Source organism: Cannabis sativa, chromosome X (genome assembly GCF_029168945.1).
Source record: "Cannabis sativa cultivar Pink pepper isolate KNU-18-1 chromosome X, ASM2916894v1, whole genome shotgun sequence".
Lineage (NCBI taxonomy): Eukaryota > Viridiplantae > Streptophyta > Magnoliopsida > Rosales > Cannabaceae > Cannabis > Cannabis sativa.
The window spans coordinates 13,413,758-13,485,846 of record NC_083610.1 but is presented as its reverse complement, the minus strand read 5'-3'; the positions used below and the strand labels follow the sequence as shown (position 1 = coordinate 13,485,846).

Genomic DNA, 72,089 nt, shown 5'->3' with positions numbered 1-72,089 from the left:
CTGACTTGACCCCAAAGGTGCACTTTTTCGGGTTGAGCTTCATACCGTATCTCCGGACGACTTTGAAACATTCTTCTAAGTCGCTTGCATGGCTGTTGCATGCTTTGGATTTGACGAGCATGTCGTCTACATATACCTCCATGTTTCGTCCCAGGAGGCTTTTAAACATCCGGTTAACCATTCTTTGATAGGTTGCTCCGGCGTTTTTCAGTCCGAAAGGCATGACTAGGTAGCAGTATACCCCCTTATCGGTCCTGAAGCTAGTGCATTCCTGGTCTGCCGTATGCATTTTTATTTGGTTGTACCCAGCATAGGCATCCATGAAGGACAGCAGTTTAAATCCGGACGTGGCGTCTACCATCTGGTCGATCCTGGGTAGCGGGAAGCAGTCCTTTGGGCAGGCTTTGTTTAGATCTGTGAAATCTATACAAACTCGCCAAGTCTCGTTCGGCTTGGGCACCAGGACCGGATTGGCCAGCCATTCCGGATAGTACACGTCACGGATCATGCCACTGGACAAAAGTTTGTCCACCTCTTTCTCTAAGGCCTCGGCTTTCACCGAGTCGAGCGGGCGTCTCTTTTGCTGTACAGGAGGCATGTCCGGATTGACATTGAGTACATGGGTGATGACATGAGGGCTTATGCCGGTCATGTCTTCTTGGCGCCATGCAAAGATGTCGATGGCGCCCTTCAGTGTTTTTATTATTTTGTCTTTTTCCTCCGGATCCAGGCTCGTCCCTATCCGGAGTACTTTAGTAGAGTCGTCGTCGCACACTGGTATTTGTTAGGCTATTTTTAGCCTATGTTTTGGATCCAATTTATGTGCATTTCTAGCTGTGTTGGGTTTGTTTGGTATAATTGTGCTTATGGTATAGTATAGCCTAAATGACTTCTCACCTACCCATGTACCTAAGCCATGTGATGCTAACCGAAAAAGACCTATTGATTCCAAATAGAAATTTGTCAACATTAGTGGAGAGAGGTATGTCATTCAAACTTATTGATCATGTGTTAGTGGGATGTTGGAAAGTTAGAACAGTTGTGATATTGATGGAAATTGCGATGCTTTATGTTTGTATGAATTACTTACTTGTAAATTGCACATTCAACTTAGTTCTTAGAGTTGGCAAGTTGAAATTCTGGTTATTGATGGATTGAAGTTGTGCAGGTGGTGGTAACAATTAAATTGTTGGAAAGTTCAGCTATCATTGTCAGTTTTTTTTTTTTAGTTTAGTCTTAGTTTACTCGGGGACGAGTAAAGAGTCAGTTTGGGGGAGTTTGTTAGGCTATTTTTAGCCTATGTTTTGGATCCAATTTATGTGCATTTCTAGCTGTGTTGGGACGGAATTACGCTTGTTTTCTATGTTTTCAGGTTCTTTGGAATAAAAGAGGTCTCGGGTGCAGAAATTCATTAAAAGACGTGCTGAGCCGAAGAAAACTCAATTTTTGAGTTTTTGTGCATATCTGGCCGCGGCTAAACACAACTTGGCCGCGGCTAGATCTCGAGAATTCAGAAGCATCAGTCGCCGCGGCGATGAAGAGGCTCGCCGCGGCGAGTTACGAGATACAGAGAGAGCCTAAATTTGGCAATTTCTCGCCGCGGCGAGAGGAAGCTTGGCCGCGGCGAGATCCCGTACGGACCAGGGGCATTTTCGTCCATTGAACCCTAAATTTCAATTATAAATAGAAAACTGCGATTGAAAGTCAGGGAGAGCGATTTGGAACCCTAAAACACAGCTGAGAGCGGCAGGAAAAGCATAGAGATTCAAGTGAAGATCCAGAATTCATCCACCAACAGTTCTTTTCTTTATTCCTCTTTAATTTATTTATGTTGAATATTGCTATAGGAATGGTTATGGATTTGTTTCTGAACTAAATTTCCCATTTAGGGAGGATGATGATTGTTGTTTAATGTTTGCCTAGTTAATGTTTAATTGCCATTCCTCCATTCTTGTGTGTGAAATTATCTTAATTTGTTCTTAATTTCATGTTTAAGATTGATCACCTTGTGCATGCTTTATGATCTCAATTCAAAATCTGAAAAGTGAGAATTGAGAATGCTAAAATTAAGATAATCAATGTTCTATGTGAAACGAAAGTATTTACATGACTTATGTGACGAGTAGATTATTACTTAATGCTGATTTCATGTTAGTTTAATTAAGGAATTAATTAGATAACATGTGATTTAGAATCTAGAAGATCTGAAAGGAGCTAGGTTATTTCATAATCTGTCATTCACTCCAAGAATAGGATAGTAATTAATCATTAACGATTTGGGTAAACAACAACAGGATTCTCCTCCCTATTGTCTCATCTTGCTCAACTTTAAATTGTGTTATTAAGTTTTTCTGAATTTCTTTCATATTTTACTGTTTTTAAATCATAATTGCTTTTGATTTACTGAATAGAATCATAAGTATAATTTAGTGGTACTTAATCCAATTCCCTGTGGGATCGACCTCACCTGTGTGAGATTTACTACTTGATTGCGTATACTTGCGTAGTGTTTATAAATTATAGCAACAAGTTTTTGGCGCCGTTGCCGGGGAATTGTCTAAGATTAATATTACATAAAATTATACTAACTTCTACTTTGGTATATTTTCTCTTGCTGATTTTTCTAACCTTTTTCTTGCAATATTTTCTTGATTTATTTCAGGAATCCTAAGTGCATGCGCCGTCAAGGACAAACAGTCATATTACCAGTTGATCCTGAAATTGAGAAAACTTGCAGGAGGAATCGAAAGAACAAGAGGCAAGAAAGAGTTTCAGCAACTGCTGAAACATCAGAGATCATGGCTGCGAATGTGTACAATAATGCTGGAAACAATGGGGGTAATAACGGTAATAATGGAGGTGCCGTGGAAGATCAAGCTAATGGCCGTAGCTTGAGAGATTACATTCTCCCTACTCTGACGGGAGTGCAGTCATGTATCAGGCCACCGGCAGTGGATGCAAACAATTTCGAGATTAAGCCTGCCATCCTTCAAATGGTGCAGTCTTCAGTTCAGTTTGGTGGTCTCCCTTCTGAAGATCCTAATTTGCATCTCTCTAACTTCATGGAACTTTGTGAAACTTTTAAAGTTAATGGAGTTAGCGATGCTGCCATTCGACTGAGGTTGTTCCCATTCTCGCTCAGAGAACGAGCCAAGAGTTGGTTGAATTCTTTGCCACCTAATTCTATTGCTACATGGAATGATCTGGCAACAAAATTCTTGTCAAAGTTCTTTCCTCCAGCTAAGTCTGCAAAGCTGCGAGGAGAAATAAACAACTTCTGTCAGCAAGATAATGAATCTCTCCATGAGGCTTGGGAGAGGTTTAAAGATCTAATCAGAAAATGCCCTCATCATGGCATAGAGAAGTGGATGCTGGTTCACAATTTCTACAACGGGTTGGTTGGTAACACTAGAACTCTGATAGATGCAGCAGCTGGTGGAGCTTTTATGAGAAAGAGTGCTAATGAGGCTTACGATCTATTGGAGGAGATGGCTCTAAATAATCAACAGTGGCCAACTGAAAGGAGTCAAACTAAGAAAGTAGCTGGTGTGCTAGAGGTTGATGCCATCACAAAATTGACAGCTCAAGTTGAGGCCTTGACAAAGCTGATTGCAGGGCAAGCTAAACAAGCCCAAGTTATTTGTGAGATATGTGGATGCAACCATCACTTTGCAGAGTGTCAGGCAGATGTGGATAATTTGCCAATGGATCAAGCAAAAGCCATTGGGAACTACTCCCAAAATAATAATTATGGGCACAACCAACAGGGGTTCTACCAGCAGAGAAATCAGCCCCAACAAAACCAACAACAAAGTCCTAGTGGCTCCAATATCCAAGCTGATTTATTGCTCCAATTCATGATGGAAACTAGAGCCTCTATTAAAACTCTAGAAACTCAAATGGAACAATTGGCTACTCAAGTGGCAAACCAAGCTCAAGGAAATTCAGCTAGCACTAGTGAGGCAAAAGGAAAAGAGCAATGTAAAGCAATTTCCTTGAGGAGTGGAAAGAATTATGATGGGCCTGATGTGGTACAACCATTCAATGAAGAAGTTAAAGATCAATCAGCAACAACTCCAACATCAACGAAAGAAAACTACGATAGCCCCGCACCACCACAACGGTCTCCACCAATCGGTATTGATCATCATGTGAAGATACCTTATCCTCGGAGACTCCGAAAGACCAATCTAGACAAGCGGTTACAAAATTTCTAGAGGTTTTCAAAAGACTACACATCAACATTCCTTTTGCTGAAGCCTTGGAACAAATGCCCCGTTATGTGAAGTTCATGAAGGAGATATTGTCTAAGAAGAGAAAAATGGAGGACTATGAAACAGTGGCATTAACTGAGGAGTGTAGCGCCATTTTGCAAAAGAAACTACCGCCCAAGCTTAAAGATCCGGGTAGTTTCAATATTCCATGCTCTATAGGGGGTTCAGTGGAAACTAAAGCTCTATGTGATCTGGGAGCAAGCATTAATCTAATGCCGTTGTCTGTCTTCAAAAGGCTAGGATTGGGAAAAGCAAAGCCCACAACAGTGACTCTACAACTAGCGGATCGTTCTCTAACTCATCCTCGTGGCATAATTGAAGATGTACTGGTGAAGGTTGGTAAGTTTATCTTCCCTGCTGATTTCTTAATTCTTGATATGGAGGAAGATTCAACTATTCCCATTATTTTGGGAAGACCATTCTTGGCCACGGGTCGAGCATTAATAGATGTTCAAAAGGGGGAGTTAAAGTTGCGAGTCCAAGATGAAGAGGTCAATTTTAATGTTTTTGCCCCAACTGACATTCCTACCTGTTGCAAGATTGAGGTGGTGAAGGGTTCTTTTGTTAAAACTGATAAGAAGAAAGCAAAGCCTAAAGAGCGACTTCGAACGATTCAGCGTCGTTGGAAAAGATTGATGTGTGGTAGTTCTGAAGGTGAGCTTACTCTTGTGCAAAACTCTGAAATCAACACTATTGGTGGTAAATTTTCTTCATTTAGTGCGAGGGCTCTTTTGAATGCAAAGGGTGGACTTGATCCCTTCTGATGGGGCTCAGGTAAGTTTCTCTCACCCTGGTTTATTTTCACACATTGGGGACAATGTCATTTTAGTTTGAGGGGAGAAACTTAAATTTTTTTTCGCGTTTATTTGTTTTAGTTTAGTTTGTTTTAGTTTTTTTAGTCTTGCGTGATAGTTAAATTGAAAGATGGATTGAATTGTTGTTATTCACTTGTGCAATGGATTAAAACATAACTGTGTGCTTGACTTGCAACTGTTTGAATTAAATTGGATGTGTGCTAGGAAGTGATTCATGTAGATTTAAAACATTTGCTATTCTCACATATCACCTCTGTTCTATTTGGTTTGTGGAATGATTGATTGTACATGGAATAGAATTTGTATGACATACTCTCTTGAAGCGAAATCCTTGATATTTTTTGTTTGGAAAGTGATTTAGGCAAGTTTTCTTTGGAACGATTGAGCCTTTCAAGCCTGCCTATGAATTTTTTACCATAGCATACCCAAAGTTGAGCCTTAGCCTGTTTGAAAAAAATTTTCACCACTTAACTGAGCGTTATCTTGAACTCTTTTCACCCTGAACATATCTTATTATGCCATGAGCCTTGAAGCAAGTTTGGGGGGAATAAGTGCTGTAAGTGAAAAAAATATAAAGTGTAGGAATGAGAGATTGAAAAAAAGAATAATATTGTGTGTTGTGCCTATGAAAAAAAAAAAATTGTGTCTTCTTGAAAAAAAAAAGTTAAGAAAATTATGAGGTACACACATAAGAAAAATTGCAATCTCTTATTTCTGTTTTTGGGATATATGGAAAGAAAGCAAAAGAATTGTCTAGGTTTGTTTGGTATAATTGTGCTTATGGTATAGTATAGCCTAAATGACTTCTCACCTACCCATGTACCTAAGCCATGTGATGCTAACCGAAAAAGACCTATTGATTCCAAATAGAAATTTGTCAACATTAGTGGAGAGAGGTATGTCATTCAAACTTATTGATCATGTGTTAGTGGGATGTTGGAAAGTTAGAACAGTTGTGATATTGATGGAAATTGCGATGCTTTATGTTTGTATGAATTACTTACTTGTAAATTGCACATTCAACTTAGTTCTTAGAGTTGGCAAGTTGAAATTCTGGTTATTGATGGATTGAAGTTGTGCAGGTGGTGGTAACAATTAAATTGTTGGAAAGTTCAGCTATCATTGTCAGTTTTTTTTTAGTTTAGTCTTAGTTTACTCGGGGACGAGTAAAGAGTCAGTTTGGGGGAGTTTGTTAGGCTATTTTTAGCCTATGTTTTGGATCCAATTTATGTGCATTTCTAGCTGTGTTGGGACGGAATTACGCTTGTTTTCTATGTTTTCAGGTTCTTTGGAATAAAAGAGGTCTCGGGTGCAGAAATTCATTAAAAGACGTGCTGAGCCGAAGAAAACTCAATTTTTGAGTTTTTGTGCATATCCGGCCGCGCTAAACACAACTTGGCCGCGGCTAGATCTCGAGAATTCGAAGCATCGATCGCGCGGCGATGAAGAGGCTCGCCGCGGCGAGTTACGAGATACAGAGAGAGCCTAAATTTGGCAATTTCTCGCCGTGGCGAGAGGAAGCTTGGCCGCGGCGAGATCCGTACGGACCGGAGGGCATTTTCGTCCATTGAACCCTAAATTTCAATTATAAATAGAAAAGCTCGCGATTGAAAGTCAGGGAGAGCGATTTGGAACCCTAAAACACAGCTGAGAGCGGCAGGAAGAGCATAGAGATTCAAGTGAAGATCCAGAATTCATCCACCAACAGTTCTTTTCTTTATTCCTCTTTAATTTATTTATGTTGAATATTGCTATAGGAATGGTTATGGATTTGTTTCTGAACTAAATTTCCCATTTAGGGAGGATGATGATTGTTGTTTAATGTTTGCCTAGTTAATGTTTAATTGCCATTCCTCCATTCTTGTGTGTGAAATTATCTTAATTTGTTCTTAATTTCATGTTTAAGATTGATCACCTTGTGCATGCTTTATGATCTCAATTCAAAATCTGAAAAGTGAGAATTGAGAATGCTAAAATTAAGATAATCAATGTTCTATGTGAAACGAAAGTATTTACATGACTTATGTGACGAGTAGATTATTACTTAATGCTGATTTCATGTTAGTTTAATTAAGGAATTAATTAGATAACATGTGATTTAGAATCTAGAAGATCTGAAAGGAGCTAGGTTATTTCATAATCTGTCATTCACTCCAAGAATAGGATAGTAATTAATCATTAACGATTTGGGTAAACAACAACAGGATTCTCCTCCCTATTGTCTCATCTTGCTCAACTTTAAATTGTGTTATTAAGTTTTTCTGAATTTCTTTCATATTTTACTGTTTTTAAATCATAATTGCTTTTGATTTACTGAATAGAATCATAAGTATAATTTAGTGGTACTTAATCCAATTCCCTGTGGGATCGACCTCACCTGTGTGAGATTTACTACTTGATTGCGTATACTTGCGTAGTGTTTATAAATTATAGCAACAGTATTTCTTCGACGTCCTCCATTGGTTCCACGACCCTTTCGGGTCCTATGCGAGGATCCAACTCATCCTCTTCAGCCTTCTCTATTTCAGGGGACTCCCGGACCATGAGTACAGGTAGGTGGGTGTTAAATGCCAAAATATTACATATTTTATAGTGTAAAAAAACAAAATAAAATTAATTCTTTATAATATTTTCAAGAAATTAATGCAATATATTATTATATTGAAAATATTTTATTTAAGATTAATTTTATCTTTGTTTATAAATAATAATAGTATTTATGGCATAATTGAGAAAAAGAAAAATAAAAAGTTAAGAAAATGCATTGTATTTATTTAAAGAAATACAAATTAATTAAATTTTAAATAAATATTTTCATTAAAATTATTGTGATATATTTTATGTTGAAAATATTTTGTTTGGATTTAATTTTGTTTGTGTTTGATTGAGAAAATAGCATTTGTGAAAAGAAAGGAAAAGAAAAAGAAAAATGGTAAAAATGTGATCCAAAGCAATGAAAAATGGCATTTTTGAAGCCCAAAAGAGAGCACAAACGGACAAAAGCCCATTTGGCCCTCTTTCTCTCCCAGCCAACAGCCACGACACGTGGCGGTCTCCCATTCGCGCGCAGAAGCCCAGCAGGAGCCTGACCCCAGCCGCCTCTCTCTGCTCCCACGCGCGCGTGACGCGCACGGCTTCTCCTTAGCCGTGCGTGCGCGCCACTTCCCAGGCGCGCGAGTGGCCTTCGTTTGGTCCGATTCTCTTCAGCCAAAAGGTGGCTTTCTCTCCTCTTGCCACGTGTCAAGTTGCACACCAAGCCACCAATCCGAGCTTGACACGTGGCACTCCGAAATTAACTTTTTGTATTTACAATTTTACCCACATGCAATTTGTAATAAGTTTAATTGCGTATTAGTCCTTTTACCCTTCTATAAATAGAAGCTTAGGTTTTTAGAATTCAGTTACAGTTTCAGTTTCAGACAGAAAAATCCAGAGAAAACGCTCAGAGCGCTCAGTGTTAGTTTACTGCTTTCTTAGTTAATTTTCTTATGGGTTTCTAAGTTCCCTTATTATTAAGGAGGACGATGAAACCTAGTGTATTTAATTAAGTATTTATTTTTATTTTGATTCTCAATACAATATATGCTTATGATTTTCGCTTCTTAAAATAATTTCTTTCATCTTTAATATCAAGTATTTTTGATAGTTAGAAATTATTTATGCTTGGTTCCATATTTTATTAAAAATAATATTCTTTGATTTTTTGTATTTACATTAAATTGTTTCACATTTAATGCTTAGAAGTTATAATTTTAAAGCGAAGGAAAATCTATTTTTTTTATTAGAAAATAATTGGTTTGATTACTGATTAAATTATGAGAATCAATATAAATATAAATATTTTTATATACATTAAGTGGATTCTGAACCCTTAATAATATCCTAAAATATTTCTGAAAATATCTGTTACTGTCATTTTTATCATTGAAACACTTTATTTTATTTTGTTACCAAAAACCTCACCATTTTCGGAACTAGGTTAGAGTTTTATTAGCTTAGATTAAATAAGTATTTTCTTCGATTTCACGCAATTCCCATGGATTCGACCTCGTTCTTCACAATCTCCATACTACAATAAAGATTCGTGCGCTTGCGAGTTGATAAATGTAAAACGTACCATTTTGGTATACAACAGTGGGTGGCAACATTGTAACACTGCCTGGCCTCTCCTTGATTTCCCCTCACAGTTCCGACTCCGGCTTCCTGGGTAGGGAATTTTAGGCACAAGTGTCGGATTGAAGTAATTGCACCAAAGTCCACTAGGGCCGGCCGGCCAAGGATCGCGTTGTAGGCTGTTGGACAGTCTACCACCACGAAGGTGCAGTATTTGAATGTGCTCTGGGGGGTATCCGGGCACAGGGTAACCGGGAGCCTTACTTTTCCCATCGGGATGAGCGTCGTCCCGTTAAATCCCGTGAGCTGTGACCCACTAGGCGAGAGGTCCCGGTCGGTCAATCCTATCACCGTGAAGGCTTCTTTGAAGAGCAGGTTCACGGAACTCCCATTGTCAATCAAGACCCTAGCCACCACTTTGTTTGCGACGGGGGTCTCTATGACCAGTGGGTCGTGGTGAGGGAAACGCACCGTCTTGGCGTCTTCTTCCGTGAATGTTACGGGTTGGTCCATTAGCCGAGGCCTTTGAGCTGGGAGTTGAGTAACCTCCCATACCTCATTGTGTTTCGCGGCCTCGGCATATCGTTTTCGCTCCTTGCGAGTGTTTCCTCCGATATGGGGACCTCCGGAGATCATGGCTACCCGTCCATTAGGCCGGGGCGGTAGCCCGGGAATATGTCGGGTGTCACCTGCGGGAGCAGCTGGAGGCCATACTCCTGCTGTACCCCCTGGTGTTCCCGGAGGTATACCCCCGGCCACCTGCCCTGGACTAAGGTGGGGCAACCTATTTTTGATCCTTTCGTAGAGGTGGCCCAAGCGGATTAGATTTTCAATCTCGTCTTTGAGATTCTTACATTCATTGGTGCTATGACCAATGTCGTTGTGGTACTCGCATCTTTTGCTCGGATCTCTCCGGGAGCTGTCTTTGTACAATGGCTGTGGTCTCCGGTAGTGCGTATTTTGCCTAGTGGCAAAATACACACGTTCCTGGGAGTCCGTGAGCTCCGTGTACTGAGTGTATTGGGGTGTGTACCCCTTCTTCTGGCGCTTCTCTCCCGTTCGGGTGCTGCCCTTGGAGGACCTTTTGCTCCTCGACCCCTGGGTGGGGCCTGTTAAGCTAGCAGTCGGGGCAGCCTGTGAAGGAGCTCGTCCATTCACCCCGGACGGGTTGCCGTAATGGGAAGATGCCGGTGCCAAAGCTTGGCCCTGGCTGTATCCGGGAGTAGCAGAGAACTGTATGCCACTTACTTGTGGAGTCGCGGTCGGGGCAGTACCCGAGGGCGACACTCCTGGCATGTATCCTGCTATCCCGGTGGGATAGTAGCCTCCGTAAGCCACGATCTGGGCTTCTTCGAGGTTAATATATTTTTGGACCCTCTTCTGGAAGTCCTGGAGGCTAGCAGCGCCTTCTTGCTGCAACTCATTCCAGAAGGGAGTCCCAGTGCGGATTCCTGCTTGGAGAAGCGCAAGCTGTTGTCCGTCATCGACCTTCTTGGTCTTCGAGGCTTCCTCTCGGAATCTCTTGATGTAATTCTTCAAGGTCTCGGTGGGCAGTTGCTTGATGTTGGTCAAGGCACTAACCTCCAAGTTAACCTTCTTGGCGGCGACAAACTGTCTCCGGAAGTTTGTTTGGAGTTTGTTCCAACAACCCACGGATCCTGGTTCCAGCTTTCTGAACCATTCCTCCGCTGATCCGCTCAGAGTGAGGGGGAAGCACAAGCCTTTGGCGTCATTGCTGACCCGCATGACTGTCATGACACGGTTGAACCGTGACAGGTGGTCACTGGGATCGGAGTTCCCAGTATATGCCGCCATTTCGGGCATCTTGAAGTTTTTAGGGAGCTCCGCCTCCAGGATATGCTTGGCACACGGCTCCCGATCCTCGCTGTCCGAGTCGGAGTCGTCTCCCTTCTGCCTCCGGGAGACTCGAGCAATGTCTTTTCGAAGTATGGCAAGTTCCGCCATAATCTCTTCGTTTAACGTACCCGAGGAAACCACGGGCCTGTATCTTTTTTGGTCAAGGTGATCCCGGAGGTCACCTTGATTCCCATTGATTTGATTTCTCAGATCAATGGGAGGACATCTCTTTCCTCTTCTTCCTCTACCCCCTGGTTCCTGGTGCACAGAAACGTTTTTCCGGTCCCCTCGATCCTGAGGGCCAAGACTCCCTCTCTGGGGCTTGCCCCTCTGCGGACCTTTCCCTTTAGGGAAATCTGAGCGGACCCTTCGCGGATCCTGCACCTTTTTCTTTCGCCCAGGGGTAGAAGTAGGGTTTTTTGTTTGATTTTCCTCATCAGGGTGCCTTATAGGGCTAGGTTCCCTAGGTCTTTCTTCTGGCTGGGAATTAGGCGAAGACGTCGGCGGCTCTCCGTCGAGCCCAGCGGCCATTGCCTTGGGATGCACGTGAATACCAGCTGCCTCCATGGCTTTCTGCATGGCTAGCATCACTTCCTGCATTTTTTGGTTTTGCGCTTTCTGAGCTTCGATCTCGGCTTCATGATCGATAGCTTTTTGTCTGAGAAGCACCAGCTCTGAGTAACTTCCTCCGTCGTAGGCATACTCGTCGAGGTTTTCCTCGTAGTTCTCGTCGGGGACTATTTCTTCTTCTTCTTCCTCGGACTCCTCTGCCGCTCTTGAGGCCACATCTTCCTCATTTGGCTCTTGAGCATCTTCCAGAGGACGAGGATGACGTGTACTTCTTGTCTCCACCATTCTTGTGAAGTCAAATGCTTGTTATGTAGCAGCTTTCCTCAGCTCTCAATGAAAGCACCAAAATGTTGACCGAGATTTTCGGCAACTATTAAAATATGATTATAGTAAAGAGCTGTAAGAAAGTGAGATGAGGATTTTTACGTGGTTGGGGCGTTAATGAGCCTTAGTCCACGAGTCTTTGTTATTAATGGATGTATTTAATACAGATTCCACACTTGAGAGAATGTTTTTCTCATAAATACAGAGAATGTTCTTGGTGAGTATTTTCTCTTCTTGCTCTTATGCAACCCAAGATTCTCGACCCCATTAAATGAGCTTTGAGGGGGTATTTATAGTGTTTTGGTGGGGTGATCCCTAGGATTGTTCTTACACACGTATCTGCAAATATCCATAAAGTTGGACATTTCCAATGAATATACCATGGGTGATGCATGGTCAAATCCCTAGGTGCTGTAGGGTTTTTATGAGGAATGTCCTTTTTGCCTTGTGATTGACGTGACTCTTCGCAGAGTAGCCGTCGCTAGACTTAAATGATCATTCTTGTGGCTAACTTTGTTTGGGGGTTGTGCCGTCAGACTTTATTGCGTGTTACAGTCCCAACACGCTTCCTCCCATGCGGCATTAAATGCGACTTGATTGCTCAGGAGAGGCCTGGCACATCCCGGAGAGGCTTCATGCTATGCGAGCTTCCGGGAGCACCTTACACTCCGGGTGCCTCCTACGGGACCTATGCCCAGGGTGCTTCCTTATGGCATACAAAGACTTATCAAATATTTACAAGTTATCTGATCCACGTGTCCCTTTTCGACTGGTCCACGTATATTGGGCGAATTCAGGGGCAAAATATATTATATTAGAATTATTTTCGAGTACATATAATATTTATACATGTACTATAATTTGAAATAAAATTATTAATTCTACATAATTAAATTTATAAAATATATGTATATATTTTTTTAAGATGTAATTATTCTTATATAGAGGTATATTTTATTAATACGGGACTTAAAAAATGTATAACTAATTACAATATAGAGGTTATTCTTATTTATAACTGGCCCAAATTGGGATTTCATATTTTTATAACAAATTAGAGGTCATTCTTGAATAGAGTATTCTTAAATAGAGGTTCTATTGAAAATTTTTAATAAAATATAATATGAGAATATTTTTTATTAATGAATACAAAAAAAAAAGTATTTTTCAACTTATCTCCAATTAAAAAGTATTATCACGCAAGTCTGTAGTATTTTGGTGTAAAAAAATGTGTGAACATATTCTAAAAAAAAAATTAAATAAATAATATAATAGGTTAAGAAAATATAATTTAAAAAAAAGAAGAAAATATATAAAATATTGAACTACTTTATAAAAGGAATAACAAAACTATATTAATACAACCAAAAGAAAATATAAATCTTAACGGCATTGCCAACTGTAAAATCAAAAGTATTTAGACATGTGGAACACATTTCTAAATTTAACGAGCATCAAAAACCAAAAACCCAAAAAATAAAAATGAAAAACGATATGGAATAGCAGTGAATGACAAGAGTGAAAAACTAATGAGACCTCACGAAAGCATGGGGAAACAGTCTTGGCAGAATTGTATATTTGGCTTTTATAATCAGTGCATACAATCCATAACAAGGTATGTGAATCAAAGCCAAGCAAAAATACCTGTTCAATATTCAAACAAATAATTGCTTTAGATTCCTTATTCCCACACACCACATAAATAAATAAATAAATAAAACAATTAATATGAGTTTTGAGGAGTTTACCACAAAGGAGCCCATGGTGTATCGAGCTCAAGAAAAGGATATGGCCACCTAAAAGACACCAAAAACTATATGATGACCAAATCATATAATTAATCAAAATGAGTCAAAAATATGTAAAGTTTTGGTTGGTGGTACCATGAAAAGCCACAGGCGTGGATGATCCACTGGAAAATGACATACACACAACTCCAAAGGACAAAATAGGCCAGCCGAAACCAAGGAAATGGCTGAAGAGACCAAGAGATTAGATAGTTAGTATATACATAGACCATTAATTGAGGCTATGAGTTATGTTATTAATATTTCTCTAATTAATTGGCAAATCTAGCTAGGCATAAGAAAAGAGATGGTATAATAATACTACTTACAAGGATATTCAGTATGGTGTCTACCAGAAGAAAAAATGCATTCAAAGTATGCATGCAACCCATCAACTGCCAAGTATAAAGATCAGTCAGTTATATACATATAAAATATATATACACATTATACATATATATTTGTAAGGATAGCTAACTAAAAAGAAATACAGCATAAACAAGAAGCTTCCAAATTTATCATTTTTATATACATTAAAGGAAAAAAAAAACCACTCAAATTTAAAAAGTTATGTATGAAGGCTTATCTCAGGGCTGGCTCTCTTTATAAAGATTTAAATATATATATATATTTATATGTCTGATGTATCTATATGTATATAGTTCTTAAATTGTAGAGTGTAGGTCTCACCAAAGTTAGTCCAAGATGTGAATTCGATTCAAATGGAAGAATGATACACCAAAATACAATATCTGTGAGAATAACAGCACCTGCACAAGTCTGCATGTTGTATGTAATTATAAGGTAATGATAAGATCAAGCATTATTAGCTCAGGATTGTACTATGTATAAATATATAAATATAGAATATTATTGAGTCCCAACAAATCAACTTACCTGGAAAGCTATTTGCATTATATAGCCCCAAAACCCAGCTCTTTCATGAATCTCTTGTTGAGCCTTATTATTGTGCCTTTGCATCATTTCACCCTTTAATTCTTCTGCCTTTTCTTCTAAATCACTTTGGCCAGGATGCTTTGATAACAGCCAACATCCATATGCAGATACAATGCTCCCTATCTACATTAAATCAACAATTTTTTTTTTTTTTGTGTATTGAACATTAAATCTTTTAGAGCACATATGATAAAGGGAGTAATATTATGAGTAAGTTTAAAGTGTTAAACATACCGCAAAATAGATGATAACTAATGTAAAAGTCCACCTGCAAATAAATTTTGTATTAGGCTATGCCATGAATTATAAACTCAAGAAATAAAATAATGATAATAATCATTATTAATATGTCTCATATTTATAAGGTTCTTTTCTCACCATAGTCTAATGTGTTGATATTATCTCGGCACCATCTAACTAGTTTTTTTTTTCTTAAAAAAAAAAAAAAATCTAACTTCTGTGTTATTTGCTCCATTTACTCTGTTTTTAATAAAAATAATAAAATGATAAACAGAGTTAACAAGAACTAATTTGAGCACATTTGTTTTCCTCATAAACTAAGTGGCTGTGACAGTTGACAAAACAATGACCATACAAACAATATATGAGTTTCACATAGAATAGAATTAAAAATCCTTAAAGAAGAGGAAAGAAGAATAAAATTGGAAACTTTCATAAATATGTCTTGTTCAAAAGTAAGAATTTCAAATGTAATGGAGTTAACCATTAATATATTTATAAGAATATGGACCATCTTATTTATTGGCAATTCTGATTTCACTCCTGTAATCACCGGAAGCGTATAATCATTAATTATACGTCAAAGCAAGCACAATTATGCCTCATGAGTACAAAGAGAGAGAGAGAGAGAGAGAGAGAGAGAGAGAGAGAGAGAGAGAGAGAGAGAGAGAGAGAGAGAGAGAGAGAGAGAGAGAGAGAGAGAGAGAGAATTTACTCTGTATAGTAGACAAAAATGGTGGCATCCCACTCAACAACGTCCCAACCCAAGAATGCAGCCATAATAAGAAAAGAGAGAGAACGAGTGAGCAAGAGCCAACCAGGGTGCACTCCTTTCCAGCAGCTGGTCCATAACTGGGAACTCCCAACATGACCCCTCGGCAGTGCACCAGCCGCAAACACCACCTGACTACTGGGCTGAGCCACTAGGAGGCCGTCGTAAATAGTGCTGTCGTCGAGCCTGGAAGACGAGCCTTCTCTTCTCCAAATTACCCATAAGGCACCGCAAAAGGAAGCAGCTACAATGCCAAAGCAAACGAAGTCATACCAATATACTTGCAGTCCCATATGTCAGTCAATTAACCGCTGTTGTCGTTGTTAATCGTGAACTCCACGTCTTCAGTGTAGTGATGTGGAGAAGAGAAGGACGACCCGAGTCTCTAAATTCAGAAATGAAGAAAGGGTTTCCAGAGATTTGGATCATTTTGGGAGAAAATGTATGTTGGACTAGCTTTGTTTGGTTTGGGAGCTACGAGTTTTGGTTGATGGTTTGATATGGACTAGTAGCTTTGACTGTCTGGTCAATTGCTCTTGTTGACCATTCTTTTTCTTCAATTATTTTTTTTTGTTTTTGTGAAGTTTCTACAAAGTCGTTAAATAGCTTCATTGAAAAATTAATATTTAAATGAAATAACGATGGACACTCATTTTATTTGTATTTGTTACTGTCGAGTTTTGTTATGCTATGCATTAATTGTTTTGTTAATTAAGAATTGAATTTCATATAACTTAACATAATAATTTTATAAAAAAATATCCCTAACAAATCATAAAGTATAATTTCTAGATAGTGCTAAGCTAAGGACCTCAATGCGGAATAGAAATACTCTTTTATTAAGTTGGTATAATTTTCATAGTACATCAAAACTTGACTGATCCAAAAGTGTTGAAAAATTGTTCTTTTGCAGAGATGGAGATTTAGAATTCTACCTGAGATACATGTTTTTTTTATCATTACATGAATTAATTAAAGGGAATTGTTAAGTTGGTATTGTTTAGTTCTTAATTAGTTTAAATGATTTCTCATTGGATAGTCAAGCAAAATATATGGATATGGTGATATCAATGGAGGTTTTTTTTACTTGATCTGCATATAAATTTGTAGAATTTACATTTATTATGAGACTAGAGTCATATTAGTGCAATGCACGCATGCTTTGTCATATATTTAATTTTATTTAAGTATTTTAATAAAATATTTTTATTACATATTTTATTAGTTATATGTAATTTAATTAAATAAACCTTGTGATATTAAAAAAAGTTATTTAATACAATGTTTGAAATGAAAATATAAAAGTATTTTTATAAATGAAAAAATATTAATACTATCTTGAACCGTTTATAAAAGTTACTGAATAGAATTTTTATTTTGTAAAATAATAAATTGTAACCTATATTTTTTAAAATAGTATAAAGTAGTATATGAATTCAAATTTTGATAATGTTTTTTAATATAACCAACTTGAAGACCATTGGGTAGGTTATTATTAACTTTTATTTTGACAAAAAAAAAAAAATCAATTCATGGTACTATTTTATACCATTTTGAAAAATACAAGGCACAATTTGTTATTTAACAAAATAGATGGTCCAATAAATTTTTTTTGCAAAATACAGGATCCAAAATAAAATTTAAGTTAAATACCATTCTAGACCCTGTGTTTTGTAAAAATTACCAATTAGACCCTCTTTTTTGTTAAATGACAAAATGGATCCTATATTTTTCAAAATGGTAAAATTAAATAGGACTCTGAGCTCAATTTTCAACAATTTTACTTTTTAATATAACTAACTTTAAGACAATTTCTAACATAAACTGATACAGAAAATGTAACCAGTTTTGTCATAACATCTCTAGATTGGATTATTATTAAATTTTATTTTGATAAAAAATCAGTTCAGGGTCCTATTTGTACAATTTTAGAAAATACAGGATCCATTTTGTCATTTAACAAAACAGATGGTCCAAATTGGTAACTTTTGCAAAACACAGGGTTTAAAATGGTATTTGTTAACGCAGATTTTCGTTAACGAATAATGAGTATTTTTCGTAATAAATTAAACACATATATATATATAAGAAAATTAATAAGTATAATAATGACACCAAATATTTTACGTGGTTTTACAGTTAAATCTGCATACTTCACGAGTCTATCTTATTCAAGATATTTCTGGATATTTAATACAGTATTACAATTAATAATCTTTTTCTCTCCCAGATTTTCCGTCCATTTTTCTGTAGAATCTGCCCCTATTTATAGGAATATAGGTTGGCAGTTATTTACATTTAGATTTGAATTACATAACCGTTTCATGAAACGTAGGCTTTGATCACATTTCATGTAAACACGTGTAGATAAGAATTGATAACCGTATAACTGCTTATCATTCCTATCTTCAAGGCGGTTAACACTAACGTGGGTAGAGGCATCTCGCTTTGCCTATAGATGACTAATAATAACTTGATTTAATCATATGCCTTCCAGCTATGTTATGAGCTCCAGTGTTCCGAGCAAACTTAAGAACTGTTCTTTGACCATAAGGCCTCGCAGACTGGACAATCATGTCCTACACGTTTCAAAGTTGTTAAACTTAGTTATTATAATGTGGAATATACACTAAGTGTTTCAAGAGCTAATTCGTCTCGTCAATATTTCCTTATATGTAGCGAGGTGGATATCTCGCTGTACATTACCCGTAGTTTCCTCAGGACTGTTCCCTCCGAGGTAAGATGGTCTCCTGTCAATACAGAAATTAATAGTTTGTGTATACTTATCTCGCTTAAGACCATACAGTCATTGAGTTATGAATATACTCTATTAGTTCTATATTTAATGAGTTATTTCATTTTGCATTAAATGATATAATCGTCATTATATCTGGTGGTTCATATTCCACTTGGTTGACACGTATCACTCTTTGAAGTACAGTCAAATTTCGGGTATAACCGTATTTACCCTAAATTTACCCTAAAAAATATTATTTATGGTTAAAAATTAAATTTCTAAGTAATTATTAATTTATACGAATGAAATTGTAGTTATGTGAAATAAAATTTTCAAATGCATTATTTAATATAGATTTATACACAAAACTAAAAAATTAAAAGAACATGCTGCAAATACTAATAGGTAGAGTTTAATGAAGAATTCACAAATTATAAGGATAGATCCAGCCTTTTTATTACGAGAGGACGGCACAATGTTGTAACCCATTGCACGGTCCATCCTTGCAAATTGAACAAGAGGAAAATGATAAATTCTTAACTAATTCATATAACAGAGCTATTATTTCACATATAATTGAAATATAAATAACATAGACATCTACTCAATGAGTCATGGCTATTCTGTTATTATATACAAAAAGAAAAATAATAATAATAATAATAAAGGAAGAGAGAAGAAGGTAAGAGCCTAAAATTTATATATAGAAAAGAAAAGTAGATCCTATATGATCCTACTATTAAATCAACAAATAACAAGCTACATTCACCTAGATAATTCTAAAGTGTGAGCCTTACAAGTTACGATGCTAGTATAAATGCTCAATAGACTAGAGTTATTGAAGATGTTGTTGAACGCAGAAAATGACTGCATCTGTTGGTAAATAGTGCACTTTATAAGGAAATCAAAGAAAGTGATATTATGGTGATATTATATTGTCAATAAATAACATTTAAATTGTAAAACTAAAACATGATAAATTATTTAACAAAAGAAAGAAACTGGGAGACTAAGGAAAATTACTCCATCTTAAATACATCCCCTTTTGGCCACTGAGAGAATGAACGCACTCCACCCATAAGCAATTGTAAAGTCAAAGTTTGTTTAAGCATAATTATAAGTAATATTGCCTTTACATCTTTATTTCCAATGTACACATGGAGAACAGTCAGAAAGATAGCTTGTTTTGTTAGAACCTAATAGAAATAAGTTTCTTAATACTTGTTTTCCTTGCGACTTAACTTTATGGAAATAAGTTTCTTTAAAAGAGTACTTGTTTCTGCCTATTGCTTTTTGCAAAGTGTTTCAAAATTTTAGTAAAGAAAGATGTGGCATCGGTGACCTCTTCGGACAATGCATCCCTAAAAGCATTAGGTATGCCACACTTGATGATCATAAGACTCATGCGGTTTGAACGGTCCCACTTCTCAAAAATCCTCCTTTGCTCGAAAGTACTAGTATCCATAAGAAAAGCAGGTCTATCCATCCTTAAGGCAAGATCAAGATCTATGCAGCCAAAAATAATAAAAATATTCTCCTTCTAGTCCTTATAGTTATTACCATTAAGGCCTGTACTGAATTAAGATTAGCAAATATAGATACAAAAGCAACTTGTCAAAATGGAACTATACAATTATATAAATAACATGCTCATAAAAAAATTTAAATAAAACAATAAATTCAAAAAATGGTTAATTCCATCTCAAGATACAAAATATATCATTAATATCAAGTCTTTGAATAGTAATATTAACTATAGGTGTTGGATAAATATCCATACTAACTGTCTCATAAGGAAATACCTTAAACAAGTTACAAGGAATATAAAGCAAGATTTTTTACAAGCCTCAACAAACCATTATAACACTTGGAGTAGTCGATTCTGTTTCACAGACTAAAATCTTATAGGTCTTTACAATACAAGAAAATAAATAACAACATTCAAGACTCTAACAAACATCGACAACTCAAGCAAATCAAATAACAGTTTTATAACTATTTCTCAACTAGCTCATCTCAGCTCAACACATTAAATCACATACAACAACAACACTATAAAAGGAGTATCAAACTGCTCATTTGAAGTTAGCTTCGGTCTAACCCTTTTTGGGAGTTGTAGAAGCCATCTAGAGGAGAAATAATGCTCAGAAACATGAGAGAAAAATAAAGAGAGTTAGAGATATATGTTGTAAAGAAAACCAGAAAAATAGAGGGAAGAAAAGAGAAAAGGCTTTGAGATTACTTGCTGGTTTGTGGCAAGGAATCTCCAAAACCTTGTAACCGATAGTGGAGAATCAAGCTGCTTAGAGGGTCGCTTGACGGAGACGTACCTTTGGTTTTAGAGGGAACTCCAAAATCAATTATTGTGGTGTTTCTACTCTTATTTTTCCTTTCATTTTTTTCCTTTATTCTCTAACAAACAAAAATCAATTTAGATCTTTGTGGTTTTCTTGTGTATATTTTGGCTTGGCGTTACTGCAAGTGTGAAGGAAAGGGGTTGTATGCTCAAGACATAGCTTGGAGAATAATAGAGGCTAGGGTTTTAGCGAAGAGGAGAAGGAGAAGGAGAAGATGATTTTTGGCTACTAGGGTTTGAAGAGACAAGAAAGTGAGGCTGTAGGGTTTGCAGCAATATAAAGTGGTTTTTATACTACCTTTAAACGACAGTGTTTTGAGGAGGACCAAGGCTTGACCCACTTTGGGGTAGTTGGTGTAGGGTTACTTTGGGTATTGTGCATTTCCTATAGTGGTATCAGAGCTCGGTGAAGATTCAACAACACCTGGAAATAAAGTCAAGAAACAAGAAAGATCATCAAAACATTGAAGAAATCGAATCTGCGATTATCAAGAAATTAATAAACAAGAAAACTCTAGTCTAAAATATATCTTGTTACATTCTTACTTTTATTATCTTGTTCAATTTGATTAACATGAGTAATATTAGAGTGGATGTTGACAAGTTTGATTGATTAGGGGATTATAGGATTTGGAGGAAGAAGATTAGAGCTCTTCTTGCTCAAAACAAATTACTCAGGGTTCTTATTGAACCTATAGAATGGTCAGAAAATACTTCTAAATCAACACAAGAAGAATTACTTGAAACTGCAACTGGATTAATCATTTTTAACTTATCTGATTCTATTATCAAGTTAGTTGACAAAGAAGATACTCCACCAAAAATATAGAAAAAGCTTGAAGATCAGTTTCAAAAGAAATCTTTGATTAACAAGATCTTTCTTAAAGAAAGAATCTTTGGTTACAAGATGAGTACTAGCAAGACTCTTGATGAAAACATAGATGAATTTCTAAGGATACATATTGAATTAGAAAATTTTGGTGAAAATGAGGCATTAAGTGATGAGAATCAAGCCATTAAGTATATGGTAGGACAGAAATTACTCTAGATGAAGTAATTTCAGCCTTAAAGTCAAAGGACTAGAGATCAAAAATGAGAAACATGGAGGTTTTAATGGAGAAGTAAACTTCAGTAGAGGAAGACCAAATCAAAGAAAACCTTAACACTTCAAAAGTACAAGTCACAACGAGTTCACAACAAAGGAAAGAGTCACAACAAGGGAAGATCAAACTCAAAAGAACCACCTGATCCTACAAGATGCTACAACTATGGCAAGCCAAGACATTTCAAGAGAGATTGCTATTTTCTAAACGAAGGAAAACCAAATAAATATAAATGACAGGGAGAAAATTCTAACTCTAGACCTAATTTTCCTAAAAATAACCAAGCCAATTATGGTGATGGTTATGAAAGTGCTGATAATGGTGAAGTATATGTTACTGTATCATCTTTTAAAAATGGTTGGATTTTAGATTCAGATTGTACTTTTCATATGACTAATGACAAAAGTTACATGTTTGGTTCCAGGAAATCTAAAGGAGAAAAAGTGATCATACGGAACAATAAAACCTGTGAGATTAAAGGGTTGAGATCAATTACTCAACAAAAGATTTTTTACTCTTCTTGCTTGGAGGCTGTTTCTAGAAAGAAAAAAATAAAATGCAATTAGCAATTACTCAATATAATTTTATTTTATTTTAGCCCTTAGGGGATATTTGAGCTACTATTACCTTAATATTTACTCGAGAAGCTGAACTTGTTCGAACATGTCCAAGTCCAACACATTTGAGCACATCCAAGCTATATAGGTCCGAACATGCTCGAACATATCTGAAAAGATCCCAACAAAATTATTGTATCTGAGTCTTTTGCACCTTCATTCCTATGCTTTGGGAATCTCCTCTAAGTAACCCTTCTTTATCTTAGTGCAAAACAAAATAAAGGGATAAAGGTTTCAAAGACGATCATAACAAACAATAGTCTTATTGAGATTTTTTCTGAGGTAAGATTTCAGACATTTTCAAAGGCGGACAAATTCCATTTTGTTTCGGATGAAGTAGATCTTAAAGTGATAGAATTTAGATGTCTTTAAAAAAATTTATATGATAAAAAAAATATTTTTGTAAAAATCCATATTTTAGAACTATTTCTGTCCCATAAAACATTTAATACAACTAAATATATTTTAAACTGAAATTTATAAACTTGTGATAAAATTTTGCTAATATAAATGTTATATTTGGTGTTATTGTATAAAAATATTTTTATATATTTTAAATTGAAAATTTTCATGTCGGTACTTGGTCTACTTATTTCAAAAAAGTGAAAAAAAAAATTACATCAATAGAGTTGGATTACGTACACTATCTTGTTAATTAAAGAAAAAATTAAGGGGCACCTTAAGGTGTCAAATATTATAAGACGTGACAGATTGGTACATTTTAAAAGCGTGTCCTATATATTTTAATTTAATAAATAACATAAGAAATTACTAATCAATTATAAAATACCGCATCGTTATAGTGTTAGGCGTCTTAAGTTGCGAAATATCAATGTTCATAATAAAATAGTCACCTCTATCTGTAATCACAACACACTCTTGTTAATGATCCAAAGTAGCAACAAGAATAGCCCAGCTCTGTGTCCGGGTACTAATTACAATATCAATTCGTTCTTTGACAAAATACTCATATACTGCATTTATTAACCTCGATGTGTGGGTTTTCAGATCTCTTTTAAGGCGTAAGAAAATTTTAATAAAGGAATTGACTATATAGGCAGGCAGACAAGAAGATGGTGGCTTCACTTTCATAAGATTAAAAACATAAACAAATATGATAACACTCATGCAGATTACAAGGAAAATGCACATGGCCACTGCAGGTAACAATGTTTGACTTTTTGTTAATTAAAAAAGGAAAAACACAATTGCCAAAACAAACCACACAAAAAAAGATGGGCTCTTTGGCTTCTTCCTTGGCTCTATATCCTTTAACAAAGCCTTAGTTTCAGACAACAGTCGAGTAACTATGAGAAACCACAGTGAACCCTCCATCGATAACCAAGTTGTGTCCACTCACATAGGCTGATTCATCAGAAGCAAGAAACAGAGCAGCCTCTGCAACGTGCCTTGTCTTTAAAGTTATACCCTTCAAGTTAGCCAACGCAGAGCTATTAGCTTCAACTTCATGGGGTTCAAGATGGAAAGCTTTACAGGCCAGAGGTGTTCCCAATCCGAAAGGCGAAACGCTGTTCACTCTAATCCCATAAGCGCCAAGCTCACTACAAGCCGTTCTGACCAACCCCACAAGCGCATGTTTAGAGATCGTGTACGCGTGCGGCCCTGTTCCTCCAAGGGATGCAGACACGCTGCTGGTGCATATGAGGGAGCCACGGATGTTACGGGCGACCATGGCACGAGCAGCGTGCTTGAACGTGGCTGCAACGCCGCGTACGTTGGTGGCCATTGTGTTGTCGAAGGCGTCAATGTCAAGGTCAAGAAATTTAGTCAGAGGGCCTATGATACCGGCGTTGCTAAACAGAACATCAAGGCTGCCATACTTTTCTAAGGCGTAGCTCACTGTTGCTTCGACTTGTTTCTCGTCTCTTACGTCGCAGTGGTGGTAGCTCACTCTCTCGGAGTCTATGGATTGAACCACCTCATGGCCAAGCTCGTCTTGGACATCGACAGCCACCACGGAAGCTCCATTGGCCACAAATAATCTGGTCGTTTCTTCGCCTATACCACTGGCTGCACCAGTCACAATAGCTACTTTTCCCTTCAACCTGAGATTTGCTCACAAAGATTATACTACAATTACTACACATTAAAAGCAGCAGAAAATAAAAATAAATGGTTGATGTTTATTTAGATAGATCGAATAAAAAAAAGGCTCACCTTAGAGTTGGATTATTGGACATTTTCTTTCGATGAGAAAAGCCCAAATTCACAAATTAATAATAAGGTCTCTCCTTGGATCTGCTACCTGTTTTATAATACCTTATGTTTATGGTGGTTAACATTATATATATAGTTATTATTGTTATATAGTTAAAGTATTATACCTTTTCTAAGTTTTTACATGTGAAGAGAGTTTAATTTTTGACGTTATAGATGTATAATGTTTTTTTATCTAATATAGATGTATAATGTTAATTTCTATGTGTCCTGCTTCCAAATCTTTCATTGAAAGGCTAGCCTCCGCCGGCAACATTTATTGTTAGCTATATATACATACAGTGTAGAAATTTTATAATGGTACTTTGCAAAGTAATTATAATAAAAATGCTATTTTGCTAAATACTCCATATGTTTTATGGCCTGGCCCCACACGAAAATTCATTTCTCTTTGTTTAATAATAAGATCTAAATTCGTGAAACCATGAATACACTTTAATTGAGTTAACCATTGCACCTCCTCAAAGGTTTTGAATCTTTGACCTTGAAAATACAGAAAAGTATTAAAGTTTAATGCATCAAAATTTGATGATTGTCATTGAATAGTGATTAATTAGTTCAACATTTTAAGCAACATACATGAACAGTGTGTTAATATTTGCTTACTAAATTTAGCACATTCCAATCTTCTCAACTTTGTCTAAAAAGAAAAAGCAGTTGGCTTTTTGTTGCGTGGGAGTATAGTGCTTACATAAATAAGTGAGCGCAGGATCCGATGCCCATGTATATATAAATATCCCATCATATCATATCATAGCATCATATAGGCTCTATAGGCTGCGGTGCTCGAGCAGCATTTTGTGAAATCTCCACTCTCCAATGCTGGACATTAAAGAAAAGCTTTCTATATATGTAGAGACGTTTTTGTCATTTATCTACGAATAATGATTAGTAACACTTGATGATTGAGCTCACTAACGATATTAGCCTAAGAGAGTAATTCTTTATATACACATCTTATTTCCAACATCTTCCAATCCTACCAAACATCATTTTGATTCAAAACTCTCGCGGAGCAGAATCCATTCCTGCTGTAGATGTAGTCTTCTACTAGGGAGGGACCCCTACTCGAAAGTTAGCCTCAAAGTAGTTATTTCTCATATTTTTATCACGCATACATTCCTAAGGAGTCCCATATCATAATGAATCTAATCCCATATTACAACTTCTAGGATACTTTGGATGGTTTTAAGGTGGATTATTTTGGATCCTCAGTAGCCCTGTACCTGTTCTGTCTCTCGATAAATTCTCATTTCCAAAGTTCAATTTAGGGTCAACACTACAACGTGGGCCAACTTGAAAGAATTTAAATGGGCTTAAGCCCAACTACAATTTCATATTGGAGAATTTTCACATATACTACATATTTGTGGTTTTTTCTTAAATACTTAGTTTTTTCTTTTACGTATTTTTTACTTATCCACTGTTCTATTTTTTATCCTTTTAAAAATACGACCTAATGATTTTTTTTTTTTTTTTTAACTATTCCACCTAATGTTTAAAATTATACTATTTTGGAAGTTCTTTATTTTCAAAAGTATGATGTTAAAAATAGAGAAAATAAAGGCAAAATGTTTTTGGAAAAATCTCAACTCAATTAATGAGAGTTTAAGAAAAATCTATTTGTAGGCAAGGTCAAAGACCAAATACAATAGAGGAGCCAAAGGCTCATTTACTGTAAAACAATTCTAAGAGAAAAGGAAATCTCTCGTACTTCTCATGATTGTCTCATCATTACAATTATAACGGTAATATCTACTTAGGGATCAATAATATTGGTTGCCAACTAACAATGAGCCACCTGTCCAATGCAGGACTACACTAAACCAGCACAAGAAAACAGAAGAAAAAAGGCTCATTTCTTCACATCCTCTCTCAAATGCAGGGGTGAGTTTATCACTCCAAGTTTGTCTATTATGAAATAGAATCTTGAACTTGACAATCCCTTTGCTTAGATGAAGGTATATATCTTATGTCTAGCTCTTTGTTCAAGACTTTGTCACGAATGAAATGGATGTCAACTTCGATGTATTTGGTTCTGGCATGGAAAACAGGGTTGGAAGCCAAAGCATTTGCTCCCACATTGTCGCACCAAGTAATAGTTGTATGTGTTTGAAAATCACGCTCTTTGAGAAGAGATTCATTGAAAAAAAAAATTCTGCTGCAACATGAGCCAAAGCACGATATTCTAACTCTGTGCTTGACCTTGCAACTACAGGTTGCTTCTTGGATGACCATGACACCAAGGTGTTGCCAAAATAAACACAATAACCTGCTATGGATCTCCTATCATCTAGGCAACATGCCCAATCAACATCAGGATACCTAGTGATATATAGTGGCTCATCACAACTAATGTGGAGACCCTTATGCATGGTTCCTTTCAAGTATCTCAAGACTCTCTTTGCACCACTCAAATGAACAATTGTTGGGGCCTTTAGGAACTGCTAAGCTTGTTGACAGCATAGGAGATGTTTGGTCGTATGTGAGATAGATATTGTAGACCATCAATTATGCTTTTATAGGTTGCAGGATTAGACAGTAACTCACCATCTATTAAAGACATTGGTTTCCCTGTTGTGGCAGGTGTTGGACATGGCTTTAGGTTGGTGAAGTTAGCTGTTCGAATGAGGTCCTCAATGTACTTAGTTTGTCTCAAGTAGAACCCTGCCTCATCTCTAAAAAGCTCTATTCCCAAGAAGTAATGTAAAGAGCCAAGATCTTTGATAGTAAATTTTTTGTTCAGTTCAGTAAGGAAGCCCTTTAATTTGTTGTTGTTATTTCTGTTGGATCTTATTTTACTAGGATCTAGATTTACTAACATGTATGTTGATTATAGGACTATAATCTAACATCCTAAATATTAATTTCCTAAAATAATGAAATAAACACATACAAAGTTATAGAAGACCTTACATTGGTGGCAGCAGAATATAATGACTCATTCCATTCAGATCTCTAACCCTTGTTCGTTTCTGTGGTAGAGTATTACCATCCTGGATCTCCTTTAAGTGATGAAATTCTTCACAATCTTCCATACTATATTTGAGTATTAACTTGAAATGTGTGGGCAAGTACTCTCTTCACTATAGGGTTCGAATTAAAGAGGGGATAAGAGAAGGGATTTTGAAAATTAATAGGAGCCTCTCTTATTTTGTCTGACAAAGTGAAATTGAGTTATCAACTTCTGATAATAAGAGCCTATAATTATCTATTTATATGATGTCTATTAGGGTTAGGTAAGAATTTAAATATATATTAAAAAAAAGATAAAATGGATTTAAAATTGAACCCTTGTGGTCGAACCCCTTGTAGGCCCTATGGGTTTCAATTTTTCCATTTTATTAAATAACTTATTTTTCTTTCTCAAATACTATATTTTAACTCTAACTTTATAAAGGCATATTTTAACTATTTAACAATTATAAATAATTATTAAATAAAATTATTATTTAACTTATTTATTAATTAGACCTTTCAAAGTCTCTTAATTAATAAACAAACCTTAAAATCTCTTTTCTTCTTAATTAGGCCCTTGCTTAATGAAAATTCATAAATAAGATATATTCTAATTAAAATTCTAATTGATTTTTAAAAACCAATTAACTGAGTCTACAAACCAATTATCTCAACTAATGTGGGGACCATGGGCCTATATAATCAAGCTCCCAATAAGTAGTTCAAAAATTTACTAAGTAAATTTTCTATCTTATTAATTCCTCCTAACTCCACTAAAGATTTAGAATCGCTCTCCTAATTATATAGAACGCTCTATATGTTCTAAATATATATACGTTGTTAATTATCTATTGTTTCAATCCAAATAATCAATGATCCTCTATTAATGATCTAGATCGAGTAGGGACAATTTTACTGTTCTACCCTTCAATGTATTTTATCCTTTAAACACTTAGCTCCTTGTAAATGATATTTCAGTAAACTAATATAATTATTAAAATGAGTACTCTACCATTTAATCTCGTTTAGCCAAGCTCAAAGGGAATCACCGTTTTACTTTTATGTACTCATAGAAGCTATAGATTTTGTATCTATGATTAGCACTCCCACTCAATTGTACTACCATATTCTCAAGATGTAAGTATTGAGAAGATCCATTTGGTCAACTTTAACGAAGAAGTCAAAGAACATAATAATACACTTGAACCAGAACCTAACAATCTCAGGATTGAGATCATTAATCTAAGATCAACTAAGTGATATTTACTTAGAAAGATATTACGATAAGTTTATGATATATTTTCTATGTGAATATCAGTCTAGTCCAATGTATAACAACACATCCAATACAAGCTTACTTTACCAATACCTTGGAAAAGATATACCACTATTTTAGTGTAAGTAAACCACATTGTTGATTATTATATCAGTGTAAATCTTATGTACTGATAAATCATGGGACTAATAGTTTAGTCACATAATCTTGATTACTTTTCACTGTGTAGACAACATAATGATCATGAATAACAATGTGATAAGGATTCAAAAGAATTTATATATCAAAAAAATTACCATGAAGCAAACATGTGAGCCAAGCATTATATTAAACAAGTAATAAAATAAATTTGTTCCTTTATTGATAAACAAAAACTTAAGATGACATTGAAATATAGTTTTAGTTAGGGCACAAAACCCAACAAACTCCCATTTGCACTAACATAAAACAATCAGTACGTTTCAATTAATCCTAGATTCTCTCTGTGCTTTTCAAATGCAGTCTCTGTCAATGTCTTGGTGAATGGGTCGGCTAGGTTATCTTCAGTATCAACCTTTTCTACCAGCACATCTCCTCTTGCCACATACTCTCTGATGATGTGGTATTTCCTCTTAATGTGCTTACTGCTCTTGTGGCTTCAAGGGTAGTTATTGTTGGCGATAGCATTAGTGTTGTCACAAAGTAACACTAGTGGTTTTTCCATGCCTTGAATAACACCATGCTCTGTGAAGAACTTTCTTAGCCAGACCAGTTCCTTAGTATGTATTCGGCCTCCATGGTAGAGTCAGATATTGCAGATTACTTGACACTTCTCCAAACATCTGCTACTCCCCCAAGAGTGATTACTATCCCATATGTAAACTTCCTGTGACTGTCAGTAGTCCTGTGATCTGTAAGGGGAAATACCGGGTAAACTGTGCAATCCCACATCGCCTGGGGAAGGTCAAGTGGGATGATTTTGACACTGTGTAGGTATGGGACTGCACAGTTGAAGAGAGCTTAAATGGATTGATTGGTACTACCTATATCAATAAGGTGCATCTTGTTTTTCGGTAGCCCATCACGAAAGAACTCCACAGTTAAGCGTGCTTGACCTGGGGCAATTTCAAGATGGGTGACCTCCTGGGAAGTTTTCCCAAGAAGCGTGCGAGTGAGGACAAATCACGCTGGAAACACTCGTGTTGGTCTGTAGGGTCAGTCATCAGTCCATGAAGCAGCTAGAGTGACGTACTCGTGTATAAGAGCCATTCATTCCGTGGGTGTGAGGGCCCAATGGAGGCTTGAAGCGGGACGTTACAAATGGTATCAGAGCCTGAACCCAGCCGGAAGTGTGGTCGACGAGGACGTCGGACCCCGTGAGGAGGGGGTGATTGTGACAGTCAGTAGTCCCGTGATCCGTAAGGGGAAATACCGGGTAAGCTGTGCAATCCCACATCGCTTGGGGAAGGTCTAGTGTGATGATTCTGAGGCTGTGTAGGTATGGGACTACATAGTTGAAGATAGCTTAAATGGATTGATTGGTGCTACCTATATCAACAAGGTGCATCTTGTTTTTCGGTAGCCCATCACGAAAGAACTCCACGGTTAAGCGTGCTTAGCCTGGAGTAATTTAAGGATGGGTGACCTCCTGGGAAGTTTTCCCAAGAAGCGTGCGAGTGAGGACAAAGCACGCTGAAAACACTCGTGTTGGTCTGTAGGACCAGTCATCAATCTAGGAAGCAGCCAGAGTGGCGTACTCGTGTATAAGAGCCATTCATTCCGTGGGTGTAAGGACCCAATGGAGGCTTGAAGCGGGGACGTTACAAATCCTCCTGGGAAGTTTTCCCAGGAAGCGTGCGAGTGAGGACAAAGCACGCTGGAAACACTCGTGTTGGTCTGTAGGGTCAGTCATCAGTCCATGAAGCAGCCAGAGTGACGTACTCGTGTATAAGAGCCATTCATTGCGTGGGTGTAAGGGCCCAATGGAGGCTTGAAGCGGGGACGTTACACTTCCTGTCATCAAGATAATCCTAGAAATCAAAGTCGGTATAGCCGAAGGGATTTAAAGCACCATCCTTGTAGACTAACACATAATTCCTTATCCTCTTTAAGTATTTCAAAATATGCTTAATTGTTGTCCAATGTTCTTTTCTTGGGTTTGACTGGTACCTGCTCACAATTCCTACTGCATAGTAAATTTCTGGTCTAATGCATAGCATAGCATACATTAGACTTCCAACTGCTGAAGCATAACGAAACTTTCTAATATCTTTTATCTCTTGGGGATAAGTGAGATATTGTTCCTTAGATAGTCGCAAGCCATGTCTAGAAGGCATGATTGCCTCTTTGGCATTGGTCATTGAGAAACGCTCTAGCACCTTATCAATGTAAGATGCTTATGAGAGAGCAAGTGATTTGTTCTTCTAGTATCTAATAATTTGGATTTTAAGAACATAATTAGCTTCACCCAAGTCTTTCATTTAGAATTGGGTGTTAAGCCATTCCTTTATGTCAATCATCTTCTTGACATTATTGCCAATGACTAGAATGTCATCAACATAAAGGACCAAGAATAATACCACTTAATTATCCTTGAGTTGGTAAATACAAGCTTTATCTTCATTTTGTGAAAGTCGTAGATTTTGATTATTTCATCAAAACTTTTATTCCAAGAGCGAGAAGTCTGCTTAAGTCCATAAATGGACCTATTTAGCATAACTTTCTCTTCTCATCCTGGAACTTTATAACCTTTTGGTTGCTCCACATAGATTGTCTCGTCAATAATTCTGTTAAGGAAAGTTATCTTGACATGCATTTGCCAAATCTCATAATCAAATGCATTTTCTATGGAGAGAGGTATTCTGATGGATTTGAGCATGGAAACTGGACTAAAAGTATGCTCATTGTCCACACCTTCTCTTTGGATATAACCCTTTGCTACAAGTCTAGCTTTAAAAGTTTTGACTTATCCATCATCACCTCTTTTCTTCTTCTAGACCCATTTACATCCAATTGGATGATAATCATCAGGTGTATCTACATATTCTTTGACTTTATTTTTCTTGACGGAATCCATTCTGAATCCATGCCGACTGACCATTACTTCTGTAACGCCCTCACTAACAGGCACGTTACCTGAGATGATTTAGAAACCATAATCCCCTAAACGGGATTACTAAACAGAAAAGCGCGTGAAATTTAAACTTTAAACAATAACAGAATAAAAATAAACACTTGTAATTACTTTAACCCAATAATCAAAGTTACATATTTCGGGATCCCAAAAATCTTTTACAAAATATTTATTACAAGTCTTTTCCCAATAGCCGACCTAGGCGGCAAAACAGCGTTACACTAGTAGACCCCAACCCACTTGGTCTAGAATGGCCCGAACATGTACATACATCGCTCAGCTCCTATACTCATGGCTGATTAGAGACAAATTTACCCTTTCCTGAACAGTAGAGCAACCGTGAGCCAAGCCCAACAAGACAGTATAAAAATAAAAATAACATACTTAACATATCACATAAGTATTACTGCCATTTCACCTTTTGTCTGTATGACACAGACCTGCGTGTTACGCTCACACACCTAATTACGTCTATGTGGCATAGACCCACGTGTTACGCTCACACGTCTATGTACAATAAGGCCTTAGAATAGTTCATCTTGGTCATGGTTACCGAGTCCAACCTGATTATGCCTTAAACACATAATCCTTGATTATCAATATATATACACAACACATAATTAATGGTGCCATCGTACTATTTGTCTATTTACTATAGACATGCGTGTTATGCTCACACGCCTATATATGTCTATGTGGCATAGACCTACGTGTTACTCTCACACGTCTATATACAGTAAGGTCTTAGTAGGGTTTACCTCAGTTTTGATTACCGAGTCTAACCTGGTTATGCCTTGCTCGCATAACCTGGCCTATTCATATATATATATATATACGTAATCCATACATTATGTTTTTTCGGTGGTTTATCCTGGTGGTATATACCAGGTCTAACCCAGTTATGTCTTATACACATAACTCTTAACAAACAAACGCGCATTCAATATATACCATAACATATAAAATCTTAGGGTAATAACCCTAACTTACATACTAAGTAATCACTCATGTATCACATTACAATATGCCCAAATAACATCTATTAAGAGTAATAACCCTAACTCATGTCTTCACTAGATTAACAATATTACTTTACAATATATCATCGCTTTTTTACCTTCATAATATTCTAGGGTAATAACCCTATATCGCATTAACATTTACTCACGGTAATAGTTTACTGAGTCTAGCTTAATTATGCCTTAGATGCATAATTCTTTATTCCCAAATATTATCATGGCATAACATCCAACATCTTTTAACTACTAGGGTGATAATCCTAGACCATATAACCGCTCATTTTAGGGTAATAACCCTAATCACGGTTCTTAATTAATCACAACTATAATATAAAACATGAGCGCCACCGCACATAGCTCGACGTGCAAACTACTATCTTATCTGATGTCCCGCAAACGTGGAGATTCCAAACCCCCGGGTGCTCTTGACCAAGTGTCGGTAATCCTAGCCACAATATCCGAGATTTACCAATATAAGGTTAATCCCTAATTCCACTTTCACATAATATAACATTTGGCATTTAAATCACATATATTCACATAGAGCTTGGAACGAGCTTTCCAACGATATAAAGAACTCCTAAAACAGAGTCCGGATCACAAAGCTATGAACATTCAAAAATTGCATTCGAATCTGCCCAGAAACAAGAGGGCGGGCCGCGGCACACCCACATGGGGCAACAGCACCTGGGTTCGCATCCCAAGCCACAAAAAACAAGGGTGGGCCGCGGCCACTGGGTTCCAAACCTAGAAAAATCCCCATTTCAGCTTCGAAAATTCAAGCTCAAACACACCATTCATGCTCAAATTTTTAATCAAACTCTCAAACCATAAATTAAAATTATCAATATACATACAGAAAGTTGAAACATAAGAACATGGCTCAAAATCTACAATATAAATCCTCAAAGTTTCAGATTTAAACAACATACATCCAAGGCTTTAAACTAAAGCAAGATTCACCAAGAACTCAACTTCAAGAACTTAGTACCTCTCCAAAATTCTCAGCTCACATATAATTAAAAATCACAGCTGCATAATAAAAACACAATAGAATCACCAAAGTTCTCTTAAAATACAATACAAGTCTAGAACATTAAGATTAAACTAATTTCCAACACACACACACACATGCATCACAAGGATCACCAAAACCCATTTTCAAGCTTTACTCAACTTCAATTTCAGCAATAGAAATTAGATTTAAAACAATAAAAAGTACCTCAAATTCCATCAAAGAACAATCCTCAACACCTCCAAGTTCCATTACAATCCAACACATCCCTACTAACTCTTCCCGAATGGCTGTGACAGACACATTACAATCCTCTATCGTATCACTGAGGGAGTCTTGTAATGCAACCTGCCCATTTTGTAGCACAGTGATAGTAGCCTGCATGTCTGTTGTTGCTTGTTCTAATGCCTTGATGCGATCCTCCATCTGATGCGCACCTGATGTTCCGGTAGCAACATCTCTCCTCTGGATCGCAGCTACTCTGACCAACAAGTTAGCATAGTCTTGAGCCAACGTGGCAACTTGTTGTTGTGTCGCTGTTGGCCCTGAGTTTTGATTGCTAGAGGTTAGATCCCTGACCCTCTCGTCCAGGCCATCTAATTCCCCTATGTGCTTCTCAAGCTCTTGAATTCTTTGGGTATTGCTCACCATTATGTCGTGTTACCAAGCTTCCCTTTCTCTTAGCTTTGATACCAACTGTCACCGGCATCCTATTTGGGCACTCCCAAATAGGTGGAATGTGCGGTACTTGCTAGCACACCGAGCTAGAAAGTCAGCCTAAACGCGCCTGCAGGCAAACAAGTTCAAAGGTTAGGCATGATGCATGTCTCGCACATGTTGAGTGCAAACAAGAAGCATGAGCAAGCAAACACAAAGCGTCCCCAAGGACCAAACTCACACAACCCACAAGCAAACATATAGACAAATGGCACACAATGGCCCAACAAAGGCAACAAACAGACATCACAAACACCATATAGAAGCATACACAAGAAACATGGATAAACATCGTTTTATTATTATATGGCCTTGATAGGGCAAGGGAGTACACAGTTGGGCCCCTATCATGCTGGTGATAAGGTGCTTCATAAGTCACCAGGTCACCCCCTTAAAGAGCTTATTGGGGTTTTAAGGGATTTTCAGGAACATATATGATTATAGCTCTCTATACATATTTGAGTGGAAATACAAAGAAAGAAAGCTAAACAGCAAAAGACTCCCCACCCCAATGAGGTGCTTGGTGCAAGACTTGACTAATGATGAAGTACCAAGGCATGCTCATGTTACAAAATGGCCCCATTGTGGGTGTGCCATGGGGCAGCATGCCACACGAGGCAGAGTTGATAACTGCTCGAAAATCAAAGGTCTGGTAGATTACTAACTACTTAATAGGAAAATTATGAGTAATGGAAAGACCAAAGGTACTTTGCATTTGAACAAAATATAATTATTTACATTGTGAATAAAAATGCAAGCAAACACAAATATATTAAGTTCGAATGAAAAAGTACAAGGCCTTTAAGATAAGTTGGTTTACAAACTTGTCTATACAAAAATGCCACTAGGGGCAAACCATTAAGCTATTTTTCTAAACAAAGACTACAAGGTTATTTATAGAGGACAGGAGAGCTCGAGAAAGATCGTCTACACGTAGCTCGAGAAAGATCGTCTACATACAAAAGGACTCGACCTCTACATAGACCTCATTCTCTGCAGTAGAAGACCTCCATTTTTTGCATCAGAAGATCCTGTTTCCTGTAGCAGAGATCTCATTCCCTGCGGCCGAGACCTCATTCCCAGCCTCAAGAAATTTATAAACATCAGTGATTGGCTAGTTTAGAGATTTTCTTATGCAAGCCTTGGTCTTGAGCCATTTGGGTTCTTTAGTAGAATCCATGACCTTACCAACTGGGATTACCTTCTTCTTGGATTCCTTGTCAGCCTGAAGAGGACCTCTGAACTTGCTCTCAAAATCTACGTCCATTCCTATAAAGACAAAGGTAAAAGATCAATGAAGCAACAATAGTAAAAAAAAATTACAAATTTAGATCAGACCACCATTCGTAGAGGATGATGCTTACCCTCGGAAATCTCTTGTGGGGATCGCCTGTAACGATCGACTATATCTCCTTGGTTTGGATTAATCGGAAGATCTTCAGTCTTAGAATCCTTCATTTCCAATTTAAACTGAGGTTTGAAGTTTTTGGGAACGTATGGAGAGGAAGAGCAGTTGGTATATTCTAGTGTTTCGAGTTTTGAGGGATAAGTTTCTGAGCTGGGATGGAACATCTTAGCAAGAGAATGACAATCCAATTTCTGGATGACACTCATCAAAAGCCAGGAGTGTATGGAACATGGTTAAACTAAGCCACCATTTTACACTCAAAACCCAGTAACAGGAAGGCCAAAGGTTGGGAAATCTAACGGTTGGGAATGAGGTAGAAGGTGAAAGGGCGGTTCATTAAGGCTAATAATGACCCTTGAAACCGTGGAGCCGTTAAAATTGGGAGCATGCGTGGTCTTAAAGAAAGGGATTATGACAGATATACCCTCTGTAAGCATTTAAAAAGTACTTTTTTATTAAAAAAAACTTTTTAAGGGGCAATTGTTATACCCAAAATTTGGCTACCATTTCAATAGATGACACGTGTCAAGTTAAGAAGAATATAGATCGAAGCGTGTAACGGTAATTACATTTAATGGAATAACTCATTAAATGCAGAAGAGATAGAGTATATTTGTAACTTGCTGACTTTAAGGTCCTATGCGAGATAAAGATATACAAACTGTTGCCTCATGTATTAATGAGAAACCATACGACATTGGATGCATAAGGTGAGACATCAACTTCGTTACGCCTGGGAAGACGAAAGCGATGCATAATTGATAACTCTAGAAATTAGAGTTATTTTTCACATTTTTTTAACTAAAAATTGGTTTAGTTCTTAAGTTTTTCCCATTTGTGCTATAAAGTTCATGGATTTTTCTATCAAAAATATGTCTTTTTCATCTTCAATATCATGTATTTTTGATTGTTAAAACATATTTCTACTTAGTTCTTCATTATGCAAAAATATAATACTCTTTGATTAAATGTCTTTCATTAAATTGTTTACATCTAATTCTTAGAATATAAGTGTTATATTTTGCCTAAACATAGTTTCTTTGATTTTGTGTAGTTTCATTAAATTGTAACACATTTAATGCTTAGAAATTATACATTTTATAAGTGAAGAAAAATCCTACCTTTTTGAAAATAACTTGTACTTAAATGAAAAATATATTTTGGAAAATATGGTGAGATTTATTTCAACTATATCTAAACCTTGGGAATCAATATACTTATAAATATTATTGAACATGCATTTTGTGGATTCTAATATCTTAATAATCTTATTTTACACATCTTATTTGAAAATCATTTTCATACTCACTCATCTTTAATCTTAAGTATTTTAGTTACTTGTCTTTTATTTTATTTTGCAAAACTATAATCCCATCAAATATTTGGAGCTAGGTTAGAATATTCTTATTTTGTTTGAAATAGTTTCTTTTGATGTTAGTCAACTCCCATGGGTTCGACCTTGCACTTACATGAACACTATATTCCGAAACGATTCGTGCACTTGCGAGTATAAATATTAAAACACTCACTTTTGAGGACAACAATAATGACTGTGAAAACACTTAGCGTATAATATACAAACTAAGTATAACAGTCGGTGAACTCAAACAACTAATAGCAAGGTGCTTATCTCGCTATAGGAAGGCATACTCTTGATACTTTCACCAATCAGCTTCAGATATCTTTTAGTGAGGTTATTAGTCTTGGCAAATCAGTTCTCTCGAGCAGAAGTTGACATTCGAATGATGACTGCTGAAGTACTCTTTGTTATTAAGAACTACAATTGTCAAAATGAAGCGTTATGCCTTCAAGCGAAGAATCAACAAGGCGTACATCATCAACCTCGGAAAGATAGGGAAAAAGCTCTAACTCGCTAACAAGGTCAATGACACTGAGTTCCTGTCGAGACATCCCAAAACGTTATGATTTAAAACATGTTTAATACACGATCATTTTGACCCAGTAAAAGCGAATTAATCACAACTGTGTGATTTTTAAATATTAACCGCATGTATACTACATGATATGTAATCAAACCCCACGATTTCAGGGGAGAATTATTGTAAAAATTACAGTCAACTCTATAATTAACTGCCTGACTATGTAATTATAAATCGAGGCAAGTTAGACTTAAAAAGGGACGAAAAATTCATAAGAAGAAAAAAGGCCCTTAGAAACCATCAGAAATCTAATAAGATTGACTCGTGGACTAATGCAAAATTTTAACTGCAAAACCACGTAAAAAACCTTTGTGTTCATATTATTTTCTTTACTGTTTTTATTTTTCTGTGCAAGTTTATCATTCAGGCTCAAATTTGATTAACGAAAATTTGCGTTAACACATATATTTATTGGTACCTCGGTGCAACTCTATGTACACCTCACCGATACCCTAATATGTTATTATGATGGCAACTAACATGTATACTAAACATGTATACATATATGCAACCATTATACTAATCTTACCTTGATTCCGAATGCAAGTATGTCGGTAACCCTGAGTGGAAATTGCTGCCAACGATTTACAGGCCCCTAAGTCACAACATACGCGAAATTGATAAATGATACGCTAAATCACTTTTTAGGGACTTAAAATTAAAACTAAAAGTTTCCCTATCGATGGATAACATGGCAATACCCTAAGTATCGCTAAAATATAAAAATCTAGAGTGCCAAAATTTCTACAACTAATAAATCAAATTCCCAACCAGAAAAACCAGTTTCTAAGGGTGCTGCATGGGGAAATCGGTGGACCGATTCTACAGGGAAAAACTGAACCGGTCGACCGGTTCAGTGCAAGAATCCTCAAAAACTTCACACACAACTCAATTCTACCCTAAATCAATTCAAACCTCCTAGACCACCTAATTAAGTCATAACAAGCCTATTTCAACCAAAAACAATAGATATAACTTCCTAAAATTGATTTCACCATTAAAAGTCTAAGTTTGAATTTAAAAATTCAAACCTTGGTTCAACACAAACATAGCCAACAAAAACAAGTACAAACAACTCCTACTGACTTAAAATCAACTCAGAAAATGAATCTCAAGCAATTTAAACTTAAATAGTACCATAATCACATTTTTATTTCAAAATGAAGCTCAAAACCTAGAAAACAAATGCATGGAGGAACTAAGGCTCTTACCTTTGAATTCAGCCAAGAAAAATCCTTCAAAGCTTGCTGACATCCTCAAGAACAGGAATGAAAGGGTTGAGTTCTGCTAGTTTTCCTAGAGAGATTGAGAAAGAGAGAGAGCGACTTAATTTTTGGTTTTGTGAAGTTTATCTAACTATTAACTTAACTTAATCTAACTAATAAAAATTAGCATAATAATACTAATTTTATTTTAGAAATTCCACTTAACATTACCATTATATATAACTCTTAAGGTAAAATGATCAAAATGCCTTTTTTTTTCTTTCCTATGTAACCCTTAACACCTAGGTAAAATAGTCATGACCAATTACCCCACGTAAACCCAATATTCTTTAAGTCCATAACCTCTTGCACCCGCTAATTTTAAGATACTTAACTACATCTAAATAACTCTATAGGCCAAACGTTGCATTCCACTGTTACCGGACATAAAACATGCAATTCATAAAAATTCACATAGAACATATATAATGCACCTAGCATTCAAATATATTTTCGTAATTGAGAAAATATTTTCCTAAGACTTACTAAGAGGCACAAAATCACATACTAATCATTAAACCTCTTAATTATATGCTAATTCCCATGATTTAACTATGCGGTCATTACAATTATTTCCTCGTTAAAAGAATTTCGTTCTCGAAATCTAGTCTGAGTAACTTCAAACATTGAGCCCACAAGTCAGATTTTAATTCCCCGGTGGTTCCCTCTACCTTAATGTTTCTACAAGTATCTTGACCATACTATAGTTCTGCTTCAAATAACTTTACATTTCTTATCGAGAATTTCAACTTATTTCTCTTCATAAGATAGGTTTAATTGAAGTTTTAAGGTTTCATGACTTTTATTGTCTACTTAGAGAAACAAGTACCCTGACCATAATCTTCTCTATAGTCTTATTGGTCTACTTAACTAACCTCAGATCTAGATATTTCTTGTTCCGAGCTTCAAAATAAAAATTACACTTCATACCATTTAACATTATATAGGGAATCATCCCTATTATAGTCTGATAACTGTTGGTTGCACGAGAACTTAATCAAAACAGATACTTGTCCTATACATTCTTGTAATTCATCACGTAAGTTTGCAATATGTATTTCCATACTTGAATTTTTCCTCCGAACTGGCCATCTGTCTAAAGGTAGGAAGTCATACTAAACTTCAATTACATAATAATGGCCCTCTGTAGACTTTGTTCAAACCTAAAGATGGATTTCAGTTTCCTATCCAAAATAATGGACTTTAGAGTCGCATAAAGTCATACTATTTCCCTTATAACTTTCCATACTAACTCTTGTACCAAAGTAGTACCATACAAAAAGAGATACTCATGGTTCTAGGTAATCCAACTACAAGATTCCTAGCAACTACTTCTCATTTTACTCAAGAAATTAACAGATCATAATAACCTAACTTACCATCATCTTGATGATTAATCCATTAACAAATTAAGCATCTGAATACATTATCCACTATATCCTTTTGCATTCTACACCATAAGTCGATTTCAAGTCTTAGTACACCTTAATAGTACTAAAATATAATAATTAAGGAGTGGTACAAATTTTCATTAGAATGTTACTTCTGAGCTGAACACTACTTGAAACACAAACTTAAGTTTTATGACGCAACATTCAACTAACCCCTACGAACACATAAAGAAATCGCATGAAGAACTGCATAAGTCTTGACCTACATATTACTAGAAATCATGTACTGAACAATCAAAGCTTTAACAACTTCACCCTACTGGTTGATGACCATCCATGACAACTATAACTCCTCTAACAGTTGCATACACGAAGATATTAAAACTCTCCCAAGGGTTTGCAAATATTATTTACCCTAATAAAATTGAAAGAATTGTCAAAAATGTGTTTGACTAAGAGTTGAAGTCTTTGTTTATTTTCATTCATGTCTCCTGTGATAAGGGAAAGTTTGTAATCGACTAAGTTGAATAATCTCAGTAAGTTTTTTTTTTTTTTTAATGGTACTAATCTTGACAAATATACACGGCCTCACTAAGATCCGATTGAGAAAATTGTACAATTTTCTTGTAGTGTGTAAAAGGAAGATACATATATATTTTTTTTACTTAAGAATATATATTTTTAATACTATGTTTTTAAGTTATCTTTTTAATTATTTAGTAATTAGTGTATTTATCTGTAAAGTATTCATAAATAATTATATCTCGGTCTAAATCTTGCAAATACTGAAAAATTATAATGATGAGAGTATATTTTATGAGCTAGTTTCCCACATTTTCTATTATGTTATAGTAGCTGCAATATACTATATGTTATAGTAATTTTTTTTTTTTTTTGAGAAAAGTCTACTATATTAAAATTGAGAGTTAAAATACAATAGACAATAGTGAAGGCGGAATTTTCTCCAATTATAGACAATCAGTATCCACTGAAAGAGCATATTTAGCAAGAGTATGGGTAACAGTATTCGCTCCCCTCCTAACATGAGTGATAATTACTCGAGGGAAATTAAACAATATTACACAAACCGCAAAGACAATATTCATCATGTGGCACAATTCTTCAAAAAAAAAAAAATATTCATGTGGCACAGAACTGCCATAGTTGACGTCCATGGTTACAGAGAACCGTCACAAACAATAACTTTCAACTTATAATTACTATTGACATGTATATATTGTTCAAAATGACCAAAAATAATATTTTCATATTATTGTAAACAATGATCATTATATAAGACTGAAACACCATAAATGAGGTTGATTATCATATATAGCAGGTACATTTCATTTTTTTTCCTTCATACCAATGCCAATACAATTGCAAATTCTTAATGTTGTATGGTATAATCAAAGAAATTGAAAAATAAGTAGATAAGGATGAATTTATCAGATCAGGGTTATTTACAAAATAACGTTTTACATTTATCAAAATGGGGGTTGGTGGTCAAACATGAGAGTACTCAAAAAGAAAGAAAAAGGAGTAATTGGGTTGAATGGTCAAAAGTAGAAGACTGTTTAAAGTGAAAGAGCAAGAAAAAAGGTATATTTTAATATAAATTGTAAATAATTTACATTATAATAATACTATCACACAACCAGAGGAGGGGCCTTCTTCTTCCTCTCCTCCTTCTTTCGGTGTGTGGTTTTGACTGACTGTCTCCTCTCTTTTTCTTTCTTTCTATCTCTCTCTATCTTTACTTTAACCACAATCTCTCTCTCCAAGACCCAAACTTTGCCGATCTATTCTCTACTCCGGATCCATCTTCTTCTGGGTTATGAATTTTACTTTCTGTTTGATCAAGTTTCTTACTACAACCTTGGTAATTGTTCTATTATTTTTCTTAAAAATGTTCTTTTTATGTATTTATTGTTTGGATCAGGTTTTGTTCTCTTTGTATTTCATTGTTCTTCTCCCGACTTGAGTTGATCTGCCTATATGGATCCTTCTAGGGTTTGTAAATGAAAAATCTTTGTCTTTTATCTCCTCTGATTTTCGTTTTGTTGTGCTTGCCGTTACCCAGTTATCGTAGCAATTTGATTTTTATTTACAAGTTTCTATTTTTCATCTTGTGGGATCTATTTAATGGGAACCATACACGATTGTTTGTTCTCTAAAGAGAAAATGGTTTTTTTTTTTTTTTTTGAGAAATAGTTTGTTTGGATGGTGGGCACATTTTATGTTTGTGTTAGAATATATCAATATTTATTTGGAGAAAATAAGATGGGAAGCTGAATCAGAGTTATGTAACTTACTTCATCTTTGTTTTTTTCTCAAATTAGCTTTTTTGTTTCAACTGTTAAGCCTCAATTTCCTTATAATCGATTATTTTGAGCTGAGTTATTGGCAGCAGGATAGTTTACACTTCACATAGGATGTTTAGTTACGTGGGTGGGGTATGGTTCACTTATCGATGTGGTTGTGTTTGTTGTTCTTTGTACATTTAATTCCTTTTCTCTTGTTATTTTTGTTTCTTTCGCATTGTTTTGTTCAAAACTTCTAATGAATTTGCAATAAGTGTGGGCAATTAATTATCTTTCATTATGCTATCATATTCCCCTGTGTGATATCATTTTTTTGTTCTTACTTCCGTTGTTAATGATGTCCTGCTTTTGCCAGGTAATTTAGTGAACTGGTATATTGAATTCTAAGGAGGGTTATTGAGGACATCTTTGTATTTTTGAGCCAATGGCTTCTGTAAGTGTAGCTCCTGCATCTGGGGGAGTAAGAGAATCTAGCGGTAATGTAGCTGGTGTGGATAAGTTGCCTGAAGAAATGAATGACATGAAACTTAGAGATGATAAGGTAAATGTTAAATCTTTGAATCCCCTTTAATCCTTAATATAGAAATCTTTCATTGTTGATTTCTCACACCTGTATCTTTTTGTTTTGCGTACAGGAAATGGAAGCAACCATTGTTGATGGCAATGGGACAGAGACAGGTCATATAATTGTTACTACTATTGGTGGAAAGAATGGCCAGCCAAAGCAGGTAATTTGTCTAACACATCTTTTCTACCCTTGCAACATTATTGTTCCTAAAGCTCTTGATTGTAAGTGTACTGACATAACCTGGCTATCAATTATTGTAGACTATAAGCTATATGGCAGAGCGTGTTGTTGGTCATGGATCTTTTGGAGTAGTTTTCCAGGTGCGTAGCTAATCTACCGGGTAGTTTTATTTCATGGTTTTGTTTAACATTCTAATGTGATGTTTTATTGTGGTTTTTCAGGCAAGGTGCTTAGAAACTGGGGAGACAGTTGCCATCAAAAAAGTTCTCCAAGACAAGAGGTACAAGAATCGGGAGCTGCAAACCATGCGACTTCTTGACCACCCCAATGTTGTGTCCTTGAAGCATTGTTTCTTCTCAACCACTGAGAAAGATGAGCTCTATCTTAATCTTGTACTTGAGTATGTCCCTGAGACAGTCCATCGCGTGATCAAACACTACAACAAGATGACCCAAAGGATGCCCTTGATATATGTTAAACTCTATTCTTATCAGGTATATATGAGATATGCTTCCGTTGCTTGTTTGAATATCTAATATTGTTATTGAGACACAATAGGTGTTTTACTGTCTTGACATTTTACATTGTCCCACTGCAGATATGTAGAGCTCTTCATTACATTCACAACAGCATTGGAGTTTGTCACAGGGACATAAAGCCTCAAAATCTTTTGGTATGTATTATAATATGCTGTTAGCTTCATCTTGTTTGTTATATTGGTGTGTGTGTGCGACTGTGCATGTATTGGTTTCTAAATCTTTTCTAGTGGTGTTTGTTTAACCTTCATCAATTCTTAAAAAATGATTTTACACGTGTCCTCTATATAGCTGGTACAGGGGACAGAGTTGGCACAACTGGTTTTTAATCATCATTTATCTCTTCCTTACAGGTCAATCCACATACTCACCAACTTAAACTCTGTGACTTTGGAAGTGCTAAAGTCTTGGTTTGTTTCCACTCCACATTACTTGTTTTAGTGTATTTTGGACAAATAATAATCTATGTTACTGAATCATATATGTAAAATTGCAGGTGAAAGGGGAACCAAATATTTCATACATCTGTTCTAGATACTATCGTGCACCAGAGCTTATATTTGGGGCAACGGAGTACAGCACAGCTATTGATATCTGGTCTGCTGGATGTGTGCTAGCTGAACTTATGCTTGGACAGGTAGGTGCTGGGGTTTCTTATGGTTGTTTTGATTATGATTTTATCTTGATTAGAAAGATCCTAACTGTGACTTTTTGACTTTACAGCCTCTATTCCCTGGGGAAAGTGGAGTTGACCAGCTTGTTGAGATAATTAAGGTGAATAACAAGCCCAAATGGCTTATTATCTTTAATTTGACGTATTACTTTATTTCTTTGTACTTCTATTTCTTACCTATTCTATTCTATTTTATTTCTTGCGCAGGTTTTAGGTACCCCAACAAGGGAGGAAATCAAGTGCATGAATCCTAACTACACAGAGTTCAAGTTTCCCCAAATTAAAGCCCACCCATGGCACAAGGTATAAGAAAGATTATGTAAAGCTGTTGTCCCAAAAAAAAGTACTAACCAACATACGTTGTCTCTTTTGCTTAATATTTTAAACTTATTAATCTTTGACTATCCAGATATTCCATAAGCGCATGCCTCCTGAAGCTGTGGATCTTGTTTCAAGGCTACTACAGTATTCTCCAAACCTTCGAAGCACTGCTGTGAGTATTTTGATTCTGTTCAATTCTTACATGTGTTTCATCCCTACTTTTTGTTGATGGCGTTTTACACCTCTTCCTTATGCAGTTGGAGGCTTTAGTTCATCCATTTTTTGACGAGCTTCGTGATCCCAACACCCGCTTGCCGAATGGACGTTTCCTTCCTCCACTATTCAACTTTAAGACACATGGTAAGGACTAACAGGCTTCATTTATTTATTTTTCACTTTTAATCTCATATGTGGTGGATGTGAACTAATGATTGTCAATGGTTTTGCTACTAACCAGAACTGAAGGGTGTTCCGGCAGAGATGTTGGTAAGGCTGATTCCAGACCATGCTAAAAAGTAGTGTGGCTTTCTTGGATCGCCATCATAATAATAGGGTGTCGTTGTAGTTGGTATCCGCTCTGCTCTGCTCCTCGCAGTAGCGTTCTTGTAGAGAAAAGTAGTTCGAGTGTTCTTATCTAATTTCATCAAATCAAAAAAAGTAAATCTAGCTCTGGGGTATCTCTGTTTTCTTTTATCTGTTCATTTGTTGGTACACACATCTCTATTATATTACATTCATACTTCTATTTATATAATATGGTAGAAGGCAGATTAAGAAAGGGTCTCTGCTCCCTGCTTCGAAAACAGTCACTTGGGTTCGTCACATTTGTTTTGTGTCGTTCTTTTTACGGTAGATTGTATCATATCAAAGTAATGGAATTATAATTTTACAAGTTTCTCCATTTCAAACGGCAATTTGCTTTTTGTGATAATGGTAGTAACAAGAGGTGCTACCTTCCCATCGGAAAAGAAGGGACAAGTATTAGACATAACAGTCCAGGAATTAGTCTATGACCTCAAATATTAGCAACTCTAGAAAGTCAAGACACGGCCAACTCAGGAAAATGATATAACAAGCGAAAAATATAAAGAAAGTCAAGTTTGGAATCCTTTGAGTATGCTCTAGATTGGAGTACCTTCATCAAAAGCCTTGTTTCTGATCGTCCAAAGAGAAAGCATAGTCGTGCTGCAAAATTGGGTGAATTTAAGAGCATGTTTGACATTATTTTTTTTATTTTCAAAATAGTATTTTCAGAAATGATAATAAGAACCAGTTTTTGAAGTTTTCAAACTAGAAGTCGGTTGTGTTTGGTTAATGTTTTTTTAAAAATAACTTTTACTTTTATATTATTTTATCTTTTGAAAAACACTTTAATACTATGAGATCCTAATATGAACAAGACTAGACCTGACCCTAGTCCTGGCCTTGGACTCGGACCTCGACTCTAGACCTGGCCTCGGTCCCGATCCCAGCCTCGTACCTTGACCTTGGACTTAGCCTTGTTCTTGGTCTTAGACCTCGGCTCGGACCCCGGCCTCAGATCCCGGACTTCGACCCAATCTCGGACCCTAAACTCGGATTCTGTCACGGACTTGGCCAGACTTGGACCTGAACTTGGGCCCCGACCTCAGACTCGGACTCGACCCGAAAATGAGGAGAGAGAAAGTGATGAGAGAGAAAATAATATGTGAAAATAATGTGAGAAAATGATGAGAGAGAAAGTGATGAGAGAAAATAATGTGAAAATGATGAAAGAAAATAATGTGAGAAAATAGTGAGAGAGAAAGCAATGAGAGAAAATAATGTGAGAAAATGATGAGTGAGAAAGTGATGAGAGAAAATAATGTGAGAAAACGAGGAGAGAGAAAGTGATGAGAAAGAAAATAATATAAGAAAATGATAAGTATAATGATGTGAGATAAAGTAAGAAAAATATTGACCAAAAGTGAATTATTTTTTAAAACAGAAAATAACATTTTGTTGTTCTCAAAATTCTTCTTTTTTGTAACTTTGTTTTCTGAAAACTGTTTTCAAAAAACAAGGCCAAACATGCTTTACTGTTTTCAAAAAATAATTTTCTATTTTTAAAAGCAAAAAGTAATTTTTTATTTATGATGCCAAATATGTATTAACCCTTTCTTTTGTTCCAACCACTCAGGTGGCTTAGATATCCACCACAATATGAAGAGGGGAACCAAAACTAACACTACAAATGTTCCAAGGACTATAGATCCAATTTTCCTAGCCAAAGGGCATTGGAAGAACAAATGAAGCATGGAATCTTCAAGACTACTACAAATAATGCAGTTTACACCATTGCCAAAAGACAGCTTGGAGGCATTGACCTAGATATCTCTTCCCACCTTCCATAAGAAAAGTTTAGTTCATTTATGAATAGGAGCCTTCCAAGGGCCTTTCAAATCCCATCGTAGGGGCTACTATAGAGGAGACCAAAGATTGATAGGCTGATGGGATTTATGCTCAAAAAAGCAAGCAATTAATTATTAATATATTATAGAATATATGAAATGTAATTATAATATAAATGATACATTAATTATAAGAGTATAATTATTAAATATTTTAAAATTTCTTATTCATATAGAGAAGGTATAATTTTGTAAGAATGTACAAGAAAATTAAGATTATACGATATGAATAAAATAAGTCGGTAGTGTATTAAAGTAATGAGAATCTTTAATATAGAACTGCTAAGTATGGTTTACTATACATTAATATACTTCTAGTGTGTGTGATTTTAATTCAGATCACATATGTGGATAGACATGTAGTAAATGTATTGTGTATAATTTGATTATACATGACTGGATCGATATGTAATAACATCTTTCATCAACATGTCGTTTATCATGAAAGAGTTATTCATATCACAACGATGATTATTAGTAGATCATTCTGAATCCTGAGTATACATGAACTCCTATTTGTGTTCATTGAGTTCTTTGATTCCTTTGTTAAAGTTTCTCAGAGAAGATGATTCTTACAACTTCTAAGTTTTGGAAGATCATCACACTCCGTTTGTGATAGAAAATAAAGTCTGAAGCTTCAAGCTAAATTTTTACGATGATCCGTTAACTTTCAGGAAAAAAGATGCAAATAAACTTTCTTGATCATTTTTTAAGATTTCCAAAACATCTTAAATTATAAAATTTTGAGATATATCAAGAGAGTTATGCCTAAAATACCATCAATAAATGCAGTAAAAAATTTCAAGAGCTGCGACTCTCTCTATAGAAAGTTGTGATTCTTGACTATAAATGGCAACTTTCTGATTTCTATCAAATGACAATTGGGGACCTAGGTGATGGAATTCCATTAAATTTTGTGACTCTAGGGGGTAAGAGAGGCGGCTAGAAGGAGAAAAATACCATTGGAGGCTTCAATTCAATTTCTCCATCTATCTTTAAACTTTGATGTTTGTAATTCATTCTTTGAATATTTAGTATGAATTCTATGAATAAATTTCAGTTTTAGAGTTTTTATGTGAGTCACTTGAATCTCTTTTATGAATTAATATAGTTTTTTAATTTCTTCTTCATCTTTTATTCAATTCCACAAAATTTATGTTAATTTAGCAATTATTTGTTGTCCATTTATATTTATTGTTTATGATTTCAAATCTATTTGAATATGCTATGTTGTTGATACAATTTAATTTAGAATGATAGTATCTAGGTTGATTGTATAATTTTTATGAGTTGTTATATTCATTGCTTTCTTTCTGATTAAATTTTGCTATACAAATATAGAAAGTTTCCACATAGATTGAGTTTATAAGCCTTAAGGCGATAATGGACTATTTTTGTCAACTTGTTTTTTTTTCTTTTGAATAGAAGGTGAACTTCATTAACTTTCAGCACTAGAGACATTGCTGACATTAAAGATGCAATCAGACCAATAACAAGAACTGCGAGTAAGATAATGAGCGATTTTGTTAGCAGATCGCGACACAAAAGAAACAGACACATCACCCAAACAATTTAACAAACGTTTATAATCAGAAATTAACAAACCAAGAACTGAAGGCATAAAAACTAAACTTGAAAGTGCTTGGACTGACACAAGAGAATCCGTTTCAACAAACATTAAGTAGAAGAAGAGAAGATAGTTGATGATCATAATTATCTTAATTAATTTCTCATTGTTTATTGATTTTTACTCCTATTTTTATTGTATTTTTTTTTTTTCTATAAAAATCTAAGGGTTTTTTTTTTTTTTTTTTCTCTCTCTCTTTTTTTTTTTTATTTTTTATTTTTCCTTTTGTTTTTTTCTTTCTTTCTTCTACCTTCTACCCAGGAACCCTAAACACCTATCCTAATCATTGTTTGTATTGTAAGAAATATATTAAAGCTATCGATTTGGTAATAAAACTAACCATGCATGCATGATAGGATCTTGCCAAGATCACTATGGAGTCACCAAAAGACGAACCTCTTTTCCAGCCATTGTGAGAACTCCCACTAAAACATACATTTGCTCAAAAATATCTAATCGAAACACACAACAAAAGAAAGCAACTATTCTGTAAAGATTTCATTTTGTTCCCATTGAACAATCGAAAACAAACAAAGATTTCAAATTTTCATTATGTCGAAGCCTTTCTTAGATCTCTGTCGGAGGTGCTCCCTCTGGCTTTGAGCAGAAAGAAAGAGAGTGAGGGACACCGTGGCGAGAGAGAAAGGGTGAGGAAGATTCAGATTTAGGGGTCTTCAAGGGCAGGGAGCATCATATGAAGTCTGTTTTGGCCATAGAGAGCAGAGTTGCTGCGTTTGGCTCCGAGCAGAGAGAAGTCGAGAAAGAAAGGAAGAGAAAGTGGAGAACTCGAGGGAAGAACCAAATATTGGGGTTCTCGGAGGCTCGCGAGTCTTGCGGTGTGGTCCTCGTCCGTCGATTGTGGTCGGGACGGTTCACCAAGCATGGGCAAGGTGTCGCACCAAAAAAGAAAGAAGAAGAAAAAAAGAAAAAAAAAATATTTTAATTTTTTTAAAATATTTTATGTTCTTTTTAATTATTGAAATTAGATAGACCAATAAAATTTTTCTATGTGTACACTTGGGTACACAATAGTAGTCTACTTTGCAACATAACAAAGTGGACGGAAGGTATATAGAGCAAAACGATTGTGAAGATTGAGGAGTATAGACATAATTATTCCAATAAGGGGTTAGATCATACCAAAGTCAAAAAGTCTAGGAAGTTTTGACCTCAAATTACCCTATATTCGACATATGCATACATACAAAAAAGAAAAACAAACAAAATACTGTTTAAATTCTGATTCATGTTGTCCTAAAAATTTCAGAATTTACATAGTCCTAATTAATTATGATATGACGTATGCTCATCATATAAATCATTAGAGTTAATATCTCCAGGTACTAACAAAAAGGATTTATCTGTACCAAGGAAACAAAAAATTAAGGGACCATGAGCTTGTAAACTGTCGAATATTATCACGAGGGATTCGAAACCTAATGCTGTAAATTCATATGTCGTAGTGGATTAGATAGTGCTCTTTAATTCCAACAAAAGATTTCGTATAATATAGTCTGCGTGACTGGAATAATGTTGTGGTCTACTTATGCGTTCACTTTGCCATGTGATATATCAATATCATATATAATGTACTTGATTTGGTGGATTCTAATCCTTTAATTGTTTCTTTCACAATTTCAATTAGTAAACGACCACGTTTCTTAAATAATAATAATAATAAACTCCAAATGCAAGTATAATTTGTAATCGAAGTTCACCAACCAATTTCAGGTTCAAAAAAGAAAGAAGAGAAGCAATAAAGTGGAACGTGGTCATTATTGAAGGTGAGAGTGAAGTGGAAGTATAGTATCAACCTATAGAACCCCAGAAGAGAGGCATGCATTGCAGAGATATTAATATATATATATATATAATTCTATGTATATATACATATATATCTATAAATATAGACACACACAAATGGTGGCCGAAAGAAAAGTTTCGAGTGGTAGGTGGTGGTAGTGGTGGTGGTGGTGGTGGACTACCCAACCCAACATAAACCAAAAAAGATAACTCAAAATATACTTTTGGGCAAAGCTATACAGTTTGGTTTCATGGGGTAAAAAATCAAAGCACACAACATGACGCTCAATATATTCATATATAAATATGTATATATATTATATATATATATATATATATATTATATATCATCCTTTGGCAATATTGGTCGGTTTTGAGATAAATTAAAGTTGATGTCATGCATGCTTGTATTTTACAAAAGTGTTTGCATGCTGCAAGGGCCACAATTCCACCACCACGCGACAACCAAATATGTGTGGATAACTCTCTCAACTCTCAAGTCTCAACCTCTTATTGCACCAATATCCATTTTTAAAAATCACTCACAACAAAAACACCTAGCTTACCTATATATATGCCTATAGATGCCTATCCAAATAAAGAGCAGCTATTAATTATACCTTCTAACTGCCTTTTCAAAAAAGTTGGGCCTCCATTTTGACTTGAATCCCATTCATTCAACTGTCTACTTGATCATTTTATATTTTCACTCAAACATCTAAAATGAACTAATAACCTGGTTGCATTAATATATGCAACATTTTATACTTTTCCTTTCATTCCTCATCCGATTAGATTAATATGATTACTAATCATTTCTATTATTGCCAACCATTCCGATCAATAAATACTTTGTAATAGTAGAGGAAGAAAATTTGGAATTGTTTCTCAATGAAGAAGATAGGAGAAAAGAAAGAAAGAAAAATATAGGTGATTCGCACAAAAAAAATAGAACAAAACTAAAATGAAAGAAAAGTTTTATAAAAGAGTGAAAATTTACCAAAACAATCTTCACTTAAAACAAATAAAAAGTCTAAATACCATTTTGAACTTTGTATTTTGCAAAAGTTACCAATTGAACCCTCTGTTTTGTTAAATGATAAAATAGACCCTATATTTTCTATAATAGTAAAAATAGAACCCTAAGCACAATTTTCAACAATTTTATTTTTTAATATAACCAACTTTAAGACAATTTCTAACATGAACTGATACAGAAAATGTAACCAGTTTTATCATAACATCTCTAGATCAGATTATTATTAAGTTTTATTTTGACAAAAAATCATTTCATAGGGTCCTATTTGTACAATTTTGAAAAATATAAGATCCATTTTGTCACTTAACAAAACAGAGAGTCCAATTAATAACTTTTACAAAACACGTATTTACCATTGTGTAAAATACCCTTAATTATATAGTTAAAATAGTAAAAATTCCAATTATGTAATTTTCTATCCTCTATCATAGAACAAAACTATCAATCAATTATAACATAAGAGAAATATATATATTTTTTTAATCTCAAATTTTGCTCATATATTGTCACTCTTCTCTAACAAATTAACAAAACAAAATGTAATTTAGGTGAACAATTTATAGCGGATTTTTTAGTATTTAAAATAATCTTAAAATTTTTAAAAATTTGTAAAATATCTTAAATTATTATAATAAACACGTCTTATAAAAAATTGAACTTATAAGTTTTCTCATGTCAAAACAAGAAAAACAAAGAAAAGAAAGCACACGTACATCTTTTCTAAGTGTGGTAATGAAGAAGTTTCTCCTAAATTAAAAAATATATATATATATATGGATGATTTCTAAATGGGTAATACCTATTAATGGGTACTAAAAAACTGATTAGGTGGCAATTTGGTGACCTACTATTACAGGTTACCAACAATTTTTTTTTTAATTTATTTATTTTTTTAATTATAAAGAATAATGATTTTAATAATTATAATTTATTTTACTTAAATTATTATAAAATTTCTCAGCACACACAAGCTGGGAAAAGAGGTCGAACGAAAAGCAGATTCCGGCCGTTTCGTCTCGAAAACTCCACAGAAAGAAGAGGGTTCTTAAGAATAAAGCTTGCCATTAGCTTCGACGAGAAGGATCTCAGGTACAACCCGCACAATCCCCTTTTTTCTATAACCATGAAAAAGCATTAGCTCTATTATAGTGTATTTGATGAAACTGGAATCCTACTTTTATGAATTGGGTATCTCCATGTGTGGGTGTTTGGGGATTTTTATTTTTATCGGTGTTTTGTTTATACGGAAAGCTTAAAAATGTCATCTTTCAAACCAATCCTCGATTTTCATTATCCATTTATTTACTTGAAAGATGATGTCAGAGTTCAATTCTTCAAACACATTGCTGATCTTTCTGGAAAAACCAATTTGACTCCTTGGTTTCACTGTTATAAGTGGAGGGAAACATGCTGGGAACAGTTTAGCAATTCAGGTATGTTGTTTTCAGCCTTAAAACTTCGTGTGTTCTCTACAAAACTTGTGATTTTTATTTTCAACTTTTATAAATTCAAAGATTGTGAATGCTTTGCTGCCTCTGAATTATAGCCTTTGTGTGTTGCTTTACTTTATTTCTAGCTGGAAAAAAAAAACTCAAATTTTCTTCATTTCAACATTCTTTGAGAATCCTCAATAGGTGACTTTAGGCCAAGAAATTTACATGATTAGTACTTCTTTAGATGAGACATTATTTAACTATGATTGGTTGCATTTCCTACACAATTTTCTGTATTAATATGATAATTTTGTTTCTGACGAAAAAAGATATAAAAATGTAGATAAGGAGATAACACTATTATTCACTTAATCATTGACTGTATTCTTATTACATATATAAAAAGACCATATTACAAAATTGTGTATGTGAGAAAGAGAATACAAAACTTAATACTGACAGTTAGTTGCCTGTGTGATAAACCATTTATTTACTTGACTCAATTTTTCATTTTTCATGGTTGATTTATGCATTTATTAATGTTTCAAACAAAGTCTTGATTGTTCTGCAAGAATAGGTGTCTGATTTTAGTTGCAAGCAAGGTATGCACAAGGTAGAGCTGAATAATTATGTTTATGGTTCACTCCCATGAGGTTTCAGGTTCAATATCTTGTAGGGAGCACCTATTATCTTTTTAGTATTTTATGTTTTGCAAAGATTTTGTTTGGTTACAGTGCCAGTATGTTTGGTACAAGTCTATGTTGTTTCGTTACAGTGCCAGTATATCATGTTGATGATGCATTTCAGAAAGGGTTTGTTAAACATACAAGTGGTACTCAGCAGCAATTTGAGTCCACACATTCTCCACTAGCTGCTGCTCTGAGGGATGTAATTAATTCAGCATCAATGATCACTCGAACCTTAAGTGGAGAATTAGCTGAAGGCCTATGTAAACTGATGGCGTTTGCAGCTGCAGGTGCTAGCTCAAAAGGACCGAATTCCTTGACAACACAGTTGAGCAATGGTCCACTTTCTAGTGTACATGAAATGGCAGAATCACCGGTTGATCCTATTAAGGAATTATCAAGGTTGATCGCTGAGCGCAAATTTGAGGAAGCATTTACAGGAGCCCTCCACAGAAGTGATGTTTCCATAGTTTCTTGGTTGTGTTCTCAGGTTGATTTACCAGGAATCATGTCACTGGTGCCACTGCCATTAAGCCAAGGAGTTGTACTGGCTCTTCTCCAACAATTGGCATGCGACATAAACAATGACATGTCGAGAAAGTTGGCATGGATGACAGATGTGGCTGTGGCCATAAATCCAACGGATCCCTTGATTGCATTGCATGTCCGGCCAATCTTTGAAAAAGTTTACCAAACACTTGAATATCATCGCAATCAATCTACCACTTCAGCTTCAGATATCAACAACATTCGCCTTCTTATGCACTTAATCAACTCTGTGTTAATGAGCTGTAAATGACTGTTTAGACTCGTCTAGTATTTGTTAGTGCAACTTTGTTGTATAGCAAGAAATCTAGGAAGCTCGCTTGGGACATCTTTGTACTTTTATGATTTGTGTTGTATAAAAATAGTTTGTAACAAAATCCGTCATCCATTTCAAATTCATAGCTACATCTAGAAGGGAAAATGTTAGTAGCTATAATAATTTTTTCCTCTTACAAGGATTTTTGTACTATTGGTTGTTCGTAGGTACCTTTGGTTGCCAACCCAACTTTGTGGTTAATGGGGTCTCTAAATTTGTCTCTGAGGGCTTATGAGACATTTTGAATTACAATTGAAATCAGATGATACAAAAGACTAATGTCGTTATACTATCAGTAAAATGCTTAGGGGACCAAAACTTTTTCTTAACCTCACATTTTCAGAAAACCAGTTTCACTAAGATTGAAACAAGCACTATTCATTTGAAAGAAAATGTTGGGAATTTGCCTTTAAAAATCATATCATGTATTCACGTGACCAAACTATGAATATGGAAACAATACGTGAAGAACTGTTCATACTTTTTTCTTATCTAGTTACAAATGTATCTTTTTGGAATTTTATTTATGTTCTAAGGCACACGTTTCTTTTTTGCTTTTATGAATACTGGTTTTGGACTTTATATTTTGAAAGGACAACAATCTATGACAATGGTGATCTTCAACTTTCAGTGACAACAAGCGAAATCACTTGTGAGGACGACGATATTGTTCCCCGTGAAATGATAGAAAGACCATTAGTGCGGCCAATTGCACTAAAAAAATTATGTCTAATGACTCTTATCCAACAATCTATATTGGAAAAATATCATTGTGGCTAATACAGAAACAAATCTCATAAAACCAAAAGAAGTGATTCTTCTCTTGCTCCCTCTATAAAACAAACAATACTAGTTAGTGGGTGATACAGAAATGAGTAATCAAAAACTAAAGGAAACTTTCACCTTCTTAGTTTCCATCTAAAGAAAGCAAAAACCAAAAAGAAAAAAAATGATACTTTGGCAAAGATATATAGTAGAAGAATGTTGATCATAAATATTCTAATTACATCCAATCCATCTTGAAACACGATAAAGAACAACCATGGAAGTTATTCCCCAACAAACACAAATACATAATAGCAATAATTAAGAGAAAATTAAAAATTCATCCAATAATTTACAAATTTAGTGGCATCATAACCTATATTGGATAATTTTGCAACAAATTAAAAAACCCAGATTCTAAATTTCCAAATCTGAAGAAAGTTGACATGGGTCGCTGTGAAACAAGTCCATCCTAAAGAAAAATCATATCAAAATCAATATCAGTATGAATGGAAGAAGCAGATAAATGAAGTGTGAACCTGAACAATCCATATTCAAAGTTTTTATTATTCAAAAGATAAAAGGCAATGAAAGACTATTACTACAATAGATATAATTTACAGAAAATTGAAAATTATGAAGAAAATACATATATTATCACCTCAACAATCATGAACACCATCACAATCCTCATATAGTAAAGCATTTTCAAATAAATGAAAAAGTCCTGAAACTCAAATGAAAATCTAATCACTGAAGTATAGAAAAGAAAATGGCAAACATTCATAAAAAAAAAAATGGCATATACCTCTAATCATTTTGCCAGTGGCAAAGGCAAAGGGAATCACCAATATACATAATACTTATATGTTGGTGAAATCCTTTTAGTTTCAAGGATCGAAGTCGCACATACCACTGTTGGTGAGATTTTGAGTCTGGAACCATCATCGTTGAAATATTGTAGGGTTTCAAGGATTAAAGCCGTAAAAGCCATTGGTGGTCGATCGCAGTCGCGAGGAGCGGCGGATGTGGAGGCGAGTGAAAGAATTCATTAACCCGAATTCAGAATCACTAAATTTTCTATAGAATCATTATTATAAAATAAAAAATGTTCAGATGTAACCATAGAAACAATAATTGATTCAACCAAATAGAAAAAATAGAACTTCTAATACTATTGAACTAAAGAGACATTACATACAATTGAATGACGAAAGAGGGTCGTGGTGGTGGTCGGTGATGATGGAGCTACCGAAATGCCCAGTTTGCTTACAAAACTACGACAGCGACGCAATCCTCGGGTACTCAATTTGTCTCCTTAAACTTCCCCAACGCTTCCCTCAAACCATTCGATGCCCTGCTTGTACACTAGTCGTTTGGTTCCCCCCTCAATGCCCTTCTGTTCTCCTTTGGTCTGATGAGTTTTACTCTGAGTAGAAGGACAGGAAGACGTTTTGGTGGATGAAGGAGAAAAAGGAGGTAGATGGGAAAATTGATAATATTGATTCTTCCGAAAGACAATTGCCACATTGATAATAATTTGATTTTCTTTCTCTTTTTCTGTTCTTCCTCCATTATGCTTACAGTGGATTTGTGAGTATTAGGGATTTGATTTTTTTAATTATAATATATTCACTTGAAAATGAGAAGGGAAAAAATGGAGTTTGAAAAATAAGATGACTGCCATGTCATCAGGTCACAGGTCAAAATAAAAAATATTAATTTTTAAAAAATTATTAATAACTTAAAATATCATCCATTTGATTAAATCTAACGGTCCATAATTAAATACCTATTCATGGGTAATACCCATTAAGAGTACACCCATATATATATATATTAACATAACTAGTGATTGAACTGAAATGTACTACAATACAACAATGATACTATTTAGTTTCTTACGCAATAATAAATGAAATATCAGCAATTGTTGAATCACGACTACTAAATCATGCATCAACAAATGCATCCACTACACCAAATTCCAACCATTGGTAATTACTAATATTAGAAATAGAATTGTACTTGATTACAGCTTGTTTTTATGTAAATGTTCTTTGTTTTTTGTGGTAAAGACTAGGACATAATACCGTTAAAACTTGAGTTAACAAAAAACCATATTTGGGACCAAAGAAAATGACAGTTATGGGAAGAACATGGGTGGCTAATCGACTGCCCTTCCATCACATTTCCTGTTATTCCGTTTACCTTTTTCCTGAGGCTGTCATATGCAGACTCCACATTCTTCAAAAGAAGAAAAAGTTGGTTCAAAATATATATTAATAAAGTGAAGGCCTATATGGAATTGGTCGGTTCACTCTCCCAAAATATTTATATTTTATATAAAAAACAACCAAAACAGAACAAAATAAATGTAAGGTGTAGATAAAAAGTTTGAAGTAGCTTCCACTAACAGTGCCTATTATATATACTGATTCAGCCTTTGAGAAATTGCATGCATTCCAAAGCTAAACTTAGTTAAACTTCAGCAACTTCTACTAATACTCACTCTCACACTCACACACATACTAACCTTAGCTACTTCCCAAATATTTGGTCGTTTGACACTTAAGAAACTCTTTTCCAGTTGGCATAGTTTTCTGAAAATTTCAGTGACTTGCAGCACGCTTTAGTTTTGGTCCCTTTTTTGTTGTCTGTCTTGAAGTTATAGTATGAAGTATACTCGTTTGTCTTTGTTTCTAGTCTTCATTTTTTTCCTTTGCATAGTCCTTTCGACACAGGCAAGGCGGCACCATACCAAACACAAACACACTCACCACCACCACAAAGGCTCCTACATTTCACAGCCTCCCTCATGCTCACCTGCACCTGTGCCTGAGCCTGAGCCTGAACCTGCACCCGAGCCTGAGCCTGAGCCTGCGCCTGCGCCTGAGCCTGCTGAGCCACCATATGAAGATGGTCATCCAACAAATTCAAGTGATGTTTTTGATGTGCGAAAATTCGGTGCTGTCGGGGATGGAATAACAGATGATACAGATGCATTCAAGATGGCATGGGACACTGCCTGTCAGAGTGACTCTGCCACTGTTATCCTTGTTCCCAAAGGATTATCTTTCATGATACAATCCACTATTTTCACTGGTCCTTGTAAAACTAGCCTAGTATTTCAGGTAAAGTTATCTTGGTTTTTCATTTAAGTCAATTTTACGGAAAAATGACTTAGTAATTAACTAACTAGATTAATGGAAAAGGTTGATGGAACTCTAATGCCTCCTGATGGACCTGAATCCTGGCCAAAGAAGCAGAGTAGGCACCAATGGCTTGTATTTTACAGAATAAATGAAATGTCATTTGTGGGAGGTGGTGTAATTGATGGAAGAGGTCAGAAATGGTGGGATCTCCCCTGCAAACCCCACAGGGTAATATATCTATGTTTGTTCATAAATATTGTCAAAATGTTCTTGTAATATAAACAATATTTGCTGATACAATGTGCTGAATTTCATAGGGTGCAAACGGAACTACATTGTCAGGACCATGTGATAGCCCCATTGTAAGTTGCATGATTTTGTATTGTACTTGTAGTAGTTCATGATGCTAAGTGAAATCAATTAAACTAAGCATCAGATTTAAATTCTGATTGTCTGTAGGCAATCAGGTTCTTCATGAGCTCAAACTTGACTGTACAAGGACTTAAAATCAAGAACAGTCCACAGTTCAACTTCAGATTCGATAGTTGTCAAAATGTTCATATAGATTCCATTTCAATTACAGCTCCTGCCCTGAGTCCTAACACTGATGGGATTCACATTGAAAACTCTAATGACGTTGGAATATACAACTCGGTGATTTCAAATGGTTAGACTAAACTAGTTAATTAAGTTCTATATTTCACTTTTTTTTTCTTCATTTTCCCTTGAATGTTTTAGCATTGTACTTTATAAAAAGGCTCAGAAGAATTCCAACTGTTGGAAAGCACGGATGGGTGAATAATTTGAGATAAAAAGAAGATATTTGGGCATAATTTTATCTTGGAAATATGTTAAATTAGTGAGTTGTTGCTGTACTACAGGGGATGACTGTGTATCAATTGGATCAGGGTGCCATAATGTAGACATAAGAAACATCACCTGTGGACCAGGCCATGGCATCAGGTACTACTAGTACTCTTTTTTAAATTTATCCAAAACTAGGCTCCCCTTTATTCTTACTATATTTGGAGATAAGAAAAAAAGTCACGAATCTCAGAATTTGACATGACTGATCATTTGAGCTAATATTAAGTTTTATTTTTATTGTGCTTCCATCTCTAGCATCGGGAGTCTAGGTAATCACAACTCGAAAGCATGCGTTTCGAACATCACAGTGAAAGACTCAGTGATCAAAGTGTCAAATAATGGAGTTAGGATCAAGACATGGCAAGGTGGATCAGGAGCAGTGTTTGGAATAAGATTCATCAACATTCACATGGACAATGTAAGGAATCCAATTATAATAGACCAATTTTACTGCCTTAGCAAAGGTTGCAACAACCAAACCTCAGCTGTGTTTGTATCAGACATATTATATGAAAATATAAAAGGAACCTATGATATAAGGAGTCCACCTATGCATTTTGGCTGCAGTGATTCAGTACCATGCACTAATTTGACTCTCTCTGAGGTTGAGCTTCTTCCTGCTTTTGGTGACATAGTTTCTGACCCTTTTTGTTGGAATGCATATGGAGACCTACAAACTCTCACTATTCCACCAGTTTCTTGCTTAATTGAGGGCCTTCCTTCTCGATCCACATTGGGCAGTAATGACAGCCCTTATTGCTGACATTATATATATAAATATAATACCAGCTTTATTAGCTTAGCTTCTTTTCAAAAAGAAATATGCATTTATGTATATAATTCTAAAAAAGGGTCATGGTAATAAGTCCAATTATAAGATTATATTTATGCAGATGTTTGGTCTTTTTTTCCTTTTTTTCTTATATATGTATGTATAAGATTGCATCATTTGAACGTAATTGACTTCAAGATATGTTCTTAATTCTCTTTTCTACTTTTAAGTACATTCTTACTGTAAAGTAAACCAGCTAAAATTACACTTGACATAGAATAATGGAATTAAACATCATATTATAAATATAAATATATAATTAAGTCATGCATCAAAGACAAGTTGATGAGAATCATAAAAAAGTAGATTATATATAACAGAAAAAAAAAGTAGAATATTCCAAACTTTTATATAAGTAGTAATGTTTGTTGTATCTGTATGGGAGAAGGAGACAAGAAGTTCACATTAAAAAGCAATAATGCAAAAGTAGATTAGCTTAGTAAAGAAAAGTACACAGAATATGAGACTGAGAACTCTACTTATATATAAATATATAATATGAGCATATATATATATATATATATATATAAGAATTATATAATGTGAGTCATAAAGAAGGATTTGTGGGGGGCAGGGTAGAGCACTAACTTTGATATTTTGTGAAATAATAAAGAAGTGGGGGTGACATGACATATACCCTATCTTTAGTTTGTAAATCTATGTCGCACGCGCGCACAGGTAGAAAAAACTAGAGACCATCATACTAGTCCATACTCAATATGCCATAAATGCCATACTCCATATTTCATGACTAGTAGTACTACTGTAGTAGTAGCAGAGTGTACTGTGTGTATAAGAACTTCTATATATACATATATATATATATATATCCGTTCTCTGAAAAAGTGAGCTGAGTGTGCGTATAGATCCACTACTCACGTAACTTATATCACTTGTCCATTTTAGTGGAATGATACATATAGAAGTGTTGAAGAGTATTATGAACTAATAAGTTTGTCCAAGCTCGACCGTAAAGGTCGTAGTGCCATAATATATCTGACAATTAAAAATTAGGTGGGGCGGGGCAGCAAAAATTTTTGGAGGGGGATATAGTATTTATTTATTTATTTTTTAATAAGATCAAAAGATTTATTAATTAAGAATTTCGTTCAAAACAATAGAACATATTTCAGCGGAACAATCTTTAACTGAAGCACACAGCCTGTAGAGAAAGAGTTGTTAGACATTTATATATATAAACTGAAATGTATATGTTTAAGTATTAAGTGCAGAATTAATCAAACATATACACTATATAACTTAAGGATCGAAATACCTCCAGCCATTGATTCTTTGAGTATTAATCCCACATAAGCCTGATCTGCAAAAGAAACCGATTGATGTGGGTAATCGGGCTTCCTCGCTCTCTCAACTCTCTTTAGATGGATTTTGCTGTTATGAACAGAATGAGTGAGGAGCTCGGGGACCGAGACCCTATATTTATAGGTGAGATACTCCATCGATATACGTGCCACATTAATTGTCAGAATATTTTGACAATTAATTCAGGAAATCAAATCGAGTAATGAATATAGAAATCGACCATATATAGAATATTACGTAATTGATTAAATAGGATTCAATGAATATAAAATATTCATTTATCAGAATCAATAATATTATTTTATTTCCTTAATTAGAAATATTCTAATATTCTCCCACTTGGTCAGCATTTAAACTAAAACATTCAAACCCAAACGTTCCCCATTATATAATAGATATACGAATCATAGCGACACGTCCTCATTATAAGTCGAGTATTATCTTCCATGTATTACGATATATTTATTATATAACAATGTACTTTATGTGGCAATGTACTTAAGCGAATAAACCCTAACCCTTATGTTTATTCAGGTCCTCTTACGATAATTTTCTCAGATGAAATTAAGGTGCACATAAATATAAGAAAATATCGAAATTAGAGTTTCATTGAATAATTTTTGGCTGTACAAATATAAAAAAAACTGCATATAGGTTAACTGAATCCCATATTTACTTTATGATCCTTGAATTTGTGTTGCGGCATGCCTTTAGTCAAGGATCTATGCGATCACCCAATTCAGTTTGCGTGATTAATGACCACTTATCACGCCTTTTTATGGCTAAATACTTAATGTCGATATGCTAGCTTCGACCAGTACTCTTAGAGTTATTAGCCATAAATATTGTAGCTGAATTTATCGCAAAATTTTCTTAATGGCCTAATGAAACTGTAATTCTGAACTCTAGGCCTACTATGAAACTCTATAATACATCATACGAGATGTATCCTCAAAACTATAAATGAATCTGACTTCTATAGTGGAAATAACAATCAAGATTCTCTACAATATAACTTACTGGTAATCTTAAGGACGTAATAAAATATTGATTTACGTGAATAAATACAACCAGTGAAGTATGTTAGAATCTAACTGGTTAACTATATTTCCAGATGGTCAATTCATCTTAAAATATGTATGAATATAATTTTTAGTATTTTAAAGATACCTCATCACTTTGTATGAAAAATAAAGTGGTTTTAACTTTAGTTATTCTGATACTACTTAACGATCCTGAAACAAATGTAATGCAAAGTCTTATTCAGACTCTTAGACATACATTAGGCTTCTAAAATAGAAGCAAATGAATGTTCTTAATTTATTCTCATTCCAGACCATTTTTCAGATGCTGGTTCGAGGTGAATTTATCACACTTAAAGATAAAAGTTATATCAGATGAATAATACATAATTTTATTTAATCAGAGATGTTGTAGCTACTCTCTAATTAATTAAAATTATATATATTATTTATATTTCTTATCTCAAAATAATAATTTGAGATATGAATTATTTCAACTTATATAGAAAACTTTTATCATCATTTGCAAGTAACATATTGTCTACGTATAAAACAAATATTACTCCCACTAACCTTCTGGTATATAATTATTTCCATAATTCTCTTTTCAAACATAAAGGAAAAGATGATATAATACCAATTTGTGAGATGTTTGTTTTAATCTATAAGTAGACACTTTAAGCTTGCATATGTTCACCACTTATTAGAGGAAAATCTTTATGGCAGTCTATATACCTTCTCCTCTAGTTCACTGTTTGGAATTATTTAATGAATTAAAACAAGCAACAAATGCCAGGGTCTATAATAGAATCTTTTATAAAAACAAATGAGAATGTAAATCTCATTTATTACTGATTCTTATTTCAAAATGAACTTCTTAGCAATGAATATTCTTTTATATCTTTATGTTTCTCAATGTTGCCTAATGAATATTATTGGTGAAAAAAATTTATGCTTAATTAATGTTCTCCACCCCATTAGGCAACTTTACTAAAGATAAACTTTATTGCTCTTTAAGATATTCATTTCTTCATTCATGGCATGTTGTACTACAACTTCAATTCTTTATCATTCTATAATTTAATTTGTGTCTCAAATTAATATTGTAGTTGAACTCTTATTGTACAAAATGTAATCACTAGAAAACATTGATCTTATTGTTCTAATAAGTCATCTTAAGGATGGACCAACAAACTCTTAAAAGAGCAAATGGTTCAATATGCATGTTATTTTAGAAATTATAAGCAATTACTAAATAACATAACTTATTAGAATTTTATCAATGACTTGTAGACTATTAATGATTAGTTATGAATTATCAATAACCATTAACCTTAAGGGTTGTTGTACTAAATCATAATTAATCTAATACTTGAGGTGGAAGTTTGAGAAAATATGAATGATCTTTCTCGGAAACTAGGTTCCTAGATTGATCACTCCCACTGATCAAGTCAATTCTTAATTCCACAATTCTAGTGTTGTGAGATGGATAATAAAATATGTAACCCTTAAACCTTATAGCTTTTCAAATGAAATATGCTCATTTATGGTTTAGGGCCCAGATTTTTTCTTTGACAATTGTACTCTAACTATATATGGGTATTTATAAAATGTGTACATGTCATCAAGTCAGTTTTCAACCTTATCACAACTCAAAATATATTTGAGAAACATCTTTGGTTAGAACACGATTCGATATGTACACCCCATTGTTGAGTATCAATAGACAAAGATTTAGGAAAGATTGGAGTTTGCTATGTAGGCTCCACCCCATGTCCAAAAAATGCTTAGTTTCTTAAATCTGTTACACACTATAATTTGGGTGTACCAAGCATATGTATCGGGCAATGAACCCATGCTTTTAAAGAAACTTTGCAAATAGACTAGGAGTTTATCCATACTCACGAATTTTAATGTAGTATTCTCCATTTTATTTTTTATCTCACTATCTTAATATGCAAAATGCACTATTTCTCTACTTAAGATTTAAATGTCTTTGAAACATATAAATCTATACTTTTGTAGAAAAATAATTTATGTGAGTAATCGTTAAAAATGAGATGCAAAATTTGAGTCCATGTCTTCAAAATTAATTGACTTGTATGATTTCTAATATGATAGAATTCTAATGTGCACCGATTTTGACTTGTTGGAATACATATTCTTAATAAAATTCACACAAGTTCTAAATAAAGTTAGTAAAATAAAGTGTAATGAATATCCCCACCATTTACTAACATTTATTCTATTCATGGATATAAGTTCCATAATTTTTGGTGCTATAATGTAGAAGAATTCTTATTAATAACACATTTCTTATTGTCAGATTGAACTTGCATATCTTTATGAGTGACATCATTTTATAGTAAAGACCTTTAAATATGTCTAAATCAAGTTTCAAAAGAAGCTTGGAACATAAAGATCTTTGCTAATTTTAAAACAAAGTCACTACTATATTGCTTGTTCCTTAAACTTCTAAATGTGAGAACTTATCTTGTCTGTGGATAAGATTTGCTCACAGTTACTGACTTTCTTAGGTTTATTTGTAAACCTTGGAAGAAATTATGAATGTGGAATAACAATCTAAAATAATCCACTATGTGTTAATAATCACATTAACTATATTAAAATGAATTCATACACAATAAATTAAAATTTATTGGTGATAATAAAGTGTGATTTATTTTTCTTAATTATACAATAAAAACTGTATATGCTAGATGAAGTTATCAGAATAAATTTTGAAAATTTCTACTGTTATGGAAGAAATTTTCTACTAGTATGGAAGAAATTTATGAATAGTGATGTAATAAAATTACATATATAGTTTTGAGGTTTAAATGAATCATGTTTTTACCAATGAATAAACATGCTTAAATATGAAATCTTATTAAACAAAAATTGCATGTGGGCTAAATTTTTAATTTAATAAGATTAGATTTAGATGTAGATTATGATAGATTTACACAATTTATGAAAAACTTAAAGTTTAATATTTCTATCTTAATGAAAGGTATGAAACACTTAATTATTTATAAATGTTTCAAAATTTTATACTTGATGATAAAATTATTAAATTAAATCTACATAATTTCCTGTGGAAAAAATTAAGAGAATTTAATTTAACATATTAATCATGTGAATATAATAAAATCCCTGTAGGGTAAGATTATTATGTTCACATAATTCATGTCCATTATGTGATCTTAATCCACTTAATATATATAATTTTATATAATTAAGGATGCTGTGGCTACTCCCTAATTATTTAAAATTATGTGGTTCACTAGACACCAAAGTATAAACTGAAGATTAAAATTTTACTAAATCCAAAATTGCCTGTGGGCTAAATTTTAAATTTAATAAAATTAGATGAACTTTATGATAGATTTAATTAAACAATTAGTTTTGGAAAATGAAGGTTTATTATCTATCTTTAATTAAATTTGTGATAACACTATTAAATTAAATCCCTATAACTCCCTGTGGGGTAAATTAAGAGAATTTAATTTAACATATTATCCTAATTAATTATACAAATATAATAAAATCCCTGTGGGGTAAAATTATTATACCTATATAATTAATTACAAGTTATGTCCATTAAGGTGAATTTTAATTAATATATAATTTTATACAAATAAGGATGCTGTGGCTACTCCCTAATTATATAAAATTATATTTTCACTTTGACATTAGGTATTGGACTCTACCTAAAAGTAATTTCGTTATTAACATAGTAGACAATCACTGAGATTAATGCTCCTAGTGTGGTCATCCGAAGATCATTAAAAACCGTTCTAGATATGAGCATTTGTCCCAAATTCATGTTTTCTTATGTCAAACCACAAAATTACTTACATTTTATTCATATTTTATTCATTTTAGGAAGTTTTATGAATATTTTATGAAGTTTTATGAAACTTAATGTGCTATATAAAATATTCAACCTATCTTAATGTTTGAATATTTCTAAATATATCTAGCACTATAAAAGGAATTTATGTATAGCATTTAAATCATACAAATCTAAATTAATTGCATTAAACATAAATTTGCCAAATAAATACAAATTAATACAATTATTGTATGATAATAAATTAAATGCTTAATTCCATAATATATAATTAATTATGCATTTATGACCATATAATATCTTAAATATTTATACTAATAATTAATTTGTATAAATAAGGTAATTATACAAATTAGTACAATTAATTATATGGAATGAATTAAATGCAAAATTAAAGACTATACTTAATGGCAGATTTTTCAAATTTTATTAATTTAAACAATAAATTACATAAATTTGGTAATAAATAATTAAATGCACAATTATACAAATTGCACAATTATTACATGCCTAAATAAATCATGTAATTAATTACCATATTAAAACAAATTTCCATTTTCAGTTTATACTAAATAACATATTAATTCTAAATATATGTATTAAATTAAAAATGGAAATTAATGAATGTAATTTATTGACTAAATTAACAATAGGAGAATAATTTATATTTCCAAATAAATAAAAAATATATATAAAAAAAAATCGAAATTTTTTTTCCCTTTTTTTTTTTTTGAAAAATACACTGCCATAAACGACATGATAAAATTTCTTTAAACTTCCAAAAATCATGAAATCAATTCCAAATGAATCTAAATGCAAAAATTAAGACATTCATATAGATTTTATGCATCGAAAATACATAAAACAAAGACTTTAAAAATCACCAAAATTTTCTGAAAAATAATTTTGAGATTTCTTTGTTTTTTCAAAGTGGATTTTCATGCTTAGAACAATCTATATTAATATATGAATGTATTAATACATATACAATATATATATATACAAAAAAAATAAAAATACTGTATGTATATATATAAACATGAAATGTATATATGTATATATTTGTATATAGCATTTAAATATATAAATAATATATATATATACAACATATATACGTAATGAAATGAAGAAAATATATATATGTATATGAATATATATATATGAACTGAATGAATAAACAAGTATATATGTATGAAAATATATATGTATATATATAATTGGGATTGAATGAATATGAATATATAAATATATACACAAACGAAAATAAATATATATATCAACACTGAATTAAATATATATATATATAAATACTGAATTAAATATATATATATATATAAACACTGTATATACGATTATATATATATATATATATGAAACTCAAACTAAAATCAAGGCAGAGATAAAAACCGCTCTGATACCAACTGTTAGACATTTATATATATAAACTGAAATGTATATGTTTAAGTATTAAGTGCAGAATTAATCAAACATATACACTATATAACTTAAGGATCGAAATACCTCCAGCCATTGATTCTTTGAGTATTAATCCCACATAAGCCTGATCTGCAAAAGAAACCGATTGATGTGGGTAATCGGGCTTCCTCGCTCTCTCAACTCTCTTTAGATGGATTTTGCTGTTATGAACAGAATGAGTGAGGAGCTCGGGGACCGAGACCCTATATTTATAGGTGAGATACTCCATCAGTATCTGTGCCACATTAATTGTCAGAATATTTTGACAATTAATTCAGGAAATCAAATCAGGTAATGAATATAGAAATCTGACCATATATAGAATATTACGTAATTGATTCTGTCCAGATTCAATGAATATAAAATATTCATTTATCAGAATCAATAATATTATTTTATTTCCTTAATTAGAAATATTCTAATAAGAGTCTCTTGCCAATCAATGAGACAATTTGTTTGTAGATCGTTTAACAAAACACAACTCAATATATGAAAAAACTAAAAGCAAATTACGGACATCTTGAACAAGTAAACCAAATTGAGAAACCATAAAAAAATTACTTAGGATAGCTTGGACACAGACCAAGCTATCCGTTTCCAAAATAACGTGGTCCCATGGGTAATATGCAATTCAACTTAAAGTTTCTTTGCTGCCTATTATTTCCGCAATTTCAGGTTGAACACAACCAACCTTCCCTTTAGTGAAAGCTTCTAACATATTACCATGATGATCCCGAGCTACGCAACCCACATCAAATCGACCCTCCTGATCAAATAAAGCCCCATCAACATTAATTTTGATCTTATGTAACATAGGTGCATTCCAATGCTCAGAATGTCACCCCTTTCATTCAAAGGAGACAAAGAAAGACCCTTTCTACCTTGAGCACATTTATACTGATCAAACATGTTTTTTGCTGATGCAACAATATTTGATGCAGCCCAACTCTTTTGTCGCCAAAAAAAATCATTCCGTGCATGCCAAATAGTCAAACTCACCACAGCCGCTTCCTCCATCTCACTAACACATCCCTTGTCGAATAACAACAGTAGCCAGCTGCTATATGTTGCAGACCCGCCCCCAACATCCACCAAGCTGCGATTCCAGGCAGCTGTAGCAAACTCACACTCCACCAAGGCATGATGCACAGTTTCTGCAGCAACATTGCTCAAAGGACATGCATCATTAACAGGGACATGACGTTTTTGAAGCTGAAAATACATTGGAAGGACACCCGATGCAGCTCTCCATAAGAAGTTACTGACCTTTGGAGGAACATTTAACGACCATAAAGTCTTCCAAAAACCTGTATTGCCATCTGCACTCCAAGCTCCTTTTGTTTCCTACAAGAACTTATAGGCACTTTTGACTGAATACTGGCCACAAGTCTCAAACTTCTAACTCCATCCATCTCTAACAACCGAGTCACTAAGCTGAATGCTAAATATCAAATATTGGTCACGGGCCACAAAGAGATCTCTTACCACATCTTCATCCCAGGCCCGAGTATCCATCTAAAATAGGCAACTAATAGTTTTATTAAAAAGGGCAGGATGCCTTGTTTCAACAAAGCCATTAGTGTTATGAGGGAGCCAAGGGTCATCAAGAATTGAGACATTCACCATTAGCAATAGTTCTTCGAGCTCCCGAGTATATTAGGCTTTTGGCTTCCATGATGCTTCGCCAAATAAAGCTTGGGTTATCTCCCAACTCAGCTGAGAATAAACTACCATGTGCATAGTACTTTGCCTTGTAAATCTTACTGACCAACGAACTACTATTCACCAAAAGTCGCCAGAATTGCTTTCCTAGAAAAGCCAAATTAAAGTCTTTCAAACATCTGAAACCCAATCCCCCTGTATGCTTATGACGATACAACCTATCCCAACTCATCCAGTTTATACCCTTCCTACTACTAGAATCCGAATGCCACCAAAACTTAGCCATACGTCTTTCTAACTCCTTACAAGTTTCCAAAGGAAAAAGAAAAACATTCATGGCATAATTTGGCAAGGCTTGAGCTACAGATTTCAACAAGACCTCCTTCCTCGCACGAGACAATATACGACCGTCCCAACCTTGAATCCTTTTACGAAGCTTATCCTCAAGAAACCCGATAATAGCATTCTTGTTCCTCCCAACCAAACATGGAAGGCCCAGATAGTACCCATTTTCATCAGCTTCATTGATTTCCAACGAAGCACAAATAGCATCCCGAAGATCACAATTTGTATTGTTGCTGAAGAACACGGAGGACTTAGCAAAATTAATTCTTTGACCCGAAGCCACCTCATAAGTGTGCAAAAGCTCCTTAACATTGTGCGCTTCTTCCTCAGTAGCTTTGCAATAAATATAACTATCGTCCGCAAAAAGTATATGAGAAATGACTGGCCCACCTCGAGCAATCTTACAACCCGTGAGCAAACCACTTTACTCATAACTTTGCAGCAAACTAGAGAAGCCTTCAGCACATAAAATAAAGACGTAAGGCGATAACAGATCACTTTGTTGCAAATCCCGTTGAGCAGCAATAGGTCCCAACTTCTTCCCACCATGCAAGATAGTATACGAGACCGAACAAACACATTGCATAACCAAGTTTATCCATCGCCCATCAAAGCCCATTCTTTCCATCATAGCACGGAGATTACCCCACTCAAGTTTATCATAAGCTTTACTAACATCAAGTTTGAGAGCCATATAGACATCCCTCCCTCTTTGTTTTCTTTTCAAATGATACATAATCTCATAAGCAATCATAATATTATCCGAAATTAAACGACCTTGTAAGAACGCACTTTGAGTGTCGGATATGATAGTTGGCATAACGTTCTTAAGTCTATCAACCATCACCTCGGACACAATCTTATATAACACGTTGCATAAAGCAATGGGTCTCAAGTCTCCCATATTCATAGGATGCTTCTTTTTAGGGATTAAAACCATAATAGTTTTATTCAGATTTGGAGGAAATAAACCGTGGTGAAAAAACTACCTTACAATTTTGATAATGTCCCTTTAACAATCGACCAACTCTTCTGAAAAAACTCGAGGTCATTCCATCGGGGCTTGGAGATTTGTCCGGGTGCATTTGAAACAATGCTTTGCGAACTTGAGGGGGATATAGTATTATTATATAGAAAGGTAACCTTTTTTGGAAAAACATTTAAAACTAAAAAATATGATAAACACTTTAATAAAAAAAAAAATGAGAAAGATGTCACTCAAAAAAAAAAAAAAAAGAGAGAGAGAGATGTTAATGGGTCGAACCATGAGATGGCATATTAATTGCATAATTTACTATTGGCTCTTATATATTTTAATTAAATAATAATATAAGAAATCGTTTACTAATTATAAAATGTCATATAACTATAGTAAAGGACAGTCAAAAAATATAACAAGTAGAAATTACACAAATTATAGGAAATTTTTAAAAATTTACTTTTT

At 34.5% G+C, this 72,089-nt stretch overlaps 5 protein-coding genes, 1 long non-coding RNA gene and 1 other non-coding gene across 7 annotated transcripts; 3 read left to right on the top strand and 4 right to left on the bottom strand.

Annotated features, from left to right (window-relative positions):
- Positions 1 to 3,251: 3,251 nt before the first annotated feature.
- Positions 3,252 to 3,358, bottom strand: LOC133032821 (small nucleolar RNA R71). Its single transcript, XR_009685408.1, has one exon. It is a non-coding gene; the product is annotated as a small nucleolar RNA R71 (small nucleolar RNA).
- Positions 3,359 to 13,262: 9,904 nt separating this feature from the next.
- LOC115711044 (uncharacterized) lies at positions 13,263 to 16,158 on the bottom strand. Its single transcript, XM_030639405.2, has 8 exons — positions 15,653 to 16,158; positions 14,932 to 14,965; positions 14,638 to 14,820; positions 14,431 to 14,520; positions 14,070 to 14,135; positions 13,837 to 13,928; positions 13,702 to 13,749; positions 13,263 to 13,597 (listed from the first exon to the last, which is right to left on the bottom strand). Exons 1-8 carry the CDS (start codon positions 16,000 to 16,002, stop codon positions 13,480 to 13,482), a joined length of 981 nt encoding a protein of 326 aa, XP_030495265.2. The 5' UTR covers positions 16,003 to 16,158; the 3' UTR covers positions 13,263 to 13,479.
- A 7,439-nt stretch (positions 16,159 to 23,597) lies between these two features.
- LOC115702471 (short-chain dehydrogenase reductase 3b-like) lies at positions 23,598 to 24,909 on the bottom strand. The gene is made up of 2 exons (XM_030629914.2): positions 24,701 to 24,909; positions 23,598 to 24,588 (listed from the first exon to the last, which is right to left on the bottom strand). Exons 1-2 carry the CDS (start codon positions 24,721 to 24,723, stop codon positions 23,811 to 23,813), a joined length of 801 nt encoding a protein of 266 aa, XP_030485774.1. The 5' UTR covers positions 24,724 to 24,909; the 3' UTR covers positions 23,598 to 23,810.
- Positions 24,910 to 42,472: 17,563 nt separating this feature from the next.
- LOC133032753 (glycogen synthase kinase-3 homolog MsK-3) lies at positions 42,473 to 46,358 on the top strand. Its single transcript, XM_061107062.1, has 13 exons — positions 42,473 to 42,743; positions 43,541 to 43,726; positions 43,821 to 43,913; positions 44,014 to 44,073; positions 44,155 to 44,427; positions 44,532 to 44,606; positions 44,823 to 44,879; positions 44,966 to 45,106; positions 45,193 to 45,243; positions 45,350 to 45,445; positions 45,552 to 45,635; positions 45,721 to 45,823; positions 45,921 to 46,358. Exons 2-13 carry the CDS (start codon positions 43,610 to 43,612, stop codon positions 45,980 to 45,982), a joined length of 1,212 nt encoding a protein of 403 aa, XP_060963045.1. The 5' UTR covers positions 42,473 to 42,743; positions 43,541 to 43,609; the 3' UTR covers positions 45,983 to 46,358.
- A 6,948-nt stretch (positions 46,359 to 53,306) lies between these two features.
- On the top strand, positions 53,307 to 55,506 carry LOC133031757 (enhancer of mRNA-decapping protein 4-like). The gene is made up of 3 exons (XM_061105400.1): positions 53,307 to 53,450; positions 53,685 to 53,794; positions 54,570 to 55,506. Exon 3 carries the CDS (start codon positions 54,701 to 54,703, stop codon positions 55,277 to 55,279), a length of 579 nt encoding a protein of 192 aa, XP_060961383.1. The 5' UTR covers positions 53,307 to 53,450; positions 53,685 to 53,794; positions 54,570 to 54,700; the 3' UTR covers positions 55,280 to 55,506.
- A 1,254-nt stretch (positions 55,507 to 56,760) lies between these two features.
- Positions 56,761 to 57,728, bottom strand: LOC133031758 (uncharacterized). The gene is made up of 3 exons (XR_009684837.1): positions 57,309 to 57,728; positions 56,916 to 57,187; positions 56,761 to 56,834 (listed from the first exon to the last, which is right to left on the bottom strand). It is a non-coding gene; the product is annotated as an uncharacterized LOC133031758 (long non-coding RNA).
- A 734-nt stretch (positions 57,729 to 58,462) lies between these two features.
- Positions 58,463 to 61,111, top strand: LOC133031756 (polygalacturonase At1g48100-like). Its single transcript, XM_061105399.1, has 6 exons — positions 58,463 to 59,241; positions 59,323 to 59,490; positions 59,580 to 59,624; positions 59,722 to 59,929; positions 60,144 to 60,225; positions 60,385 to 61,111. The coding sequence occupies exons 1-6, from the start codon at positions 58,783 to 58,785 to the stop codon at positions 60,890 to 60,892; spliced, it is 1,470 nt and encodes a 489-aa protein (XP_060961382.1). The 5' UTR covers positions 58,463 to 58,782; the 3' UTR covers positions 60,893 to 61,111.
- The last annotated feature ends 10,978 nt before the right edge of the window (positions 61,112 to 72,089 follow it).

Excerpts from the sequence above, each read along its gene's own strand:
- LOC115702471 (XM_030629914.2), bottom strand. The coding sequence starts at position 24,723 with ATGTCCAATAATCCAACTCTAAG. Across the intron at positions 24,589-24,700 it reads TCCAATAATCCAACTCTAAG|GTTGAAGGGAAAAGTAGCTA; the intron begins GTGAGCCTTTTT and ends AGCAAATCTCAG.
- LOC133031757 (XM_061105400.1), top strand. The coding sequence starts at position 54,701 with ATGATCACTCGAACCTTAAGTGGAGAATTAGCTGAAGGCCTATGTAAA.
- LOC115711044 (XM_030639405.2), bottom strand. The coding sequence starts at position 16,002 with ATGGGACTGCAAGTATATTGGTATGACTTCGTTTGCTTTGGCATTGTA. Across the intron at positions 14,966-15,652 it reads ATTTTTGTCTACTATACAGA|GTGGACTTTTACATTAGTTA; the intron begins GTAAATTCTCTC and ends ATTTATTTGCAG. Across the intron at positions 14,821-14,931 it reads TAGTTATCATCTATTTTGCG|ATAGGGAGCATTGTATCTGC; the intron begins GTATGTTTAACA and ends GATTTAATGTAG.
- LOC133031756 (XM_061105399.1), top strand. The coding sequence starts at position 58,783 with ATGAAGTATACTCGTTTGTCTTTGTTTCTAGTCTTCATTTTTTTCCTT. Across the intron at positions 59,625-59,721 it reads GACCATGTGATAGCCCCATT|GCAATCAGGTTCTTCATGAG; the intron begins GTAAGTTGCATG and ends GATTGTCTGTAG. Across the intron at positions 59,930-60,143 it reads CAACTCGGTGATTTCAAATG|GGGATGACTGTGTATCAATT; the intron begins GTTAGACTAAAC and ends GCTGTACTACAG.
- LOC133032753 (XM_061107062.1), top strand. The coding sequence starts at position 43,610 with ATGGCTTCTGTAAGTGTAGCTCCTGCATCTGGGGGAGTAAGAGAATCT. Across the intron at positions 45,446-45,551 it reads AAGCCCACCCATGGCACAAG|ATATTCCATAAGCGCATGCC; the intron begins GTATAAGAAAGA and ends TTGACTATCCAG. Across the intron at positions 45,824-45,920 it reads ATTCAACTTTAAGACACATG|AACTGAAGGGTGTTCCGGCA; the intron begins GTAAGGACTAAC and ends GCTACTAACCAG.